At 41.4% G+C, this 66,569-nt stretch overlaps 1 protein-coding gene and 1 long non-coding RNA gene across 2 annotated transcripts; both read left to right on the forward strand.

The window, feature by feature from the left end:
- Positions 1–8,486: 8,486 nt before the first annotated feature.
- On the forward strand, positions 8,487–33,244 carry LOC133617435 (high affinity choline transporter 1-like). Its single transcript, XM_061977384.2, has 8 exons — positions 8,487–8,671; positions 8,756–8,869; positions 10,706–10,861; positions 24,046–24,194; positions 24,330–24,473; positions 27,281–27,434; positions 28,886–29,100; positions 32,273–33,244. Exons 1-8 carry the CDS (start codon positions 8,494–8,496, stop codon positions 32,780–32,782), a joined length of 1,620 nt encoding a protein of 539 aa, XP_061833368.2. The 5' UTR covers positions 8,487–8,493; the 3' UTR covers positions 32,783–33,244.
- Positions 33,245–43,836: 10,592 nt separating this feature from the next.
- LOC140679477 (uncharacterized) lies at positions 43,837–59,380 on the forward strand. The gene is made up of 2 exons (XR_012050909.1): positions 43,837–44,006; positions 57,409–59,380. It is a non-coding gene; the product is annotated as an uncharacterized lncRNA (long non-coding RNA).
- The last annotated feature ends 7,189 nt before the right edge of the window (positions 59,381–66,569 follow it).

Raw genomic sequence — 66,569 nt, forward strand, 5'->3', positions numbered from 1 at the left:
GCGACTGATTAATCTAGAAAGACCTATTCATAAAATAGTCACATTAGTAGAAGCCAATTAAGACGCACACACATACAGATGATTGAAACTGGTTTTGATAAAAATGGAAAATCCCACATTTCAGGTCAATGAGTGATTTGGTGGGAGTGTAGCTGTTGCTGAGATTTTGCATGCTTTAAATATGTGTCATAAATAAATAAATATTAATAAATAAGTTAATGATGCAGAGTTATAAAATATTATTAGAAAATGTGTGATTGTAAAATCTCCTGAGCAAAATGTAAATGTATTGAGTTAATTGTGTTGCAAGGCGGAACGATTGTTGTGATGTTGCGACCCCACGGACAGTAAATAAGGCAGAACTTGCAAGAGGTGAGGGTGCTTGAGCACGTTGTCTTCAGCTCCTCAAAAGATTTAAGTGTATTCGATTATTTATGCAAAAACTTCAAGCAAGTGATTATTAGAACCTCTTTTCGTTACAAGCAGCCAACGAGGTATTGTATTTTTGTAATTTAATTTCTTTCTGAATGTTTATTGATGTGAAATCAAAGTCTGATGTATTGTACTGTATTTTGTAAGTTCTCACGGCGTGTTGGCGTGTTGGCGTGTTGGCGTGTTGGCGTGGATGGTGTGTACAGCAAGAAGGAGGAGTCAATAAACGCCCGTTTTACAAAAAGGAACTTTCCTGTGTTGCCGTGTACCGAAAGGAGCTACACTAATGATTATTTGGAAAAAAAAATTTTGTTTCTCAGTTCGAGCATTAAATATCTTGTCTTAAGAATCTGCAAATCATTGTATTGTTTTTTATTTACAAATTACACAATGTGCCAACTTCACTGGTTTTGGGTTTTGTAGTTGTTTGTACAAACCCTGTTTCCAAATGAGTTGGGAAATTGTGTTAGATGTAAATATAAACGGAATACAATGATTTGCAAATCATTTTCATCCCATATTCAGTTGAATATGCTACAAAGACAACATATTTGATGTTCAAACTGATAAACAATTTTTTTTTTAGCAAATAATCATTAACTTTGGAATTTGATGCCAGCAACACGTGACAAAGTAGTTGGGGAAAGGGCATGTTCACCACTGTGTTACATGGCTTTTCCTTTTAACAACACTCTGTAAACGTTTGGGAACTGAGGAGACACAAGTAACACAATTTCCCAACTCATATGGAAATGGGGTTTGTACTAAATTATATTGTATTGTGTTTTATTCAGTGTTTCCTATCTAAAAGTATTTTTATTTTTTTGTTAAATGTTAAAATTGTGATGTTTTGGGAGGGCTGAGCATAAATTGATTTCAAGTCATTTCAACGGGCAGGGCTTTTTCACAATACAAGTTTTTTTTATGGTACGAGGCACCAAAAAAAAACATCTTCACATGTTTACGTGGGTTTGTTGACAAAACGTGTCATTTTTTATTTATTTTTTGCCCCTCGGTGGGAACAGTACAGTACACCTACAGTATGTGAAAAGGGGGTAGCAGGGCAGCTCGGAGGTGGTTATTAGTAGCACAGTGAATATTTGGCAACCACACAATTCAATTTGATTCTTGGAGGTAACGATTTGATTCTCGATTCAAAATCTATACTTTTTAATAACATTGGGTGCCAGTTCTATGATTAACTGCATCCATCCATCCATCCATTTTCTATTGCTTGTCCCTTTTTGGGGTCGTGGGGGGTGCTGGAGCCTTACTCAGCTGCATTCGGGCGGAAGGCGGGCTACGCCCTGGACAAGTCGCCATCTGCAGTCCACCATTAAATAAAATAGCTCTGACAAATTTCTATATTACTTAAAAGAAATCTGGCTTTGTTTAATATCAATCAATCAATCAATGTTTATTTGATTGATTGATTGATTGATATAAATAAACATTGATTGATTGATTATTTATATAGCCCTAAATCACAAGTGTCTCAAAGGGCTGCAAAAGCCACAACGACATCCTTGGTACAGAGCCCACATAAGGGCAAGGAAAAACTCACCCCAGTGGGACGTCGATGTAAATGACTATGAGAAACCTTGGAGAGGACCGCATATGTGGTCTCCCCTCTAGGGGAGACCGAAAAGCAATGGATGTCGAGTGGGTCTGACATAATATTGTGAAAGTCCAGTCCATAGTGGATCTAACATATCAGCGACAGTCCAGTCCATAGTGGATCCAACATAATAGTGAGAGTCCAGTCCATAGTGGGGCCAGCAGGAAACCATCCCGAGCGGAGACGGGTCAGCAACGCAGAGATGTTCCCAACCGATGCACAGGCGAGCGGTCCTCCCCGGGTCCCGACTCTGGACAGCCAGCACTTCATCCATGGCCACCGGACCTGTGTCCCCCCCTTCCACAAGGGAGAGGGGGGCAGAGCAGAAAAGAAACGGCAGATCAACTGGTCTAAAAAGGGGGTTTATTTAAAAGCTAGAGTATACAAATGAGTTTTAAAATTATACCCAAACATTTACTTAAGTGGCTGGACAGGACAGATATTGGGGAGGGGAAAAGACAACAAAAAACTTTTTTTTAATCGATTAAAAATCGTTACAAATAGGAATCGCCATTCATTCAAAAATCTTTTTTTTTTGACACCCCTAATTATTCGGCTCAAACCCTGGCTGCTTTTTTAACATCCATCCATCCATTTTCTACCGCTTGTCCCTTTCGGGGTCGCGGGGGCCCGCTAGGGCCTATCAGCTGCATTCGGGTCGGAAGGCGGGGTACACCCTGGACAAGTCGCCACCTCATCGCAGGGCCAACACAGATAGACAGACAACATTCACACTCTAGGGACCATTTAGTGTTACATCTGAATTGTAATTTTGAAGAAATAAAACGCATCATTTGTTGTAACGTGCAGTACCAGAGCTTGGTACTGTGTATCCAGCCTGGGTTGTCTTACTCCCTTCCTTTGGACCGCCTGGCCATGCCCACTACACCTTTAAATGGGCGCCACTTCCTGTGACACTCTTCCAGTAGAGTCTGCATTTTTTTTCTCCTCCTGGACTGAATATGCACATCATCACAAAGTGAGAAGTTTCCATGTTTTGGGCAAGTATTATGTTGTGTTCATTGTAATAACCTCATTTCTTGACAATGTGCTGATTTCTTGGATGGTTCAATGAGTACAAATGGCTTCTACATGCGTCTTTTCAAGTTGTGAAAGGACACATACAACGTGACTTCAAGTCTGTGCATGTTTGATCATTCTGCTGGTTCTGTACTTCATTAATTTTGAATGTGTTTCATACCGAAAACAAGGAATTTTATTTGGAGTCACAAAATTGAAGGGACCCGGTTGGTTCTGGTGATTCTCCCTCTGGTGTTCGGTTTGGCGGTTATGTTTTGTCATATTTTACTGGCAAAGAGCGCTGCAGTGTAACATTTGCACAGACCGTTATTAAACAGTGTTAGTGACTCGTGGTGTCACTAACACATAGCTCGTCTTTCATTTTTTTCTTTCTTGCAGCCCACAGGAATGTGTTTTTTTTTCTAGCAGTAAATCTGGTGTCTTTGAAGTTTCTTACTCACAGTTTTTGGTTGGGGCGGGGGATGTGGTTGGGGGCGTGGTTAGGAGGGGAGGAGTATATTTACAGCTAGAATTCACTAAGTCAAGTATTTCATATATATATATACTGTACATATATATATATATAAGAAATACTTGACTTTCAGTGAGTTCTAGCTATATATATATATTTATATATTTATTTTATATATATACAGGTAAAAGCCAGTAAATTAGAATATTTTGAAAAACTTGATTTATTTCAGTAATTGCATTCAAAAGGTGTAACTTGTACATTATATTTATTCATTGCACACAGACTGATGCATTCAAATGTTTATTTCATTTAATTTTGATGATTTGAAGTGGCAACAAATGAAAATCCTAAATTCCGTGTGTCACAAAATTAGAATATTACTTAAGGCTAATACAAAAAAGGGATTTTTAGAAATGTTGGCCAACTGAAAAGTATGAAAATGAAAAATATGAGCATGTACAATACTCAATACTTGGTTGGAGCTCCTTTTGCCTCAATTACTGCGTTAATGCGGCGTGGCATGGAGTCGATGAGTTTCTGGCACTGCTCAGGTGTTATGAGAGCCCAGGTTGCTCTGATAGTGGCCTTCAACTCTTCTGCGTTTTTGGGTCTGGCATTCTGCATCTTCCTTTTCACAATACCCCACAGATTTTCTATGGGGCTAAGGTCAGGGGAGTTGGCGGGCCAATTTAGAACAGAAATACCATTGTCCGTAAACCAGGCACGGGTAGATTTTGCGCTGTGTGCAGGCGCCAAGTCCTGTTGGAACTTGAAATCTCCATCTCCATAGAGCAGGTCAGCAGCAGGAAGCATGAAGTGCTCTAAAACTTGCTGGTAGACGGCTGCGTTGACCCTGGATCTCAGGAAACAGAGTGGACCGACACCAGCAGATGACATGGCACCCCAAACCATCACTGATGGTGGAAACTTTACACTAGACTTCAGGCAACGTGGATCCTGTGCCTCTCCTGTCTTCCTCCTGACTCTGGGACCTCGATTTCCAAAGGAAATGCAAAATTTGCTTTCGTCAGAAAACATGACTTTGGACCACTCAGCAGCAGTCCAGCTGGTGTCGGTCCACTCTGTTTCCTGAGATCCAGGGTCAACGCAGCCGTCTACCAGCAAGTTTTAGAGCACTTCATGCTTCCTGCTGCTGACCTGCTCTATGGAGATGGAGATTTCAAGTTCCAACAGTACTTGGCGCCTGCACACAGCGCAAAATCTACCTGTGCCTGGTTTACGGACCATGGTATTTCTGTTCTAAATTGGCCCGCCAACTCCCCTGACCTTAGCCCCATAGAAAATCTGTGGGGTATTGTGAAAAGGAAGATGCAGAATGCCAGACCCAAAAACGCAGAAGAGTTGAAGGCCACTATCAGAGCAACCTGGGCTCTCATAACACCTGAGCAGTGCCAGAAACTCATCGACTCCATGCCACGCCGCATTAACGCAGTAATTGAGGCAAAAGGAGCTCCAACCAAGTATTGAGTATTGTACATGCTCATATTTTTCATTTTCATACTTTTCAGTTGGCCAACATTTCTAAAAATCCCTTTTTTGTATTAGCCTTAAGTAATATTCTAATTTTGTGACACACGGAATTTAGGATTTTCATTTGTTGCCACTTCAAATCATCAAAATTAAATGAAATAAACATTTGAATGCATCAGTCTGTGTGCAATGAATAAATATAATGTACAAGTTACACCTTTTGAATGCAATTACTGAAATAAATCAAGTTTTTCAAAATATTCTATTTTACTGGCTTTTACCTGTATATATAAGAAATACTTGACTTTCAGTGAATTCTAGCTATATATATATATATATTTATATATGTATTTTATATATATATATATATATATATATATATATAAGAAATACTTGACTTTCAGTGAATTCTAGCTATATATATATATATATATTTATATATTTATTTTATATATATATATATATATATAAGAAATACTTGACTTTCAGTGAATTCTAGCTATATATATATATATATATATATATATATATATATATATATATATATATATATAAATAAAAGAAATACTTGAATATCAGTGTTCATTTATTTACACATATACACACACATAGCACTCATCTACTCATTGTTGAGTTAAGGGTTGAATTGTCCATCCTTGTTCTATTCTCTGTCACTATTTTTCTAACCATGCTGAACACCCTCTCCGATGATGCATTGCTGTGTGGCACGCACAAAAATGCTTTCATCAAATGCACTAGAGTCTGGAATCTTCCATCTCTCCCTAGCATGGCTCAATACCGGTCAATCTTTGCTTCTTGAGGAAGATCTTCACTGCCAAGCACTTGGTAGTCCACTACTTCTTCCCGGAGGCTATCCAGGTCCAATCGCAGCTACGGCTTGGAACTTACAAGCGTATTTCTTCATCTTACTCGTCGTCGGCGTCGCCATGGCTGTATCTTCCTCGTTCTTCTGCTTTGTCTCCTTGTTGTGTGCGCAGTTGTGCACTGCACTCTCTAAAAGCCGTAGATGTTATTGTCACATATGCATGTACAGTAGATGGCAGTATTGTCCTGTTTAAGAGTGCCACAACATTGCTGTTTACGGCAGACAAACTGCTTTACGGTAGACGAAAACGTGACTACTGTTGTTGTGTGTTGTTACCGCGCTGGGAGGACGTTAATGAAACTGCCTAACAATAAACCCACATAAGAAACCAAGAAATCGCCCTCGATCATTCTACAGTTATAACGTCATTGGGCAGGCACGCTGTTTATATTGTGGGAAAGCGGACGTGAAAACAGGCTGTCGACATGTCACTCAGGTCCGCATGGAGCTGGAGGGGGCGTGGCCTCCAGCTCCGCCTGAATTTTGGGAGAAAATTTGTCCCTGGAGGTTTTCGGGAGAGGCGCTGAATTTCGTGAGTCTCCCGGAAAATCCGGGAGGGTTGGCAAGTATGTCTTTGTGAGTACCGGCGAGTTTTCTGTGGCTTTCTATGGCTCGTATGGCTACTGTGCCACTTCCTGTTTTTGCAACTTGTGATTGGATACTCACTTGGGACTCCAAAGTGAGTATCCAATCACAGCGTAAGGCCAGCTAGAAAGCCTTACTGACAACAACTTGTGATCTTAATGGGTATCGCAATTATCTATCAACTCTATGTGCCCGTTCACTTACAGTGCAAAGACGCCCGCATCGGCCCCGGGCAGATTTGGTACAGCATGGCAACATAAGCTAGCTGAATTCTGATTGGATACAAACTCTAACCTAAACACAACAGCATTGGAAGGAGCATAATATAACATGAAGAGAATATGAATACTTTTAGATATTTAGGGAACGTAAATTAAAAAGTACTTTTATCTTTAAGTATGATCATGATTTCTGGTTATGTTAGGCCAGCAGAGAAGGCCTTGCTGGCCCTGACGGCCCACCACTGATGAAATATGATGTAACCCTAGCTGGGAATAGACCCCAAGACCTCTGTCATGGAAGGCAGGAGACGGAACCTTTACACCAGTTAGCGAGTTTTATTTTTAATTGTAACCTGTCAATTTTTAAAGTGCCTTTTTGGAGCAGGTTGGGATAAAAGGGGGTGGGGTTAAGATAAACAATATGAGAATAAAAATAATTAGGCAATACTAATTTAATAATACCCCCGGGGCTCTGGGTCTTTCTGTGTGGAGTTTGCATGTTCTCCCCGTGACTGCGTGGGTTCCCTCCGTGTACTCCGGCTTCCTCACACCTCCAAAGACATGCACCTGGGGATAGGTTGATGGGCAACACTAAATTGCCCCTGGTGTGTGAATGTTGTCCGTCTATCAGTGTTGGCCCTGCCATGAGATGGCGACTTGACCGAGTGCAGATGGGATAGGCTCCTTCACCCCCCGCAACCACGTAAGGGACAAGCGGTACAAAAATGGATGGATGTTAATAACAAAAATAATACTGTTAATATCAATAATAATGAACATTTTATTAACAAAGATATAGGATAAGGTAATCAGAAACCAATATGGCACAACAAGCTATTACTTTTGCCTGCTTCTTCTCAGACTTATTCCTTATTTTTCCCGATACAACACTTGATTGAGTAGGTGCTATTCAGTTTGAAATAATATTATTGGAGATTATTTTTGCAATTACTTTGTTTGTAATCATTAAAATCAAGTCAACAAGTCAGTCAATTTGTCAATGTTTTAATCACTCAGTCAGTCAGTCAATGAAAAAATCAGTCAACCAATCAATCAATTAATCATTCGGTCAACCAATCAGTCATTCAAACAGTCAGTCAATCAATATTCAATCAGTCAGTCAATCAATAAATCAGTTTATCAGTCAGTCGATCAATTAATATATGAATCAGTCAGTCAGACAATCAATCCGTCAATCAGTTAATGTGTTGATCAGTCAGTCAATCAATCAATCAATCAATAATTAATCAGTCAGTTAATCCATAAATCAGTTAATCAGTCAGTCAATGAATCAGTAATAAATCAGTCAGTCAATGAATCAATCAGTCAACCAATCAATCAATCATCCGGTCAACCAATCAGTCACTCAAATAGTCAGTCAATCAATAAGTCAGTTTATCAGTCAATTAATATATGAATCAGTCAGTCAGTAAATCAATCTGTCAATCAATAAATGTGTGGATCAGTCAGTCAGTGAGTCAATCAATCAGTTAATGAATTAGTCAGTTGGTCAATCAATCAACTGGTCGGCCAGTCATAGTTCTTTTCATAATGATGATTTTTGAAATATATTTGTCTTTTGTGTGCGTATGACAGCACTTTTTTATGTCCGATACCAATAAGAAGTAAAGCTACTAAGTGTATTTTTGAGCACATGAAGACTGGATAGATAATATGACATACAGTATGTCATATTTTCTTGGTGTTTGCTCCTGTTTTGTGTATTTTACCGTCTCCTCCATTGGACCCACAGAGCCCATACGTGATGGCGTTGAACGTGACGGGTCTGGTGGTGGTGGTGGCGTTCTTCCTGCTCATCCCGGCAGCGGGCATGTGGGCTGCCAGGCGCTTCAAGAAGTCGGGAGGGACAGGAGATGGAATGGAAGACACGCTTCTGGCTGGGCGTAACATCAACTTGCTGATGGGGATCTTCAGCCTTACATGTAAAAAAAACCCACAACATTTCTTCAGAAGAAGTCAAGTAATAATTGAATAGTATGAAGCAAATATGGTGTATGTTTTTGCAGCCACCTGGATAGGAGGAGGATTCATCCTTGGTATCGCTGAAGCAACGTACAACCCGACATTGGGAGCAGTGTGGGCTCTCATGCCTGTGTCTTATGTCCTTACATTCTTCTTAGGTACTTAAAGCCTTTTCTACATTTTCTTCAGTTCAGTTTTCCGTTCAGTTTCAGTTTATTTCGAACATGCATACAATGCAATCTAATGCATCACACGTCCGAAAAGGAGTAGGAAGAATCAGAGCTTATTTATTAATCCTACCCCTTTTCACACCGTAGCAATTTTATCCAATTTCCTTGTTCTCTGTAACAGAACAGTGAACAAATAAATTATACATAAATAATATACCTTTTTTTTTTTAAGGCTCCCATTAATGCCCTTTTAGCCTTCATTTCAGTACTGTTATAGCAATGGAGAATAATACAATCTGTTGATCAACTTGACATTCATTTGCATCACTGACCTCTGCTAAGCAATGTGGTCTACATACAACACACAAAGACAAAGATATGTTTCGAAGGGCCAATTTATTTCAGGCCAGAACAAATTGACAACTATTTTAAATAGCTGCAACATAACATACATAAGTAACAAACAGCATAATAACAACATAGCTGTAAACCTGGCTTCACCCAAGGAAGGCACACACTACATACACAAAGCCTAACCAGGCATTTTTTTTCTCTCAAGGAATTCGGAAATAAAATCATGTCTTCATGAGATCAACACTGTACGGAAGCCCAGAACACTCTACGCATTTCCCCAGTTTTAGTTTAGAGATAAGGAAAGATTGGCCTTTCCCACCAGGATCCCTCTTTATGTTTGTGAACTTTATAGTCCATACATTTAGAGTGATGTGATAATCAAACACTCCAGAAGTCTAGAATGAAAGAGTATATAAGAGAATTGACAGAGTGTGTGTACCTTCAGTGATGAATGATGAGCAGAGGCAGAGTTTTGAGTGTTTTCTTTAGCTCGCTTACCATGTTTATGTACTCACCGTCCACTGTGTCCATCTGCCTGAAAGCGGGTGACTCCACTGTAGAAATAGCCTGCATGTCTTCTAGCATACACGCTGCAATGGCTCTATCAATGTTGTACTGGCTAGCAGTCCCTACGTTAAAATCCAGCCGCTGTTGGAGGTGGAGGTGAAGTGTGTCTCTCTTTACCAGCTTCGTCGAAGCATGTTGCTTTTGTAGCTTTTTCAGCAGATTTTAATTGCTATTTTGGGCAGTAGATAAGATCTTTGATCCAAGACACAACTTACATTTAACTAAAATGTTATTTTCTTTGTGCTCGACAAAAGAAAAGTAGTGAGAATATCTCCATGTTAAGAAACTCGACTTCTTGTTAGTAAACACAGATACGCCCCCATTCCCCCGCCCCCACCCACACAAAGCGCGGCTATTATTTTCCTTGTGACACAGAAGGACGACACCGCAGCGCTCCAATAAAACACACTCAGATCTTCTGTTTCTAGCCGATACTACGTAAAAAATTACGTAAAATAACGCAGTAACGCATCATGTAGTAACGGTAACTGAGTTACTGAATATAAAAAATAACGCGTTAAGACTACTAGTTACCGCCGAAAATAACGGCGTTACAGTAACACTGAGTATTACGTATATTTAGCTTGTGTGCTATTGTGTGCTTAGTTGTTGTGTAGCTGCTAGCTCCTACTACACCATAGCCTAACATTTTTACATTTTGTAAATGACTCGACCAAAATACAAGAAAACAGCAAATTTGTGTGCTTTTTGGAAGACATTTAGATGTTAAATGGCTGTCCAGCTTTGCACAGGTAAACAAGCTGCAGGACTGCTTGTGTCAGAGCGATATAATCCAATACTTTGCTGGTACTGACCGATGTCAATATCAGATTGGGACACCAAAGATAAGCATGCCCAAAGTTGCTAATTCTTCTTAATTCTTTACACCAACCCCTTTCCTAGGTGGCATTTTCTTTGCAAAGCCCATGAGAGACAACAAGTATTTGACGATGATGGATCCTTTCCAGCAGAAGTACGGGAACGTACTGGCCAGTCTTCTCACCCTTCCGGCTCTGGTCGCTGATGTGCTGTGGGTGGCACGCACACTCGTCAGCCTGGGTGAGTTCCTTTACACAACCTTTTGTGTGGACGGGCGTGTTATTGAGCCTCCAGGGCACAGGTGCCAAACTCAAGGCCCGGGGGCCAAATCTGACCCGCCACATTATTTTATGTGGCCCGCTAAAGCCTGGAAATAATATGCGTTTAATAAAATGCTCAATCTTTTCTTACTAAATATATTTGTTCTAGGGTTGTACGGTATACCGGTCCAAGTATAGTATCGCGTTACTAATGAATCAAAACAGTACTATAGTCTGTTTGAAAAGTACCGGTTTGGCATGTCCTCACGTTGTGACATTGCTGGTTTTACGAGCAGTGGAGCATGTTCGGCAGCGCACAATCACGGAGTACTTACAAGCAGACAAGGTGTGTAGACAGAAAAGGGAGAACGGACGCATTTTGGCCTAAAAACTGACGATAAAGGTGAAGTCATAACACTGAAACGCCCTCAGGAAGAGGTGCTTTAAGACATGGCTAGCTAATCCTCGCCTCCATGGCGACGAATAAAGTGAGTTTCTTACAAGTATCATCCCTGCAGGACGAGGAATTAGCTAAACATGCTTCACTACACACTGTAGGAGGATACGATAGCTAACCGCTAACAGCAAGCCAGCACCCTGAATGTATTCAAATGCCATGGGTGGATCGACACCTGACATCCACTGTAATGATACCAAGTACAATAGCGTATCTCGTCGATACTACTATGATTACATCGATATTTTTTATCGTCACAAAATCTTTTTTCCTTTTTTTAAAATCCATATTATGTTTATAATCTCAGGAAATATGTTCCTGGACACATGAGGACTTTGAATATAACCAATGTATGATCCTGTAACTAATTGGTATTGGATCGATACCTAAATTTGTGGTATCAACCAAAACTAATGTAAAGTATCCAAACAACAGACGAATAAGTGATTATTACATTTCAACAGAAGTGTAGATAGAACATGTTAAAAGAGAAAGTAAGCAGAAATTAACAGTAAATGAACAAGTAGATTAATAATTTATTTTCTACCACTTGTACTTAATAATGTTGACAAAATAATAGAATGATAAAAGACACAATATGTTACTGCATATGTCAGCAGACAAATTAGGAGACTTTGTTTGCTTACTTACTACTAAAAGACAAGTTGTCTAGTATGTTCACTATTTTATTTAAGGACAAAATTGTTCTTCAATTGCAATAAGAAACATATGTTTCATGTACCGTAAGATTTTTTGTTAAAATAAAGCCAATAATGCCATTTTTTGTGTTCCGCTTTATTTAGAAAAGTATCGAAATACATTTTGGTACCGGTACTAAAATATTGGTATCGGGACAACACTAAGTTATTTCCCTTTTGACAAAAAAAATCATGTACCGGTACTGCATGCAATTGCATACACTGCAAAAAGTCGGTGTTCAAAAACAAGAAAAAAATATACAAAAATTAGGGGATATTTTATTTGAACTAAGCAAAATTATCTGCCAATAGAACAAGAACATTTGGCTTGTCAAGACTTTCCAAAACAAGTAAAATTAGCTAACTTCAATGAACCCAAAAATACCTTAAAATAAGTATATTCTCACTAATAACAAGTGCACTTTTCTTGGTAGAAAAAAAAAAAAAAGACACCTTTTTGCTCAATTGCTTAAATTAAGTAAATGCTAGTGCCATTATCTTGACATAATGATATGCACTAGGCATTACATTTCTTGAAACCAGCAAACTTATACTAAAACTAATTTATTGTTCTTAATGGAAAGGCAACAAGACAACCGCGTGTTACTCTCGGGGTCTACTAGCCGCTCAGCCAAATCATATTGTCTAAAAATGCATTTTTCCATCGATAACATGACATCATCGTGCCAAGTGCGTGCTCTTTCAGTCAATTTGTGCGCATATATACAGCCTGGCCACCGGCCAAAAATTTTTTTATTGTAATTTTGAAGAATTAATCTGAATGTGCATGAACTATTTCTGTTCAAAATAGTTTCAAATGTCACATGTGAAATGTTTAAATATTAACTGTCAGTTTACTGTACTGTGCCAACCAGGGACGTGCAGTCACTAGAGGCAGGTGAGGCGGGGCCTCACCTGCCATCATGGAAAGAAAAAAAATGTAAAAATATATATTTTTAAATTAAATTGTTATATGTATCCAGTGATTATACTATAAAGTTATTTTCCATTTAACTTCACCCATTTTAGATTCTTTTTATTTAAAATCGCTAATTTTCACATTTGCCGTTCAAATACTGAGAAGAGACGATGCGGTGATCAGCAGCCAGTTGAGGCACGTCACTGCGTTGTGCCTCACCATGGATTGTGGACTCGGCTAACTGCTGGCCTGCTGTGCAGTGAGACCGTATTGCTATATGAATTATATTATACATTTCCATAGTTTAGTTAGCTGAGGTATAATATGTACAGTGTATTTTGTCAACAACTGTATGTGTGTAAAGTATTTCTTGTGCTGAGCGATCATAAAACGGCTGCAAAAGACGCACTGGCTGAGGCTCGCCTCCTGCACCCCCGCCGTAGAATGCACGGCAACCCCTGACGGGAGTGTTATATCAACTAAAGCCCACACTTAAACTTTCCACGTGCAAGATTGAATCTATTTAAAAAAGTTATTTCATAAGAAGCCAAAAAGTGCAAAAACAATAATGTTCGTGTTGGAGGAGTTGTGAATGACTGCAGGGCCACAACATTAGGTACACCTGCAGACTGCAGGTGTACCTAATTCACAACTCCTCCAACACGAACATTATTGTTTTTGCACTTTTTGGCTTCTTATTAAATAACTTTTGTAACCTATTTTATGGGCTTTCCTCTTTGTGATGTTAAGTTCCTGTTATGCGCTGTTGTACAGTACATGCCTTGAGCTCTTATTTTGAAGGCGCTAAGAGCGGAAGTGTCGACACGTTGGAGTGGAGCGGAAGTTTTTGAAAGAAGGTAAATAAAGTGGTCCTCGTGTAAACTGGAGCCTCCGTGTTTGCTATTTTGTAGTTTCATACAGTATAGGCGACATTTATAAACCCTCGGTTACACTTTTTTAAATAGATTAAATCTTGCACGTGGAAAGTTGAAGTGAGGGCTTTAGTTGATATAACACTCTCGTCGGGGATTGCATTAATCCAGCACAATATCGGCTCATGGATTTATTTTATAAGTAAAGGTAAGACCATAATAACGTTTTTTTTATTAAATGTGCTTTTTTGTGTGCTACAGTTTGTATGTGTAAAGTTAAAGTTAAGTTAAAGTACCAATGATTGTCACACACACACTAGGTGTAATGAAATTTGTCCTCTGCATTTGACCCATCCCCTTGATCACCCCCTGGGAGGTGAGGGGAGCAGTGGGCAGCAGCGGCGCCGCGCCCAGGAATAATTTTTGGTGATTTAATAACCCCCAATTCCAACCCTTGATGCTGAGTGCCAAGCAGGGAAGAATGCTGGTATGACCTTTTAAACATAACCCGTTAACTGCTGCCAATCAAATGGTGAATAAGATACTCTTTAGGGTTCATATGTTTGTAAATCTGACTGTGATGAAGTCAGTGCCTCACCAGCCATCAACCTCACCGCACGTCACTGGTGCCAACTGTACTGCTGTATGAGTGCGTATTTTCTATTGTTACATTGAAAATAAAAAAACAGAAAAGCCCATTTGGCTGTCATCTGTTTAAATTATGAGACACAATTGTGTCAAAGTCATGATTTTTTTTTTCATGCTTGAAATAAGAAATTATTACTTTAAAAAAGTAGTTTTGTACTTGTGAGTGTTGATGACACAGCTTTGCAACAGTTGATATTCTAGTTTCAAGCTTGTTTTACTCAATATAGGTCATCAAATCTCAGCTACAAGCTATAATATCTTACTGAGACAATTTAGGACCAAAACCCTTAAAACAAGTAAAACACTTTAACATAAAATCTGCTTAGTGAGGAGAATTATCTTATCAGACAGAAAATAAGCAAATATCACCCTTATTTGAGATGTGAAATCTTACTTAGATTTCAGTTTTTGCAGTGTAACCTTTCAAATTCAATATTCCATCCATCCATCCATTTTCTACCGCTTATCCCCTTTGGGGTCGCGGGGGGCGCTGGGGCTTATCTCAGCTACAATCGGGCGGAAGGCGGGTTACACCCTGGACAAGTCGCCACCTCATCGCAGGGCCAACACAGATAGACAGACAACATTCACACTCACATTCACACACTAGGGCCAATTGAGTGTTGCCAATCAACCTATCCCCAGGTGCATGTCTTTGGAGGTGGGAGGAAGCCGCAGTCACGGGGAGAACATGCAAACTCCACACAGAAAGATCCCGAGCGCAGGATCGAACCCAGGACCTTCGTATTGTGAGGCAGACGCACTAACCCCTGTATCACCGTGCTGCCCAAATTCAATATTATCAAAATCAAAATATTATATTATCATGTATTCCAAAAATATTTTTTGGTAAGATAAAGATACATACTGTACTTAAATATCTGCTTGACTTATGATTTCAAAACAAATGATCAATGAAATTGTAGACTGTAAAATTGACAATAGATTTTACAGTTCAATTCCACAGACTGAGTTTTTTTTACCGTAAAATCAACATTGGTACTCCTTTTTTCCCCCATATACAGTAAGACACTAAAACATTTAAAAAAAACTAAAAAAAACATTAAACAAGATTTTACAGTAAAAAAAAACAACTGGCAGCTGTGTTGCGTGAATTTTCCCGCTAAAAACAGTGGTATTGTTTTTACATTCCATTCCGTTTATTCCATTTTTAAAAATATTTTTTATATGCTGTATTAGTTTATTTTTTATTTTATTTAGCCTTTATTTAACCAGGTAAAATCCCATTGAGATCAAAGATCTCTTTTCCATTAATGTTGTCCCGATACGAATATTTTAGTACCAGTACCTAAATGTATTTCGATACTTTTCGATACTTTTCAACAGAGGTGTGGACTCGAGTCACATGACTTGGACTCGAGTCACATGACTTGGACTCGAGTCACATGACTTGGACTCGAGTCAGACTCGAGTCATGAATTTGATGACTTTAGACTCGACTTGACAAAATGTAAAGAGACTTGCAACTCGACTTAGACTTTAACATCAATGACTTGTGACTTCACTTGGACTTGAGCCTTTTGACTTGACATGACTTGCCACTTTCCCCAAAATCCAAAGCTTAAAAAGTTATTTGGGAGCGCTCCGTATTTTTCATTTTCTTCGTCTGTCTATCAGCGTGTTGTTCCTGTCAGCTGGTGTGCTCTCAGTACAACAGCCAATCAAATTAGATCTACGTTGTTTTCATCGCGCAGCATTCATCCAATCAAATTGCAGTACAACCACTGAACAAGAGTTGTCCAACAACGTGCCAGTGATAAACAATTATGCCAAAGTTGGTTTCGTTCGGGTATAAAAACTACGACTTGGTCAACAAAAAACGAATTGCCGTATGCAAATCACGCAGTTCGAATATTACAGACGGAGACACAACATTTTTCAACTTCGTTCGACATTTGAAGTTGCACAAAGAAGGGTAAGTTTTGAATGTAAGATAACGTTTATTGGCTAAGTAACGTGACTTTTATTTGCTGTGTAGTTAAATCAGTGAGGCTGCAAACGCACTGCTAACGCTATAACCATAGACATCTTATAAGTAGACGCAGCATGGAGCGCTACTGCCTACTGGCGCAGACGAGGCGCGGGGCCGCCATCTTGGAGTGGTGATCCGCTCCACTCAGTGCAATTCATTTGGCAGGAGCAATGAACGGTCAGCGCATTTAATTCATCTTACCTCACTGAATACCACTGATTTTCACCCCCTTTTTTGTCATACGTGTAGCTATGATAACAGACACATGTTTTGGCGTGTTTTATTATTCATAGTTTGCTTAACAGTAATATAATATTCTTATACACTATAAGTGACCAGACGTCCGAGATCAAAACTGGGAATATAATCCCAGAGAAGGGGGAAAAAACGGTAAGCTATTTTTAAGTTGAAGAAACAATATGATTAGGTTATATATACATATGCGTGTATTCTACATAAACAATGTATGAATACATTAGATATCTATATATCTTAGGGACCTATAGACCGTATCTCTGTTGCTTCAGCAGCAGAGCGTTTATTCTGTCTTGACACTTTGTATTGATATTTTCTATTACATTCTTCCCTTAAATGATAATGTTTGCAGTGATTGTTTTATACGTATTACTTTATGTAAGTCGCTTTGGATAAAAGCGTCTGCCAAATACTTAAACATATACAAACACCTGAAAGTCTTCATATCAGCTAAAACCACCAATCTGTTTCACTGGATTCAGAATAAAACCAAATTCTGTTTTACTCAACAATGTTAGTATTTGAATATTGTTACTTGAAGACTTATTCCTGGTTACAATTATACTGTTAAGAAAGTATTGTCTTATACTTTGCCTAAAATGAGAATGCATCATAATCAGTGGCGGCTGGTGAATTTTGTTTTAGGTGGGGCTGAAAGTTTGTAAACCAAACCCCTGTAGAGGCGTCATCCTCCCCCAGAAGATTTCTTTGTGATTTTCACATACAAATATTGAAGATCTTTGATCCTTCTCAACTCTGTGGTAATATTATTTTCATAAGATACAACCAATAGTACGTTAATGTTAAATCTTACTTGTGAAAAGTAATCCCCCGATTCCTATTTTCAACAGTCCGCTCATTTGAGCAGGAAAACGCTGAACACCGGCATCTTTGTTTTCTACCTTTCAACTGTCAGTTTAGGCTGCTCGCCGGCTCCTCATCAGCACTTCAAGATGGCGGGCAAATTGCTCACGTCACAGCAACCAATGCTGCGTTTACTTATAAGATGTCTATGGTTATAACGTCATTGCAAACACGGCAATATGTTGCGTCCACTGCAGTTTGCTACCTTATTGATACTTTTTGTCAAGTGATTTTTTTTTAAGCAGGGTTGCATGAGGTACCTACACATAACGTTACGTTAGTCCATGTATCACACACAGTAACGTAACGTTAGTCAATGTATCACACACAGTAACATTACGTTAGTCAATGTATCACACACAGTAACATTACGTTAGTCAATATATCACACACAGTAACGTAACGTTAGACGGCAGTCAGCAGCACCGCGTTTTTTAGCCACCTACAAAAAGACAAACATAGTCAAATAAAGGTCAGTTAAAATGTATACTATATTAAGAATATGTGTACATATTGCATAGGGTCCTGACATCTAAAAAGTACAACTCTGTTCATTGTTATGTTCATATATTTGTTATGTTTTTCATGTGTACGCACACATAAACACACATACAGTATGAGATGAGATCAATGAGATAAGGTAAGAACAGGATAGAAACTGCTGTGGAACTAGTTACAATGCAATATGCCATGGAAATACAATGTTAACACTTTTGTGCAAATAAGTACAGTTGCACTTGTTTTTTTCAAATGTGTTTATTCTGTAAAGGAATGAGTTACATGTTTAAAATGACTGGTTAATAGTGCTATTTTGAAGTGCAATGTCAGCACTATCTTTTTCCCTGCAATTTCAAATGCACTTGTTTTAATAAATAAATACAGCATTTTAAAAGCATACACAATCTGTGTAAATATATTAGTCTGTGGTTAAACGACTTGAAAGGACTCATAACTCAAAATGCAGGACTTGGGACTTGACTTGAGACTTTCCAGTCTTGATTTTGGACTTGACTCGGACTTGCCCTGTCTTGACTCGGGACTTGACTCGAGACTTGAGGGCAAAGACTTGAGACTTACTTGTGACTTGCAAAGCAATGACTTGGTCCCACCTCTGCTTTTCAAAATAACGGGGACCACAAAAAAATGGCATCATTGGCTTCATTTTAACAGAATTTTTTACGGTACATGAAACATATGTTTCTTATTGCAATCGAAGAACAATTTTGTCCTTAAATAAAATAGTGAACATACTAGACAACTTGCCTTTTAGTAGTAAGTAAACAAACAAAGGCTCCTAAATAGTCTGCTGACGTTTGCAGTAACATATTGTGTCATTTATCATTCTATTATTTTGTCAACATAATGAAGGACAAGCTGTAAAAATTTATTATTAATCTACTTGTTCATTTACTGTTAATATCTATTTCTATTTTAACATGTTCTATCTACACTTCTGTTAAAAATAAATAATCACTTATTCTTCTGTTGTTTGGATATTTTACATTAGCTTTGGATGATACCACAAATTTAGGTATCGATCCGATACCAAGTAGTTACAGGATCATACATTGGTCATATTCAAAGTCAACAGCAATGTCATGACATAACGACGCACCGTCATGCCCGGGAACCGGTACTTTTCAAACATTATAGTACCATTTTTGATTCATTAGTACCGCGATACTATACCAGTACTGGTATACCGTGCAACCCTATGCTGTATTTAAATTTGTTATATTTTTTTTGCAGCTTCTGTGGAAAAACGTATTGTTAATGTATTATATATATGCATTATTTATTACTCATCGTTAAAAGTGGCCCTCTGAGGGCAACCATAACTGCGAAGTGGCCCTCAATGAACACGAGTTTGACACTCCTGATCTAGGGGTGTCCTGATCTGATTTTAGCAAAAAAGATTATGATTGTGCAAAGCTGGTTCATACCTGCCATTGTTCTCTGTTTGACTAATTTTACTTGATCACACTTTTTCTAACATTCCACACTACAAATTGTTTTAAAATATGTATGACTCCTGCTGATATCGCTCCAATATGGATATTGTATCGGAAGTAAAAAAAAAAATATATATATATATATATATGGAGACACCCCCAAACACACATGTGTCAAACTCAAGGCCCGGGGGCCATGTCTGGCCTGCCGCTTTACTTTCACTACACCATTTAATGTAGTCTGTCACATCATTTTATGTGGCCTGACACGTCATTCGACGTGGTTTGCCATATCAATAAATGCGGCCCGTCGCGTCATTTAAATGGGGCCCACCATGTAATTGAATGTGGTCCGCCACATTTAATGTGGTCAGCAGCGTCATTTAAAGTGGACCGCCACGACATTTAATGTTACCGTCATGCCATTTAAATGTGGCCCACCCCGTCATTAAACGTGGTCCACCTGGTTTAATGTGTTCCGCCACGTTTATCGTGGTCCGCCACACCATTTGATGTTACCCGTCACATCATTTTAATGTGGCCCACCACATCATTGAATGTGGTCCGCCTTGACATTTAATGTTACCCGTCACATGATTTTAAAGTGGCCCACCACGTAAATTGAATGTGGTCCGCCACAACATTTAATGTTACCCGTCACATCATTTTAAATTGGCCCACCACGTCATTGAATGTGGTCCGCCACAACATTTAATGTTACCCGTCACAACATTTTAACATGGCCCACCACATTATTGAATGTGGTCCGCCAGATCATTTAATGTGGCCCCCTCATGTCATTCACTATAGTCCGCCACATCCTTTGATGTAGTCCGCCACATCAATTTCAATTAAAGTGGCCCTCTGAGGGCATCCATAATTGTGATGTGGCGCTCAATAAAAACAAATTTGACAGCCCTGCCTTAGCGTTACCACTATGTTGTGTTGTTCCAGGTGTAACTATGAATGTGATCCTGGACCTTTCCTTAATGTGGCCTGATATGTCTTTTAATGTGGTTTGCCATTTCATTTCATTTGGCCCACCATGTCATTGAATGTGGTCGGCCACATTCAACGTGGTCAGTCGCTTCATTTAAAGTGGCCCGCCATGTCATTCAATGTGGTCTGCCACACCATTTAATGTTACCGTAATGTCACATAAATGTGGCCCACCACGTCATTCACTTAAAATGTGTTCCGCTGCATCATCGAATGTGGCTCGCCATGTCATTCAATGTGGTCCGCCACATTTAATGTGGTCCGCCACACCATTTAATGTTACCCGTCACATAATTTTAAAAGTGGCCCACCACGTCATTGAATGTGGTCCGCCACGTCATTGAATGTGGACCGCCATATCATTCAATGTGTTCCGCCACACCATTTAATGTTACCCGTAACGTCATTTTAAATTGACCCACCACGTTGATGAATGTGGTTTGGCACATTTAATGTCATTCAACGTGACCCCCATGTCATTCAATGTGGCCCGCCACGTCATTTAACGTGGTCCGCCACATCATTTGATGTAGTCCGCCATGTCAATTTCAATTAAAGTGGCCCTCTGAGTGCATCCATAATTGCGATGTGGCGCTCAATGAAAACAAATTTGACACCCCTGCCATAGCTGTGTTGTTTGAGGCGTAGCTATGAATGTGATCCTGGACCTTTCCTTAATGTGGCCTGATAATTCAATGTGGTTTCCCATGTCATTAATGTGGCCCGTCACGTCATTTAAATGTGGTCCACCATGTCATTGAATGTGGTCCGCCACATTTAACGTGGTCAGGTGCGTCATTTAAAGTGGCCCACCACACCATTTAGTGTTACCCGTCACCTCATTTAATGTGGTCCAGCACGTCATTAAATATGGTTTGGCACATTTAATGTGGTCTGCCACATTAAATGTGGTCAGCCTCATCATTTAAAGTGGCCCGCCATGTCATTCAACGTGGTCCGCCACATTTAACGTGGTCAGGTGCGTTATTTAAAGTGGCCCACCACACCATTTAATGTTACCTGTCACCTCATTTTAATGTGGCACACCACGTCATTAAATGTGGTTTGGCACATTTAATTTGGTCCGCCACATTAAATGTGGTCAGCCTCATCATTTAAAGTGGCCCACCATGTCATTCAACGTGGTCCGCCACACTATTTAATATTACCGTCATATCATTTAAATGTGGCCCACCCCGTCATTAAATGTGGTTTGGCACATTTAATTTGGTCCGCCACATTAAATGTGGTCAGCCTCATCATTTAATGTGGCCCACCATGTCATTCAACGTGGTCCGCCACACTATTTAATATTACCGTCATATCATTTAAATGTGGCCCACCCCGTCATTAAATGTGGTCCCCCACGTTTAATGTGTTCCGCCGGACAATTTAATGTGGCTCGCCATGTCATTCAATGTGGTCCGCCATTTGATGTTACCCTTCACATCATTTTAATGTGGCCCCCCACGTCATTGAATGTGGTCCGCCACACCATTTAATGTTACCCGTCACATCATTTTAAAGTGGCCCACCACGTCATTGAATGTGGTCCGCCACAACATTTAATGTTACCCGCCACATAATTTTAAGGTGGCCCACCACGTCATTGAATGTGGTCCGCCACAACATTTAACGTTACCGCCACATCATTTTAATGTGGCCCACCACGTCATTGCATGTGGTTCGCCACGTCATTGAATGTTACCCGTCACGTCATTTTAAGGTGGCCCACAACGTCATTGAATGTTACCCGTCACATCATTTTAAAGTGGCCCACCACATTATTGAACGTGGTCCGCCACAACATTTAACGTTACCGTCACATCATTTTAAAATGGCCCACCACGTCATTGAAAGTGATCCGCCACGTCATTGAATGTGGTCCGCCACAACATTTAACGTTACCGTCACATAATTTTAACGTGGCCCACCACATCATTGAATGTTACCGTCACGTCATTTTAAAGTGGCCCACCACGTCATTGAATGTGGTCTGCCGCAACATTTAACGTTACCCGTCACATAATTTTAATGTGGCCCACCACATAATTTAAAGTGGCCCGCCACGTCATTGAACGTGGTCCGCCACGTCATTGAATGTTACCCGTCACGTCATTTTAAAGTGACCCACTATGTCAATGAACGTGGTCCGCCCCAACTTTTAACGTTACCCGCCACATCATTTTAAAGTGGTCCACCACGTCATTGAATGTTACCCGTCACGTCATTGAACGTAGTCCGCCACAACATTTATTGTTAACTGTCACATAATTTTTTTTAATGTGGCCAACCATGTCATTGAATGTGATCCGCCACAACATTTAATGTTACCCGTCACATTATTTTAATGTGGCCCACCACGTCATTGAAAGTGGTCCGCCACGTCATTGAATGTGGTCCGCCACAACATTTAACGTTACCGTCACATCATTTTAAAATGGCCCACCACGTCATTGAATGTGGTCCGCCACAACATTTAACGTTACCGTCACATAATTTTAAAGTGGCCCACCACGTCATTGAATGTTACCCGTCACGTCATTTTAAAGTGACCCACCACGTCACTGAATGTTACTCGTCACATCATTTTAATGTGGCCCACCACATCATTTAATGTGGCCCGCCACGTCATTGAACGTGGTCCGCCACGTCATTGAATGTTACCCGTCACGTCATTTTAATGTGGCCCACTATGTCATTGAACGTGGTCCGCCCAAACTTTTAACGTTACCTGTCACATCATTTTAAAGTGGTCCACCACGTCATTGAATGTTTCCCGTCACGTCATTGAACGTAGTCCGCCACAACATTTATTGTTAACCGTCACATCATTTTTTTTAATGTGGCCAACCATGTCATTGAATGTGGTCCGCCACAACATTTAATGTTACCCGTCACAACATTTTAATGTGGCCCACCACATCATTGAAAGTGGTCCGCCACGTCATTGAATGTGGTCCGCCACAACATTTAACGTTACCGTCACATCATTTTAAAATGGCCCACCACGTCATTGAATGTGGTCCGCCACAACATTTAACGTTACCGTCACATCATTTTAAAATGGCCCACCACGTCATTGAATGTGGTCCGCCACAACATTTAACGTTACCGTCACATAATTTTAATGTGGCCCACCACGTCATTGAATGTTACCGTCACGTCATTTTAAATTGGCCGACCACGTCATTGAATGTGGTCTGCCGCAACATTTAACGTTACCCATCACGTCATTTTAACGTGACCCATCACGTCATTTTAATGTGGCCCACCACGTCATTGAACGTGGTCCGCCACGTCATTGAATGTTACCCATCACGTCATTTTAATTTGGCCCACCACGTCATTGAATGTGGTTTGGCACATTTAACGTTGTCCGCCACATCATTCATATTGGCCCCCCAAGTCATTCAATGTGGCCACTTCAATTTAAATTAAATTGGCTCTCTGAGGGCATCTGTAATTGCGATGTGTCAGCGTTACCACTATGCTGTGTTGTTCCAGGCGTAACTATGAATGTGATCCTGGACCTTTCCTACACCATCTCCATCCTCATCTCCTTTGCCGTGGCCATCGTGTATACGCTCGTGGGAGGGTTCCTCTCTGTGGCTTACACAAATGTCATTCAGCTCATCTGCATCTTCATCGGCCTGGTAGGCAGCATTTTTCTCTGAATTATTGCATACTGTCATTGAAAAACATTAGATTATGCAGGTGGTCCTAAAGTTGTAGTGAATGGTTATATACAGTGTGTAGGTTGACAGAAAACCATGTGTTTGTGTACACAGTGGTTGAGTGTCTGTTCCGTCTTGACCAGCTCTCACTTTTTGGACATCTCACTGACGGCGTACAGTCAAGGCTACCAGGCTCCCTGGATTGGCACTGTGGAGCTCCATGAAGCGGGCATCTGGTTTGACAACTTTATGGTGCTGGTGAGTACAAAATGTTTATAAATGTGAAATTGTCACATTTTTTGGACTATACAGTGCATCCGGAAAATATTTACAGTGTTTTTCTAAATTTCGGTATGAGACATCCTTATTCCAAAATGCAATTAATGCATTTGTGTCTTCAAAATTCTACACACAATACCCCATAATGATAATGTGAACATTTTTTTTTTTTGGCAAATTTATCAAAAATAAAAAAAAGTATTCACAGCCTTTAGTCAATACTTTGTTGATGCACCTTTGGTCGCAATTACAGCCTCAAGTTGTTTTGAATACGATGCCACAAGCTTAGCACACTTATCTCTGTAGAGTTCCGCCCATTCCTCTTAGCAGCACCTCTCAAGCTCCATCAGATTGGATGGGAAGTGTTGGCTTTCATCCAGGATGTCTCTGTAGATGGCTGCATTCATCTTAGTCTAGTCAGGGAGGGGACCAAGAAGCCAATGGTCACTCTGTCAGAGCTACAGCATTCCTCTGTGGAGAGAGGGGGAATCTACCAGAAGGACAACCATCTCTGCAGCATTTTAAAAAAAAGTTTTATTTCTCTGCTTAATCCATTATATACCGTATTTTCCGGACTATAAGGTGCACTTAAAAAAAATGTTTTCCCTCAAAACTCGACAGTGCGCCTTATAACCCGGTGCATCTGATGTAAAGAATAAGTTTGGTTGAGCTTACCCACCTCGAAGCTATTTTATGTAATGATAAATATGACCAGTAGATTGCAGTCACACATAAGAGATGTAAGCTGCTCTATGATGGGTCTCAAGTAAACAACACCAACATTTTAAATGTCCCATTGAAAATATAGAACATTACACAAGGTGCTCAAAAATCCATCAAAAATGTTTTAGTACGACTTTGGTAGGCTATGAAGCCGCACCGCTTGATGGATTGTACTGTGCTTCAACATATGAGTATTATTATGGTGTGTGTGTATAAGGTAAGACATATTATCTGCTGTTTTGTTTCGCAATATTATGCAAAAGCAAATTTTCTTACCTTCTGGTACCTGCTGATCTGTATTTGGGATCTGCATAAGTCCTGAGAATGTGCGCACCTCCACCTTATGTAGTCCGTAGTCGATAAGCTTCTTCTTTTTCTCTATCTTCTTGTTATGGGACATTCATACTCCGCTGTTGCCATTTCTAATATAAAGTAGTGTAAAGTTCTTACTTATATCTGTCAGTAAACTCGCCATGAAAGCGCTAAAACATACCGGTGTAGTGAGTTTACATTATTCACCCAAGGAACTTTAGTTATTAGAGAGTTCCGGTCCGACGTTTTTCCACGGGACACATTTCCGGCGGACGAGGAGATGCTGCTCCGTTATTGATTTAAGTAAAGTCTGAATGTCATTAAAACAGTTAGCTCCATCTTTTGACACTTCTTCCACTCCCGTCCTTGCACGCTACACCGCTACAACAAAGATGACGGGGAAAAGACGCCGCCGAAGGTGAGCCACGTAAATAAGAACGCCCACAAAATGCAGCATCCGGAAGCGGCTGTCAGAAAGCGGCTTGAAGATGATCTGTAAAACATAATCTATGCAACATTTTGACCAAAGAACCACCATTACATATTATGTAGACCACAAGGAGGTGTTTTACATTTAGCAAAAATAATAATAATATAGGGGCAGCACGGTGGAACAGGGGTTTTTGCATGTGCCTCACAATACGACAGGTCCTGAGTAGTCCTGAGTTCAATCCCGGGCTCGGGATCTTTCTGTGTGGAGTTTGCATGTTCTACCCGTGACTGCGTGGGTTCCCTCCGGCTTCCTCCCACCTCCAAAGACATGCACCTGGGGATAGGTTGATTGGCAACACTAAATTGGCCCTAGTGTGTGAATGTTGTCTGTCTATCTGTGTTGGCCCTGCGATGAGGTGGCGACTTGTCCAGGGTGTACCCGGCCTTCCGCCCGAATGCAGCTGAGATAGGCTCCAGGGACAAGCGGTAGGAAATGGATGGATGGATGGATAATAATAAAATGTCGGGTTCAAACACTGATGACATCTATTAAACAGACAAAGAAGCAAGGAATTAAACAGAGACAGAATTAAATTAGGCTCAATTGAGGAGAAATGTCTGGGCTGTGCTCTTGTACAGTCTCCACCACGCTCTGACGGAAGATTGTACGCCTCCTCTTTTATTTGGACTTTCCCTGATTACATGGCAACAGTTGTTTCTAAGGGAGGGGGGTCGTAAACAGCCATCGCCTTTGGTTACAAAACAGTTCAAAGAAAAGGTCGTAAAACAGTTAAAAGAAAAGGTCGTAAAACAGTTTAAAAAAAGGTGTCTGGAGGGGAGTCAGGCCCTGCTTCCTCTCTGCTTTGTAGATCTCGGGTCAAAACAAAATCTTTCTGTGGATTACAATAGAAGAAAGAAACCGACGCCTTCATGTCGCTTCCCATCGTACACAGTAGAGTTTTACAAGCCTTCTTCTTGGTAGGATCAAAGACAGCTTTTGTCCTCTCGCAGGGCGAGCTGAACTCAATATAACACAAAGTTTTGTGATAAGTTAGATACAATTATTCTGACAAATATGACTCCTTTAATGCGCCCTATAGTCCGCCTTATATATGAAAAAAGAAAAAAAAATAGACCCTTCATCGGCAGTGCGCCTTATAATCCGGTGCACCCTATGGTCCGGAAAATACGGTCATTTTGCCAATAGCGAATAAAAATGTGTCGATTAGCCGCACATTTGTATAAGCCGCAGGATTCAAATCTTAGGAAAAACGTTGCAGCTTATAGTCCTGACAATATGGTAATTATGTTTCTACCAGGCTCTGGGTGGTTTGGCCTACCAAGCGTTCTACCAGAGCGTCCTGTCGGCCTCATCTTACGCCCAGGCTCAAGTGACCTGCTTTGCCTCCGCTGCCTTTTGCCTGGTGCTGGGTATCCCCTCTATACTAATCGGAGCTGTGGCTGCATCGACTGGTACGCATTTACAAACCCTGTTTCCATATGAGTTGGGAAATTGTGTCAGATGTAAATATAAACGGAATACAATGATTTTCAAATCATTTTCAACCCATATTCAGTTGAATATGCTACAAAGACAACATATTTGATGTTCAAACTGATAAACAATTTTTTTGTTGCAAATAGTCATTAACTTTAGAATTTGATGCCAGCAACACGTGACAAAGAAGTTGGGAAAGGTGGCAATAAATACTGATAAAGTTGAGGAATGCTCATCAAACACTTATTTGGAACATCTCACAGGTGAACAGGCAAATTGGGAACAGGTGGGTGCCATGATTGGGTATAAAAGTAGATTCCATGAAATGCTCAGTCATTCACAAACAAGGATGGGGCGAGGGTCACCACTTTGTCAACAAATGCGTGAGCAAATTGTTGAACAGTTTAAGAAAACCTTTCTCAACCAGATATTGCAAGGAATTTAGGGATTTCACCATCTACGGTCCGTAATATCATCAAAGGGTTCAGAGAATCTGGAGAAATCACTGCACGTAAGCAGCTAAGCCCGTGACCTTCGATCCCTCAGGCTGTACTGCATCAACAAGCGACATCAGTGTGTAAAGGATATCACCACATGGGCTCAGCAACACTTCAGAAACCCACTGTCAGTAACTACAGTTGGTCGCTACATCTGTAAGTGCAAGTTAAAACTCTCCTATGCAAGGCGAAAACCGTTTATCAACAACACCCAGAAACGCCGTCGGCTTCGCTAGGCCTGAGCTCATCTAAGATGGACTGATACAAAGTGGAAAAGTGTTCTGTGGTCTGACGAGTCCACATTTCAAATTGTTTCTGGAAACTGTGGACGCCGTGTCCTCCGGACCAAAGAGGAAAAGAACCATCCGGATTGTTATAGGCGCAAAGTTCAAAAGCCAGCATCTGTGATGGTATGGGGGTGTATTAGTACCCAAGACATGGGTAACTTACACATCTGTGAAGGCGCCATTAATGCTGAAAGGTACATACAGGTTTTGGAGCAACATATGTTGCCATCCAAGCAACGTTACCATGGACGCCCCTGCTTATTTCAGCAAGACAATGCCAAGCCACACGTTACATCAACATGGCTTCATAGTAAAAGAGTGCGGGTACTAGACTGGCCTGCCTGTAGTCCAGACCTGTCTCCTATTGAAAATGTGTGGCGCATTATGAAGCCTAAAATACCACAACGGAGACCCCCGGACTGTTGAACAACTTAAGCTGTACATCAAGCAAGAATGGGAAAGAATTCCACCTGAGAAGCTTAAAAAATGTGTCTCCTCAGTTCCCAAACGTTTACTGAGTGTTGTTAAAAGGAAAGGCCATGTAACACAGTGGTGAACATGCCCTTTCCCAACTACTTTGGCACGTGTTGCAGCCGTGAAATTATAAGTTAATTATGATCACTTCATGAAATATTTCCACAGACTGGAACTCAACGAGCTATGGACTACCAACTCCATATGAGCGTGGAGAAGCAGGTTCCATTCTGCCCATTATACTGAATACCTTCACACCCAATGTGTCCATCATTGGCATTGCAGCTGTAGCTGCTGCTGTCATGTCCTCCATGGACTCTGCCCTGCTGTCCTCTGCTTCAATGTTCTCCTCCAACGTCTACAAGAACATCATCAGAAAACAAGTAAGAATGCTAACCTTAAATCAGGAGTCTCAAACTCAATTAAGTCTGGGTATTTCAAGGATTTTTTTCATAATTTCGTTAAATTTGCTAACAGATATTGTGACCCTTAGCAGTAGTAGGCCTAAACTCATTATAAATGTAAAATGTAATGTAAAAGGTGTGTATGTTGGCATTGTTGAGTTCCCCCAGTAGATGGCCAGAGACACTTCAGCTTGCTTACAGGAAGTTGCTCTTTGTGTTGCGTAATGTGTGTATGTTGTGCTGTCATTTTTATTTTTGGACCGTTATTGTGGTTCATTCAAGATGTTTATATTATATTCAGTTATTACTAGAGATGTCCGATAATGGCTTTTTTGCCGATATTCCGATATTGTCCAACTCTTAATTACCGATTACGATATCAACCGATACCGATATATACAGTCGTGGACTTAACACATTATTATGCCTAATTTTGTTGTGATGCCCCGCTGGATGCATTAAACAATGTAACAAGGTTTTCCAAAAATAAATCAACTCAAGTTATGGAAAAAAATGCGAACATGGCACTGCCATATTTATCATTGAAGTCACAAAGTGCATTTTTTTTTTTTACATGCCTCAAAACAGCAGCTTGGAATTTGGGACATGCTCAGAGCGCATGAGGAGGTTGAGGTGGGCGGGGTTGGGGGGGCGGGGTTTTGCTAGGGGGTAGCGGGGGGGGGTGTATATTGTAGCGTCTCGGAAGAGTTAGTGCTGCAAGGGGTTCTGGGTATTTTTTCTGTTGTGTTTATGTTGTGTTACGGTGCGGATGTTCTCCCGAAATGTGATTGTCATTCTTGTTTGGTGTGGGTTCACAGTGTGGCGCATATTTGTAACAGTGTTAAAGTTGTTTATACGGCCACCCTCAGTGTGACCTGTATGGCTGTTGACCAAGTATGATTGCATTCACTTGTGTGTGTGAAAAGCCGTAGATATTATGCGATTGGGCCGGCACGCAAAGTAAGTGCCTTTAAGGTTTATTGGCGCTCTGTACTTCTCCCTACGTCCGTGTACACAGCGGCGTTTTAAAAAGTCATCAATTTTACTTTTTGATACCGATAATTTTGAAACCGATACCAATAATCTCCGATATTACATTTTAAAGCATTTATCGGCCGATAATATCAGACTGCCGATATTATCGGACATCTCTAGTTATTACCCGCCCCAAGGTGCGTGAGCCGCAAATTACTCTGAACTATGAAGTTAAATCGAGACTTCCAGTCTTGGGATCGTAACAATGAGCTTTGACACACAATTGTATGCTACACTTTAAACAAAAATTCACAATAAAAGAAATTTATTTTTCAATAACAGTAATGCACAAAAAAAACAACTATAGATTATGCGGGTAAAAACTGTCAGCTCGAGACTTATTGTGCTTAACTGGACTGCGTGGGTTCCCTCCGGGTACTCCGGCTTCCTCCCACCTCCAAAGATATGCACCTGGGGATAGGTTGATTGGCAACACTAAATTGGCCCTAGTGTGTGAATGTGAGTGTGAATGTCGTCTGTCTATCAGTGAGGTGGCGATTTGTCCAGGGTGTACCCCGCCTTTCGCCCAAATGCAGCTGAGAAAGGCTCTAGTACCCCCCGCCACCCCAAAAAGGACAAGCGGTAGAAATAGGATGGACCACACCCGCTGGATCAGAGATATTCTTTATTTCCTTCAATTACAGGAAATGATCAATCAATCAAAGTTTATTCATATAGCTCTTAATCACAAGTGTCTCAAAGGGCTGCACAAGCCACAACGACATCCTCGGCTCAGATCCCACATCAGGGCAAGGAAAAACTAAATCCAATGGGATACGATGAGAAACCTTGGAAGGGACCGCAGATGTGGGGACCCTTCCCCCCCGCCACCCTTAGGCGACCGGTGCAATGGACGTCGAGTGGATCTAGTTAATAGAGTGAGAGTCCAGTCCATAGTGGGGCCAGCAGGGGATCATCTTGAGTGGAGACAGGAGAGACGGCAGATCAACTGGTCTAAAAGGGGGGTCTATTTAAAAGCTAGCGTATACAAATGAGTTTTAAGATGGGACTTAAATGCTTCTACTGAGGTAGCATCTCTAACTGTTACCGGTAGGGCATTCCACAAAAAGTATGGGGTGCTTTCTTGAAATATGTAAAGGAGACTAATTTCCAGTTTGGCCCCGATTGAGACGTGGTTGAATTGGGTATGATTGATGAGCCTTTTGTTTGCCTTTGTGTATTGCTGCGTCGTGTCGGGGCCATTCTGAATTGCAGTTGTCTGTGGCTTTATAGCAATATTTATCTGTACTTATTTGACTAATTATTTTTTTTTAAAGTTTTCGGTTGGGGTATTGTATTGTATTTCTGTTGACTGTGTGTCAAAAAAATTCAATGTACAAATGTCCCAAAAAAAATTAAAAGTCGCCAGAATTTTACCGTAAAAATAACAGTGGTATCGTTTGACAGTAATGCGCTGCAAAAGCTTGGATTTTACGGTAAATAAACTGGCAGCTTAGTTGTTATAATTCTACCTGAATAAACAGTATTACGGTGTTTTCCATTCTCAGTAAGCCAATGTAAAAACACACGACCGAAATGTAATGGTAAAAAAAACTGGTAGATCACACGGCGTGGCGCAGTGGAAGAGTGGCCGTGCGCAACCCGGGGGTCCCTGGTTCAATCCCCACCCAGTGCCAACCTCGTCATGTCCGTTGTGTCCTGAGCAAGACACTTCACCCTTGCTCCTGATGGGTGCTGGTTAGCGCCTTGCATGGCAGCTCCCTCCATCAGTGTGTGAATGTGTGTGTGAATGGGTAAATGTGGAAGTAGTGTCAAAGCGCTTTGAGTACCTTGAAGGTAGAAAAGCGCTATACAAGTACAACCCATTTATCATTATTTATTTATTTAATTGTAACTTAATTTATATGCATAGTAAAAACAACAAACTTACCAGTTTTTTTTAACCAGAAAATATTTTTTTCGTTTTATAGTGCATGGAAAAACTGTACCTCTGTTATTTTTTATCATAAAATTCTAGCGACTGAGCTACCAGTTCTACAGATTTCAGTTTAGAGTGTCACATACAATTGTCTGTCAAAGGTCATTGTGTTGTCTTTGTTATGATCCCAAGACTAGAAGATTAACACTTTGAAGTTCTGTCTTTCTCTTGTGTCAGGCGTCAGATCGTGAGATGCAGTGGGTGATTCGTATCTCGGAGGTGGTTGTGGGTCTGGCTGGTACTGGCCTCTCCTTCCTTGACAACAGTGTTCTGGTCTTCTGGCTTTTGGGTGTGGATATGTCCTTCACCATCATGTTCCCTCAGCTGGTTTGCATCCTCTTCTTCAAGGTGTCCAATGGCTACGGTGCTAGTTTGGGCTTCGCCGTGGGAGTCCTCATGAGAATCCTGAGTGGGGAGCCACTCATCGGCTTGCCGCCCGTCATCTGCTACCTCAACTGCCAACTGAATGCCGAGGGCACGCTCACCCAGTTGTTCCCCTTCCGCACTACCATCATGGTCACCTCCATTCTATCCATCCTGCTATTCTCCTGGCTGACAGCTTTCCTTTTCAACCGAGGCCTGTTGCCTAAGAAGTGGGATGTGTTCAAGGTCAAACCAAAGCAGGTGGTCCCTAAAGACGACCAAGAGGTCTCTGCGTCAGAGCTGGAAATAGAAACCGGGTTCTGAAGGGACTCAAAAGGAGCAAAACGATTTTGACAAAAACATTTTATTATCAACCTATCATCCAGTATAAGACTTTTTCGAAAGACTTTGATTAAATTTGTTCTGATTTTTTGTTTTGTAAAGACTTTCTATGATAGATAGATAGATAGATAGATAGATAGATATATAGGTCTTTATTATCTTTGCACAAGTACAACGAAACTTTGTTTTCAGCACAAACCCGTTCAAGATTAGACAAAACAAACAGTGTACAGGGTTACAGAACAGGAACGCTGATGGGTTGCCACAAGGCGCCCCGTAAAAGATGGGAAAAAGGTAAAACGCTGGGGAAGGATGAGTAAAAAAAAAATACAATCTAGACTAGGCTCCTAGGGGGCCCAGTCTGGAGTGGGAAAAAACCTCCATAGCAAAGCACATATACATATTACAACGTAGATCTCGAGATATCTAGCAACAGAGGGAAGGGAGTGCGAGGTCATGATGGTAGGCCGCAGCTCTCAGGCGCTGACCATCCATTCATCACCCCTATGGGATTTGCGTCGAGGGCGTTGGGTTGGGGAGGGGGGAGGTTGTGTATGTGTGGCGTATATTTTTGTGGTTGCATGTGTGTGTGTAAGCCCGTAGTGTGTCTCTGTTCTGCGGCCTTGATGTCTGTGCAGTCGCTAGTCCAAAGTCAACAACAACAGGTGTGTGTCCATGAGAGACAAGAAGGGAGTTTGTTGTGTCTTCGTCGCACTGTCCTTCGGGAGAGTCTCGACGCCAGGGAAACAATCCAAGTTAGAATGTTTTTTTATGCGAGTGAAAATGAAATTTGCTTTTCACTCTAAATTGTCTATGACTGGTCCTCAAAACTGCGGGGCAGACAGTCCGATGTGATCCAAAATCACAAGAGTGTCCACAGTTCTTCCCGCATCCTCCAATCATTTGTGGCAGCTTTGGGGTACTTTGAAGACTGCGAGCAACTTCCAATTTGTCGACAAACCAGAGCAACGCTTACTCCAATCAGCAGATGTCCTGTTGTCATAATTCCAAATAGGTGGATATCTTCATGTCCTCGACAGAAAAGGGTCGCCAAGCACGCGGCACTCCTTCTTCTCCCGTCCGTCGTGTGTCCAGCAACAACCGCTTTGTCACGACAGCAGGTTCCCCCAAACCTAATTTCGTTGAGGCCAGTTAAATAGTTCCAATGTTTGGATTTGGAGAGCAGTGCAAAAAGAGGCAACAAGAAAGTTAAAGGGGAACATAATCACAATTTCAGAAGGGTTAAAACCATTAAAAATCAGTTCCCAGTGGCTTATTTTATTTTTCGAAGTTTTTTTTCAAAATTTTACCCATCACGCAATATCCCTAAAAAAAGCTTCAAAGTGCCTGATTTTAACCATCGTTATATACACCCGTCCATTTTCCTGTGACATCACATAGTGAGGTCAATACAAACAAACATGGCGGATGGACAGCAAGGTATAGCGACATTAACTTGAATTCAGACTCGGATTTCAGCGGCTTAAGCGAAATTGAAGAAGAAACTGAAGCTATTATATTATATATTTCGGGGCGGAATGGCGTAGTGGGTAGAGCAACCGTGCCAGAAACCTGAGGGTTGCAGGTTCGCTCCCCGCCTCTTACCATCCAAAAATCGCTGCCGTTGTGTCCTTGGGCGGGACACTTCACCCTTTGCCCCCGGTGCCACTCACACCGGTGAACTGAATGATGAATGATAGGTGGTGGTCGGAGGGGCCGTTGGCGCAAATTGCAGCCACGCTTCCGTCAGTCTACCCCAGGGCAGCTGTGGCTATGAAAGTAGCTTACCACCACCAGGTGTGAATGATTGATGGGCTCTACATGTAAAGCGACTTTGGGTACTTAGAAAAGCGCTATAGAAATCCCAGTTAAGCTATTGAGCCATATCGGTTTGAACCGTATGCAAGCGAAACCAACAAAAATGACACGACAGCCAGCGACACGGGAGAAAGCGAGGACGAATTCGGCGATCGCCTTCTAACCAACGATTGGTATGTGTTTGTTTTTAAGTGTTGTAATGTTTTTAAGCTAAATTATTGGTAAACACAGTTTATGTATAATCATCTATGTAAAACCGCGAGTAATGAATAAAGTTTTCATCAATTAATATATTCTGTAGACATACCCTCATCCGCTCTCTTTTCCTGAAAGCTGATCTGTCCAGTTTTGGAGTTGATGTCAGCAGGTCAGGGAAGCTAGGGTCGATATTCTTCTCTTGATCATCTTCGGTGGCTTAAGGGACGGTAGAAGCGGTAGTGAGCCAAGACATCCAGGGGGTTTAGCTCGCTCGTCTGCGGGAACAAACTGCCGCCATTGCTTGCCATGCTACCGAGGTCCTATGTCCCTGAATAGCTCACACACTCCGGCAGATTCAATGGGGGTCTGGCGGCAGATTTCTTTGACTTTATCGTTGGAAATGCATCTGCTTTGAGTGTCGCAGGATATCCACACATTCTTGCCATCTCTGTCGTAGCATAGCTTTTGTCGGTAAAGTGTGCGGAACAAACGACTGACCATTTTCGTCGGCTTTCCCCACACCCTCGTATTTTGAACATTCGTCCAATTTCTTGCCACATTCGCATCTTTGGGCCACTGGTGCAACTTGAATCCGTCCCTGTTCGTGTTGTTACACCCTCCGACAACACACCGACGAGGCATGATGTCTCCAAGGTACGGAAAACAGTCGAAAAAACGGAAAATAACAGAGCTGATTTGATTCGGTGTTTGTAATGTGTTTGAGAAAATGGCGTATTGCTTCCCGATGTGACGTCACAAAGTGACGTCATCGCTCCGAGAGCGAATAATAGAAAGGCGTTTAATTCGCCAAAATTCACCCATTTAGAGTTCGGAAATCGGTTAAAAAAATATATGGTCTTTTTTCTGCAACATCAAGGTATATATTGACGCTTACATAGATCTGGTGATAATGTTCCCCTTTAAGACAATTGGTTGGCCAGAGATATAGATTACTCTTTGAGTCACACTTGACTAACTACACGAGAGCAAGCTCGGAAACAGGCAATTACAGTGTCTGTTTTCCCGGGTGAGGAGTCAGTTGAGCTCGAACTAACCAGCGCCAGGCTGGAAAATTCCTGCACACAGCATTTTTTGTAGAATAATACACAACTCACATGTTTTTTCTGTAGTGACTGTGCCAGAGTTGAGCATGTATTCTATTTAGGTGGCAAATTATGACGGGTTAAATCTATCGCAGCACCAAGCAAATCATCTCAAGATCCTCATCACATTAATTCCTAGATGTGATCAAAATGATTTAAGGTGCACTACACAAAATAAACATATTGTTATAAATATCAGTACTATGGATATCATTAACAAAAATGCCTCAAAACAGCCTACTACCTATAATAAAGGTGTGGAGAGGGGCGTGGTCGGCGCGCCTCCTGCAGTAATGGGGTGTTTATGGACCGGCCTCAAAGCACAGCTGGCAGGTGATTGGATGATTAACCCCAGCTGGGTAATCCAATCACCTGCCATGCTTATCAGCAGCAGCCGGGCCGACACACACTGATGGAGTTGGAGTTGCTGGTGAGCGGACACAGTTGCTGGACATTGCCGGAGAGAAAAAGCCAAAAAGACTGAAAAGTCACGGAGCAGGGACTGTTGTGAGGGGCTTCCAGACGCAAAGACTGAAAAGTTGTAGCGTGGAGGGCAGTCCTAGAGTGTGTGCGCTCACAAATAAAGACATTGAAAAAACCACACCCCGGGCTGCTGTGAAGATCTGTCGGTATCAGGGGAGCCACGGGAGAAAAACTAGCACAATAGGCTTTTTTAAACATCGGATCATTGTCTTCCAAAACTTTATTAGTTAATGAGGTCATTAGAGATAATAATCTTAATGTCATTGGTCTCAGCGAAACTTGGCTAAAACCAAATACATTTTTCCCGCTTAACGAGGCATCTCCTTCTGATATACGAGTGCACATATTGATCGTCTCTTTAAAAGGGGTGAAGGGGTCGCACTAATATCCAATGAAAACCTTAACCTAAGTGCTAACATATAAATAATTTGAGGAGCTTACTATGAGGTCTGTCACACCGCTACCTCGCTATCTGGCCGCTATCTATCGCCCCCCTGGGCCCTATTCGGACTTTATCAGTGAATTTTCAGAGTTTTGGTGCTGATGTGATGCACGCAGATATTATGATTGTAATGAGGGAATTTAATATCCATAATATCCCGTCAGAACATCCGTGCGTGGCGCTCTAGATTATAATTGATAGCTGTAGTATAACACAAATAATAAAAGAACACACACATCGCAACAGTAATACAATAGACTTAGTCATTGTCCGGGTGTCACCACTTCCAAAGTTATGATACTCCCGTACACTAAAATAATGTCCGATCACTACCTAATAAAATTTGAAGTTCTGACTCATTGTCAACAAGCTACTAATAACCAATGCTTAAGCAGCCGCAACATTAATGCTGTCACAACTACGACTCTTGCTGGCCTACAGCCTTTGGTAATGGCGCTATTCCCAAATTATGTGGGCTCTATTGATAACCTCACTAACAACTTTAACGATTCCCTGCGCAAAGCCATTGATAGTATAGCACCGCTAATGCTAAAAAAGGGCCCTGAAAAGCGTACCCCCTGGTTTATAGAAGAAACCAGAGCTCTTAAACTATAATGTAGAAAGCTGGAACGCAAATGGCGTACGACTAAACTTGAGGTTTTTTCCATCAAGCATGGAGTGATAGTTTAATAACTTATAAACGCACGCTTACCTTCGCTAAAGCTAATTACTACTCCAATCTCATCCGCCGGAATAAAAACAATCCTAAATATTTGTTCAGTACAGTAGCATCGCTAACCCAACAAGGGACTCCTCCCAGTAGCTCCACCCACTCGGCAGATGACTTTATGAAATTCTTTACTAAGAAAATTCAACTCATTAGAAAGAATATTAAAGCGCGTCCCAGCTACAACTGGGTTGCATTAACACAGATACGAATGTATGTACGATATTGCCCTCCAAAATAATCTCTCTCTTTTTGAAGAAATAACATTAGAGGAACTCTAGCGAATTGTAAATGGGACAAAACAAACACTTGACCCACTTCCTGGGAAACTTATCAAGGAGCTGTTTGTAATATTAGGACCATCAGTTCTAAACATGATCAACTTATCACTTTCCTCTGGCACTGTTCCCCTAGCATTCAAAAAAGTGGTTATTCATCCTCTGCTCAAAAGATCTAACCTTGATCCTGATCATTATCAGTGTGAGGAATAACAATAATATAGTTGTGTCATTAGATGTTAGCTATGTTCACACTTTATCCAACAGGGCCTCCTTCTGGCCGCAGGTTATATTACATTTACTACAAACTAAATTACCTACCAATTCAATTCAACATATGATTGGCAACATTAAATTGGTCCTGGTGTGTGAATGTGTTGGCCCTGTGATGAGGTGGCAACTTGTCCAGGGTGTACCCCGCCTTACATCCGATGTTATATATATATATATATATATATATATATATATATATATATATATATATATATATATATATATATAATGGTTAGTGTCCGCCCTGAGATCGGTAGGTTGTGAGTTCCAACCCCGGCCGAGTCATACCAAAGACTATAAAAATGGGACCCATTACCTCCCCTGCTTGGCACTCAGCATCAAGGGTTGGAATTGGGGGTTAAATCGCCAAAAATTATTCCCGGGCGCGGCACCGCTGCTGCCCACTGCTCCCCTCACCTCCCAGGGGGTGAACAAGGGTGATGGGTCAAATGCAGAGAATAATTTCGCCACACATAGTGTGTGTGTGTGACAATCAGTGGTACTTTAACTTATATATATATATATATATATATATATATATATATATATATATATATATATATACAGGTAAAAGCCAGTAAATTAGAATATTTTGAAAAACTTGATTTATTTCAGTAATTGCATTCAAAAGGTGTAACTTGTACATTATATTTATTCATTGCACACAGACTGATGCATTCAAATGTTTATTTCATTTAATTTTGATGATTTGAAGTGGCAACAAATGAAAATCCAAAATTCCGTGTGTCACAAAATTAGAATATTACTTAAGGCTAATACAAAAAAGAGATTTTTAGAAATGTTGGCCAACTGAAAAGTATGAAAATGAAAAATATGAGCATGTACAATACTCAATACTTGGTTGGAGCTCCTTTTGCCTCAATTACTGCGTTAATGCGGCGTGGCATGGAGTCGATGAGTTTCTGGCCCTGCTCAGGTGTTATGAGAGCCCAGGTTGCTCTGATAGTGGCCTTCAACTCTTCTGCGTTTTTGGGTCTGGCATTCTGCATCTTCCTTTTCACAATACCCCACAGATTTTCTATGGGGCTAAGGTCAGGGGAGTTGGCGGGCCAATTTAGAACAGAAATACCATGGTCCGTAAACCAGGCACGGGTAGATTTTGCGCTGTGTGCAGGCGCCAAGTCCTGTTGGAACTTGAAATCTCCATCTCCATAGAGCAGGTCAGCAGCAGGAAGCATGAAGTGCTCTAAAACTTGCTGGTAGACGGCTGCGTTGACCCTGGATCTCAGGAAACAGAGTGGACCGACACCAGCAGATGACATGGCACCCCAAACCATGGGTTGGTTTGGTTTGCATTTCCTTTGGAAATCGAGGTCCCAGAGTCTGGAGGAAGACAGGAGAGGCACAGGATCCACGTTGCCTGAAGTCTAGTGTAGAGTTTCCACCATCAGTGATGGTTTGGGGTGCCATGTCATCTGCTGGTGTCGGTACCCTCATCCGCTCTCTTTTCCTGAAAGCTGATCTGTCCAGTTTTGGAGTTGATGTCAGCAGGCCAGGGAAGCTAGGGTCGATATTCTTCTCTTGATCATCTTCGGTGGCATAAGGAACGGTAGAAGCGGTGTGAGCCAAGACATCCAGGGGGTTTAGCTTGCTCGTCTGCGGGAACGAACTGCCGCCATTGCTTGCCGTGCTACCGAGGTCCTGTGTCCCTGAATAGCTCACACACTCCGGCAGATTCAATGGGGGTCTGGCGGCAGATTTCTTTGACTTTATCGTTGGAAATGCATCTGCTTTGAGTGTCGCAGGATATCCACACATTCTTGCCATCTCTGTCGTAGCATAGCTTTCGTCGGTAAAGTGTGCGGAACAAACGACTGACCATTTTCGTCGGCTTTCCCCACACCCTCGTATTTTGAACAAATTTCGTCCAATTTCTTGCCACTTTCGCATCTTTGGGCCACTGGTGCAACTCGAATCCGTCCCTGTTCGTGTTGTTACACCCTCCGACAACACACCGACGAGGCATGATGTCTCCAAGGTACGGAAAACAGTCGAAAAAACGGAAAATAACAGAGCTGATTTGATTTGGTGTTTGTAATGTGTTTGAGAAAATGGCGGATTGCTTCCCGATGTGACGTCACAACGTGACGTCATCGCTCCGAGAGCGAATAATAGAAAGGCGTTTAATTTGCCAAAATTCACCCATTTAGAGTTCGGAAATCGGTTAAAAAATATATGGTCTTTTTTCTGCAACATCAAGGTATATATTGACGCTTACATGGGTCTGGTGATAATGTTCCCCTTTAATAAGAGCCATTGTAGTACTGGACGTCTCCAGCAGGGGGCGCGTTGTGCTGGGAGCTATACTAGAGGACACTTGACTTCCTGCTTGCAGTCAATACAGACGTGAGCAGAACGAAGTTGTGTCCTCGTAGCTGTATACTCAAACATCTCCCTTCGGTACAAGTGTCTTTTTGTAAATAGTTTTACCCCCGAATGTGTCTTTATAGTGTTTAAACATGTTTGAAAGAGTATATTTTTACGATATGTGTCTTTTCAGTCGACAAGGCTTTATACATGACCAAGCTAATGCTAAAGCTAATTGCACTGCCGATGACGAAGCAGATGCTAACTGCATCATCCATCCATCCATTTTCTACCGCTTATTCCCTTTGGGGTCGCGGGGGGCGCTGGAGCCTATCTCAGCTACAATCGGGCGGAAGGCGGGGTACACCCTGGACAAGTCGCCACCTCATCGCAGGGCCAACACAGATAGACAGACAACATTCACACTCACATCCACACACTAGGGCCAATTTAGTGTTGCCAATCAACTTATCCCCAGGTGCATGTCTTTGGAGGTGGGAGGAAGCCGGAGTACCCGGAGGGAACCCACGCAGTCACGGGGAGAACATGCAAACTCCACACAGAAAGATCCCGAGCCCGGGATTGAACCCAAGACTACTCAGGACCTTCGTATTGTGAGGCAGATGCACTAACCCCTCTGCCACCGTGAAGCCCCTAACTGCATCAACAGTGTTAAATATATAGAAAGGTACTGTGCGTAGTTAATTATTAATCTGTGTATATTGCTGATGAAATGTGTATTTACTACAGTTTCTGGGACTAATTCAGTGTAGTTTGTTTAATCCTTAAGTAATGATAAGTGACTTTTGTTACTAAAACAATATAGGCTTACTGTAGTGCAGTGGTTCTCAACCTTTTTTCAGTGATGTACCCCCCTGTGAACATTTTTTTAATTCAAGTACCCCCTAATCAGAGCAAAGCAGTTTTGGTTGGAAAAAAAGAGATAAAGAAGTAAAATACAGCACTAGGTCATCAGTTTCTGATTTATTAAATTGTATAACAGTGCAAAATATTGCTCATTTGTAGTGGTCTTTCTTGAACTATTTGGGAAAAAAAGATATAAAAATAACTAAAAACTTGTTCAAAAATAAAGGAGTGATTCAATTATAAATAAAGATTTCTACACATAGAAGTAATCATCAATTTAAAGTGCCCTCTTTGAGGATTGTAATAGAGATCCATCTGTGGATTGATTAACTTAATTCTAAACATTTCTTCACAAAAAAAGAAATCTTTAACATCAATATTTATGGAACATGTCCACAGAAAATCTAGCTGTCAACACTGAATATTGCACTGTAATGAATGGAATAGCCTACTTGATTTGATGTTCAGTTTATGAACTTACATTCATATTTTGTTGAAGTATTATTCAATAAATATATTTATAAAGGATTTTTGAATTGTTGCTATTTTTAGAATGTTAAAAAAAAATCTCACGTACCCCTTGGTATACCTTCAAGTACCCCCAGGGGTACGCGTACCGCCATTTGAGAACCACTGCTGTAGTGGGTGAACCTTTGTATTTACTTGTTGAGACAACTTCAAATACTGTTACACTAAGGTAAAGTCTATTAGTGCAAAGAACAGGAAAACCTACTTGATTATTTGAATGTAAAATCCGTATGATAATACTGGAGTGCATTTTATGTTTGTTACAACACTGTGTACATTAGGGATGTCCCGATCCGATATTTGGATCGGATCGGCCGCCGATATCTGCCAAAAAATGCGTATCGGCAAGGCATGGGAAAATGCCGATCCAGATCCAGTTTAAAAAAAACCTCAGCTCCGTGTTTTCCAACGCACCTATTTAAATAATACATTCCACTTTTCTGCTGCTCCCTAATTTCCGTTCCGCATTCTCCAGCACACCTTCAACACATCCACAGGTCTGTGGATTCTCATGCAGTTGCTTTTATCTGCTGGCAGTACACGACAGGCTCTTCTCACTCTTTTCTGTGTCTCCCTCTCACAGACAGCAAGCGCACCTTCTTACACACGTCACATACTGTCACGTCATACGTCACATACGTATACGTCCTCTCCCAGCAGAGAGGTAGCAGCATGGCTAACGTTAGCTGTGATGCTAGCGCAGCCGTGTGACCAACGTTCTCTCTAAGGTGCGCGCTTGTGCAATTGCGCACTGCTCAAACGTCCTCTGCGCATAGCAATTATATGCCACGCACAAAATCAAATAAAAAAATAAGCGCATAACAATTTTCGACACACGGACACGACAGAGAAAACAGTTTTCGTCATCATTGTTCAAATATTGTAACGTCTGTCGAGACGCGTATCTCCGTTCGGTGCCACACGTCCACACCATCAAAATGCCGAGGCAAACATTTCCAGATCAACACCGTATGAAAAAAATAGTGATTTTTTTTAGTTGTGATTTCCTTCTCTGCATGAAAGTTTAAAAGTAGCATATATTAATGCAGTAAGAAGAATGTTTTAATGTAGACATGCAAGCCTTGAAAGAAAATTTTGAAAATCAAGACTACATTTCCTGCAAATGGGTGCATTTCTACCCTATATTTTAACTTTAGATTTATTCTCATATCAAACTCTTTTGGCTGTCTTTTTGACACTTACATCCGGCGCCCCCCTCCACACCCTGGATTATGAATAATGTAAATAATTAAATGTGATTATCTTGTGTGATGACTGTGTTATGATGATAGTATATATCTGATAGTATATATCTGTATCATGAATCATTTTAAGTGGACCCCGAATTAAACAAGTTGAAAAACTTATTCGAGTGTTACCATTTAGTGGTCAATTGTACGGAATATGTACTTCACTGTGCAACCTACTAATAAATGTCTCAATCAATCAATCAAAACACATAGAATCATCATACTGATGTGATTATATGCATCAAATGTTCATTCAAGGCTGAGGAAAAATATCGAGATATATATCGTGTATCGCAATATGGCCTTAAAATATCGCAATATTAAAAAAAAAAAAGGCCATATCGCCCAGCCCTAGTTTCAATGATGCCATTTCTGTTTGTCATGTATAATTTTGTCTATTTTGTGTTTATCCTTGAATAAACAGGTCAGTTTCTTGTTACCAACCATTGTGTATTATTCAAACTCCCCTAATTCAGCTGGCTAGTTGTTATCAAGAGTACTAAAACCCTTTTCAACATTATTCTGACAACTAAGTAGGCTAAATAACTTTAAACTTTAATACATGCTCGGATAGGCCAGTATCGGTCAGTATCGGTATCGGTCAGTATCGGTATCGGATCGGAAGTGCAAAAACAATTTCGGTATCGGATCGGAAGTGCAAAAACCTGGATCGGGACATCCCTAGTGTACATGTTTGGTGTTTGATTTGTTGGCAGTCAATACAGACGTGAGCAGAACGAAGTTGTGTCCTCGTATCTGTATTCTCAAACATCTCCCTTCTCAGGGCGATTACAGAAGCACCATCGCACCAAGAATACAGCAGTTGTATGAAAAGGAGAGGACTGTAAAAGTGATAAGTTTACAACGTGCAGCTGTAGTTGCTCTCAGTGGGGACTACTGGACATCAATCGGTAAGTACAGTTACCTCGCTGTTACAGTGCATTATATTGATGTAAAGTGGGTGCTGCATTCACATGCTCTGTCTAGAATGAAAACAGAGGAGAGGCATTATGGAAAAGAAAATTAGAGGAATATGTTTCTGCTGTTACCTCAGAAATTGCCTGTTCGGATGTTATGATTTAGGCTCAGGGATTTGTATGTAGATTATATTTATTTTCCATAACAAACAGGATAACTTAAATACCCTGGCAGTGGCAATAAACTTGAATGTTTGTATTGACATTTTTTTAGTTGATTTTCATAAAATATGCTATTTAACTGCTACTGTTTAACAAGTACCGTATTTTCCGCACTATAAGGCGCACCTAAAAACCACAAATTTTCTCAAAAGCTAACAGTGCGCCTTATAACCCGGTGCGCTTTATTACGATTAATTTTCATAAAGTTTCGATCTCGCAACTTCGGTAAACAGCCGCCATCTTTTTCCCGGTAGAACAGGAAGCGCTTCTTCTTCTACGCAAGCAACCGCCAAGGAAAGCACCCGCCCCCATAGAACAGGAAGCGCTTTAAGCAACCACCCGCCCCCGGAAGAAGAAGAAAAAACGCGCGGATATCACCGTACGTTTCATTTCCTGTTTACATCTGTAAAGACCACAAAATGGCTCCTACAAAGGACAAGGATCCGGTTCATAAAAAGACGCAATCTCTCCATCCGCACACGGATTACTACCGTATTTCACAGCAACTGATATTCCTGTGAACCGCACTGTGGAACGGGAGCACGTACGGTGAATATTCGCACCACAGGGAATGAGAAGTCATCCTTCACTGTGGTTCTAGCTTGCCATGCTAACTTCCACCCATGGTGATATTCAAAAGGAAGACCTTGCCAAAAGAGACCTTTCCAGCCGGCGTCATCATAAAAGCTAACTCGAAGGGATGGATGGATGAAGAAAAGATGAGCGAGTGGTTAAGGGAAGTTTACGCGAAGAGGCCGGGTGGCTTTTTTCACACAGCTCCGAAGGCGAACACACCTTCACTAAGACGGGCAGACAGCTCCGGACGACATACGCCAACATTTGCCAGTGGATCGTAAGTGCCTGGGCAGATATTTCGGTCACAACTGTGGTCCGAGCTTTCCGGAAGGCAGGATTCACAGAACAACAGCGACACTGACTCCCGATGACTTCGACGAGACGGAACCGGCCATTTTGGATACCACGCTTGCGCAACTTTTCAATTCGGACACCGAAGACGAAGAATTCGAAGGATTTACGAATGAAGAATAACTTCAGAAGGTGAGCGCTATGTTTATTTTGTGTGTTGTGACATTAACGTTCGAGCAACATTATGTTACTATTGCTCTACACCATTTTGAATTTTACTATGTTTGTGATTGCACATTTGCGTACATTTTGGGACAGAGTTGTTAGAACGCTGGTTTTCAATATATTATTAAAGTTTGACTGAACTATCTGACTGTTTTTTTGACATTCACTTTAGCGCAGCGTTTTTTTGACATTCACTTTAGCGCAGCGTAGGCGCGGCTTATAGTCCGGGGCGGCTTATTGGTGGACAAAATTATGAAATATGTAATTCATAGAAGGTGCGGCTAATAATCCGGTGCGCCTTATAGTGCGGAAAATACGGTACTGGTTTAAATTGTGTTTGCACAACAAATGTTTGATTGTTCATATGGGAGAATATTCCAATAAAGGTGCACTACACACTACTTTTGAATTCATTATTGGGTTTTGCGTATACAATGCAGTTAATCGTGATTAATCGTAGAAATAGTGCGATTAATTATGATTAAAATTTTTAATCGTTGCCCAGCCCTAATATATATATATATATATATATATATATATATGCATTGGCGTTGTTAGGCCTATTTTAGGGGGGCTCAAGCACCGCTGCTGCCCACTGCTCCCCTCACCTCCCAGGAGGTGAACAAGGGAATGGGTCAAATGCAGAAGACACATTTGACCACACCTAGTGTGTGTGTGACAATCATTGGTACTTTAAGGTAGAGAGCCCCTTTAGTGTGTCGGTATCCAATCCATTCCACTTGTTCATATAGAAAATGCCCACATCACTCAAAATCCAGTCTGCATTTTCTCTGCGACCTTGCTTGCGGTCCTTGGACTTGTTCATATAGAAAATGCCCACATCACTCTTGTAGAATCTATATAAAGTAATATACATTAGCCGAATGTTAAAATAATGAAAATAACATCATTAAATATATTTGTTTTATTGTATTGTTACATTAATAGCTGTTGTATTATTATAGGATGGCTTGTTAAACATTTCATAGGATTTTCAGAGGGAGGAAAAACCAAGACATTTAATACAACATGTAAAATGAAAAAATATATAAAAAGAAAAAGAAAAAAAATGGTTAAAAGCCATCTTCCCGTGGAGCATTTTATTTCGTCCCGTGCATTTTTTAAATAATAATAATAACAATGAATAATTTCTAAGTCTTTGTTAGCCGTTTGTTAAGTTTTGTGCTCGTGCGCTACGTTCGCTTTCCTGGGGGCTAAGCCCTCCCGTCTTTAAAAGCTAGTGACGCCCCTGTGTATGTATGTATATATATATATATATATATATATATATATATATATATATATATATATATATATATATATATATATATATATATATATATATATATTACATCGGATATAAGGCGGGGTACACCCTGGACAAGTCGCCACCTCGTGACAGGGCCAACACAGATAGACAGAAAATCATCCACACTCACATTCACACACCAGGAACAATTTAATGTTGCCAATCATATGTTGAATTGAATTGGTAGGTAATTTAGTTTGTAATAAATGTAATATAACCTGCGGCCAGAAGGAGGCCCTGTTGGATAAAGTGTGAACATGGCTAACATCTAATGACACATAACTATGTTATTGTTATTCCTCACACTGATAATGAAACCAAGTTCGTTAATGCCTGGTCTCAATATTCTCAATATCTCATAATCATATCCAAGCAAACTCTCTTAATAGTTATCATGAAGCGAGGGAGTAACAAAGTGTTCCCCCAGCAGACAAGAACGTGATGGAAACAAATGATTGGGAGTATGATGAAGAATATTGAAATATTACAGTTATGAATATGCATATGTAAACACTTATTGTAGTTGTGCTCTATGTTTATTGTACATCTTTCTGCAGATATCAGCAAGTGTAGTTTATGTGCAGCAATTATTTTTAACTGATAATGTCTTCCAGAGGGGTTTTTGTGGTCAGCTTTGAAAGGGCATGAGGCCCTTTTCCCCTGCGGGAACTTTTTCCAGAAACTTTCCCATTCACCCGGGTAAATAAAGTTCCCCCCTGTGTTTCCACCAAAAACTACCCGGGGTAGATCCAGTTCTTCAGGATCTATGTTTAGTTCCTGCCAGTTAGGTGGGACTTTGAAAAGGTTCCAGGAACTTATGAAGGGGCGGGCTCTGCTGTCAACCATGAATTGATTAACGTGGACACAGACTTAAACAAGTTGAAAAACGTATTCGGGTGTTGCCATTTAGTGGTCAATTGTACGTAATATGTACTGTACTGTGCAATCTACTAATAAAAGCTTCAATCAATCAAAAAAAAAAACGCTGATTGGTAGAACACAGTTCCTAAAACTTATTTTTGAACTTATCAACCACCATTACTGAGAATGCAAGACGACTTATTCCCCATTTCTTGTGTATTCTTATTACAAAAAAAACTTTACAAGAGGAGAGAAAGAAGAACAAAAGGAACTTTAAACTCGCAGGAACTTTGTGTGCTGAAGAATGCTGATTAGTAGAACTATCTTGCAGTGTTTTTACTCAGCCGTAGTCTTTAAACGACATGCAGTTTATTGCTTTTTATTATTTTTCACAAACTTCATTTTTATATTTGAATCTACGAGAAGTGTACAACCTTAGCTGCTTACTATGAGACTTTGTTGTCATATAAAGGAGGCAGTATACAAGTGGAACAAAAGGTACGATTAAATGTTCACTCTTTACTTTGTTACATGCTGTAAATGTAGTCAGTGACACGCCATTTGTGTAGTTATTAGCCTCAACTCGATTGACCGAATGCTATATCTTCTTTTATTTTTACAAAATTTAAAAAATATTATAACGGCCCCTGCATGATTTGACTTTTCAGTATTGGTGCAGGATTATCGGGTGCATTAAAAGGGTCATATTATGATTTTTTTGTCTAAATTTTAAACATTTTCTTGTGGTCTACATAACATGTAATGGTAGTTCTTTGGTCAAAATGTTGCATAGAATATGTTTTACAGATCATCTTCAAGTAGCTTTCTGAGCATCTCTTCATGATGTGCCGTTTTGTGGGCGGTCTTATTTACGTGGCTCACCTTCGACAGCGTCTTCTCCCCGTCATCTTTGTTGTAGCGGTGTAGCGTGCAAGGACAGGAGTGGAAGAAGTGTCAAAAGATGGAACTAACTGTTTTAATGACATTCAGACTTTACTTAAATCAATAACGGAGCAGCATCTCCTCATCCGTGGCTCAGTAATGCAACATCAACGCCGGAAATATGTCCCGTGAAAAACTATCCGACCGGAACCCTCTAATAACTAGAGTTCCGTGGGTAAATTATGCAAACCCACTATAGTTTTTAGCGTTTTGATAGCTAGTTGTCAGGTTCAAACACTGATGACATCTATTAAACAGACAAGAAACAAGGAATCATGCAGAGACAGAGTTCAAATTAGCTCATGTGGAGAACGCATGGATCTGCACACTTAGTCACAGTCTCGCCCTACGCTCTAAGGTACAGCTCCCGCGTCCCTCTATTTATTCAGGAGTTCCACAGTCAACATCACTGAGGCCGCCTCTAAAAGGAGTGGTCACACATATCATGCAAAGCAGGTCCAGTACGCACAATACGTGACGAAATGTGCTGGGGGCGTTGTGATTTCGCCTTGTCTCTGCTTCGTCTGCGTGCTGTCGTCTTATCTGCTTTGAGGTCCTTGAAGTCCTTGGCTGTTAGCGGGCTAAAACAAAGATAACATCTGCGGCTGAGGCCACCCCTCAGACAAGAAGTTTTGTCCTTGCACAGATAGGAAAAATACAGCTTGAGCACAATAGCTAATAACTATGGCAACAGACTTTAAGCATATTAAAGTTGTGTAATAATATATATATATATATATATATATATATATATATATATATATATATATATATATATATACATATACATGATTATTCTAACACTAGTCTACGGACAGATATACACTATATTGCCAAAAGTATTTGGCCACCCATCCAAATGATCAGAATCAGGTGTCCTAATCACTTGGCGTGTACCACCAGGTGTATAAAATCAAGCACTTAGGCATGGAGACTAGCAATCTGATGGACGAGTCTGGGTTTGGACGTTGCCAGGAGAACGGTACATTTCGGACTGCATTGAGCCGAGTGTGAAATTTGGTGGAAGAGGAATTATAGTGTGGGGTTGTTTTTCAAGAGTTGGACATGGCCCCTTAGTTCCAGTGAAAGGAACTTTGGATACCAAAACATTTTGGATAATTCCATGCTCCCAATTCCTTCCTCTTCCAACATGACTGTGCACCAGTGCAGAAGGCAAGGTCCATAAAGACATGGATGACAGAGTCTGGTGTGGATGAACTTGACAGGCCTGCGCAGAGTCCTGACCTGAACCCAATTAACACCTTTGAGATGAACTAGAACAGAGACTGAGAGCCAGGCCTTCTCGACCAACATCAGTGTGTGACCTCACCAATGTGCTTTTGGAAGAATGGTCGAGAATTCCTATAAACACACTCCGCAACCTTGTGGACAGCCTTCCCAGAAGAGTTGAAGCTGTAATAGCTGCAAACCCTCTGGGTTAGGAATGGAATCGCACTTCAAGTTCATATGTGAGTCAAGGCAGGTGGCCAAATAATTTTGGCAATATAGTGTAAGTAAGAACTTTACACTACTTTATATTAGAAATGGCAACAGCGGAAGATGAATGCTTTCTGTCTTGCCTCTGGTGAGGGCGGTCGCATTTTTCTCCGCTCCCTCCTTCCCTGCTTGCTTTCTTCATTTTGTGTTGTCTGAACTTTTTTGAAGCCTCTTTCTTTGCGCTGTCCTCAAATCTAAACATCAAACATGGATATGGTCAGCTGGACTCTCGACGCAATTGACAAAGTCTTTTCGACAAGGAAAAGAGGTTCGGGGGAGCCTGCCTGCCCTGATGGAACCATTGCTGCGGGGTACATGAGAGACTCTTGGGATAAATGGAGAATCATGTGCCTCTCAGTCCTTTCCATCGAGGACGTGGAAGACATTTACCTATTTGGAACCGTGATCGCGGGGCACCTGCTGATTGGGCTGGGCATTGCTTTGGTGTATCGTCAAATTCGGAAGACGATGGCAGCCACTCAAGGAGCCCAACGGCTGTTCGTCGCAATGAAAGGATTGGGCCGGGCTGTGGGAACACAGACTGTGGCGATTTCTGAACTGAATCGCAAAATGGATCACATCATGGAGAAGTAAGTGACTCCCTCGAATGGCCTTGACGCTATCAGGAACAGGCTGTTCTGAAAAACACCCCTGAGGACACCTCAACGATGGACGCTTTTGACCTTCCTTTTTCTCAACAACACCTGGTGTCGAACTTTGAGATTGGCCCCAGTCCACAAAAACATTTCAACATCACACCCAAGTTAATTGGGCATACATGCACGCACCCGCCCCTTCCTCAACCAAAGCCTTCACCACTGCTTAATTCCTGGGGTTATGGATAGCTAGTAGCGCTTTATAGCAGAAGGCCGGCCTCCAGGGCCCCAAATCCCTCCTCCCCCTCTGTTGCGAGTTGTGATTATATGTAACACGTTTATGTGTGCTATGCTATGTGAGGTTTTTTTTCCCTTGGACTCAGTCTGGACCCCCTCCCGAGGGTCCAGCCTTAGACTGATATTTTTTACTCTTCCCCCCTTTCCCAATATCACCTTTTTCCCACCTTTTTTAAGGAGCGCCGTAAGTAGCTGATCCGTTGGTGGTCCCGTCTTGTCCCCCTGTAACATATGTCTGCTCTTAGTGGGACTGTGCCGAAAATGACATTTCAGTTCTTATGTGTCTTGTACATGTTAAAGAATGGACATTAATAAAGCATCTTGAATCTTGATAAGAATGTAGAGAAAAAGAAGAAGCTTATGACTACGTTGTGGACTACAACGGCGGACGCGCGCACATTTTCAGGACTTATGCAGATCCCAAATACACATCAGCGGGTACCAGAAGGTAAGAAAAGTTGTTTTTGCATAAAATTGCGAAACAAAACGCCAGATAATATGTCTGCGAATAGGTGCCATTTTGCGGTCCTTATATCACACACCATAATAATACTCGTATGTTTAATGCACCGACAATCCATCAAGCGGTGCGGCTTCGTAGCTTACCGAAGTCGTACTAAAAACATTTCGACAGATTTTTGAGTGCCGTGTGTAATGTTCTATATTCTCAAAGGAACATTTAAAGTTTTGGTGTTGTTTACTGACATTATCTTGCACTCTACAAATATCTCTTATGTATGACTGGTCACACTTATCATTACACCATGTACCGAATAAAATTGCTTCGAGGTCAGTAAGCACAACCAGAATTATTACGTACATTAGATTATAAGGCGCACTGTCGATTTTTGAGAAAATGAAATATAGTCCGAAAAATACAGTACATTATGTCTTTTTGCTCTTTTTTCCCTGCATGTTCTTACTGTTGTTTTTCATAACAATATTCAGCGGGCCAACAAAACCCGGGCTGCGCACCGCAAATGGCCCTCAGGCAGCACTTTGGACACGCCTGCTCTAGACCCACACAAAAAAGCTGCTTTGCTTCATGTTTTGGTTTTATATTCCAAAAAGGGCTTGCCCTGTGTAAGCACACACACTTTTGAGGTTTTAGGTTTTGTCTGACTCTCTGTGTTGGTAGAGACTGCAGATTTTGTTTATGCACCCAGTAAAATAGTCAGAAAAGGAGCTAGATGCAAAGCTACATAACGTGAGTAATGTTCTTAAAAGGATAGCAGTCAACAGTGTGGGTGTGATAGCTGCTGGGTGCAACTGTACTTGCACAGGAAATCCTGTGTTCAGCACATTCAAGTTTATGCAACATCTCTGGCAATTTTTCACCATTTTTATTTAGCTTCCCTCAAGATTAGAGCCAGAAAAATGCACATACATTTTTTTTTTATGCTCCGTCTCCATTCAAAACAGAGGCAAAGCAAATGCAACACTGCACCGTTATTTGACTTTTACAGGATGTGACTTCGATGTGTCAGTCGCCTCGGATGTTGAGGGTATGGTGCACAGTCTGGGCACAAGTCCCACATTCGCTCACGTGGTGCGATTACATTTTCAACAAAGAACGAGTACATTTCCCAAGCCATCTTCTGTTGAAAAATAAACATTTCACCATGGTTGGTTGGATGCTGGCCTTTTTTTTACTTTAATGATGTGTTTTTAATACCAATAAGTAGGGATATCCGATAATGGCTTTTTGCCGATATCCGATATTCCGATATTGTCCAACTCTTTAATTAACCGATACCGATATCAACCGATATATACAGTCGTGGAATTAACACATTATTATGCCTAATTTGGACAACCAGGTATGGTGAAGATAAGGTACTTTTAAAAAGTAATAACAAAATAAAATAAAACATTTTCTTGAATAAAAAAGAAAGTAAAACAATATAAAAACAGTTACATAGAAACTAGTAATTAATGAAAATTAGTAAAGCTAACTGTTAAAGGTTAGTACTATTAGTGGACCAGCAGCACGCACAATCATGTGTGCTTACGAACTTTATCCCTGCAGATTGTATTGATATATATTGATATATAATGTAGGAACCAGAATATTAATAACAGAAAGAAACAACCCTTTTGTGTGAATGAGTGTAAATGGGGGTGGAAAGTTTTTTGGGTTGGTGCACTAATTGTAAGTGTATCTTGTGTTTTTTATGTTGATTTAATAAAAAAAACAACAACAAAAAAACCGATACCGATAATAAAAAAAAACCCGATAACGATAATTTCAGATATCACATTTTAACGTATTTATCTCTACCAATAAGTGTGATATTTAACTGCTAATTGTCACAAATACTAACATGTGTTATACTTCCGAGTGTGATGTCATTATTTCTGATAATCAGACAATAAGTTGCAGATAAATGTTACACAGAACTCAGGAAATGAGCTGCAAATGAGTGTCGACGGATTGAAAAAGCAATTACAACACATCAGTCTCAACACAAAATAACATTACCGTATTTGTCGGTCTATAAGGCGCACTTAAAATCCTTTCATTTTCTCAAAAATCGACAGCGCGCCTTATGGCCCGGTGCGCCTAGTGTATGGAATCATTCTGGTTGTGCTTACCGACCTCAAAGCTATTTTATTTGGTACATGGTGAAATGATAAGTGTGACCAGTAGATGGCAGTCACACATAAAAGATACGTGTAGACTGCAATATGATGCCTGTAAACAACACCAAAACTTTAAATGTTCCACTGAAAATAAAGAACATTACACACGGCACTCAAAAATCTGTCAAAATGTTTTAGTACGACTTTGAAGCCGCACCGCTTGATGGATTGTCGGCCCATTACGGCTACCGTAGTCGGAGATACAAGTGTTATTATGGTGTGTGTGTATAAGGACCGCAAAATGGCACCCATTAGCATACATATTATCTGGCGGGTTTTTTTCACAATATTATGCAAAACCAACTTTTCTCACCTTCTGGTACCTGCTGATATGGATTTGAGATCTGCATAAGTCCTGAAAACTTGTGCAAGTCCGCCACTGTAGTCTGTGCCGATGCTGTAGTTGATAAGCTTCTTCTTTTTCACTATCTTTTTGTTATGGGGCATTCATTATACAGGACTGCAGTTCCTGGCGTAGTTCAGGTCAAGAAAATGAGACACTCCTAATTTGGAGAAGCCAAACCATCAGTTTTATATTCCTACCTCCTGTCTGGGTGTGTGTGCCAAGTCAGGCGAGCACATCCTGGCCATAAAGGGGATGTTTGTGTGTAAGTGACTGAAAAGAAAACAGATGCCGGTCGTATCTTAGATGCTGTCATTAGGCTAAACATGTAGTCTCTTCTCACGGATAGGGCCATCACTTTTGCATACCAAGGTCATATTTTATTGCCTTTTCTTCCGCAAGAACTGACCCAATCCACACACAAATGTCAGTACTAAAGGGCCCTATGTTATTATGTGCCCAAAGTGAAATACCTACTAGTTAACCTGGTCGTTTGCTTTCACTAAGATGAATATAAACATTCACCATATGCAAAACATAATATGAGTTAATTAATGTGTACGCCGCCTTCCGCCCGATTGTAGCTGAGATAGGCTCCAGCGCCCCCCGCGACCCCGAAGGGAATAAGCGGTAGAAAATGGATGGATGGATGGGTAATTCACTTCACAGTCCTCCACTCATCCCCCTCTCTTATCGGCACCAAGTGGTTGGCATTGCACAGGTCTACTTTGGAAAAGACAGTAGCGAATTGTAAAGGAGTGAATGCAGCTTCCATAAGTGGAAGAGGGTATCCACCGTGATGTCATTAAGTGTCCTGCAGTCTATACAGGAACGTAACGACCCATCCTTCTTGTCGACAAATAAAAACCCCTGCACCCAGAGGTAAGGATGACAGCCCCAATAAGCCACGCTGCAAGCGAATTTGACATATATTCCTCAAACGCTTTTCGTTCTGGTAAGGAAATATTAATCAGCCAAGTAAGGTCGCCCAAGTAAGGAAGTCAATAGTACAACAAGGCATAGTCCTTATTGAAGACTTAGACTTAGACTTAGACTTCCTTTTTATTGTCATCCAAATTTGAACTTTACAGTACATTTCGTTGCATTAGCTCATGGTAGTACAGTATAAAAGAGCAATAAGGTGCAGATATAAATAAATAGATTACTGTACAGATAAATATATTGCACTTTTGCATATGCATCCACATTTATGGATGTATGTTATATCGTCTTTATATTCCAGCCAGTTAATCCATTTTTGGGGGGAATTGAGGGGAATATTATGATGCGTTCAAGAGTCTTATGGCCTGAGGGAAGAAGCTGTTACAGAACCTGGAGGTTCTGCTACCGAGGCTGCAGAACCTTTTTCTAGAGTCCAGCAGTGAAAACAGTCCTTGGTGGGGGTTGGAGGAGTCTCTGCAGATTTTCTGAGCCCTGGTCAGGCAGCGGCTTTTTGCGATCTCGTGGATAGGAGGAAGAGGAGTCCTGATGATCTTTTCCGCCGTCCTCACCACTCTCTGCAGAGACTTCCAGTCTGAGGCACTGCAGGCTCCAGTCCAGACAGAGATGCTGTTGGTCAGTAGTCTCTCTATAGTGCCTCTGTAGAATGTTAAGGTTAAGAATAAAACCAACCACCTTAAAGTAAGGATATTCAATAGGAACAATGACAAATTAATGCTCACACAGCTAACCTGAGCAGACCGTGGCTGTGGAAAGGCGGCACAGAGACACCAAGAAAAACAAGTCAATAACTACAGGCTTGGACCAATCAATACAAGGGTTGTGAAACTTAAGCCAGGTAGTACCCAGAACTAAAGGTCCTAACTGAGATCCCAAAAAATCTGAAGTTTTTCATGATGATTGCCATCCATAATTAAAGTAAGGTCCACAGTTTGACGCGTAATATGAGCTAGGACCTGACCATCAAGAGAACACACTGTTTTAGACTCCCTGAAAGGACTAAGAGGTATCTCAAAAACGTTTAACCAAGTCTAAATTAACAAAACAATCATCAGCCCCGGAATTGATTAATGCTTCAATGTTCACATAAAATAAATATGCAGATGCTCTGTCTCCATCTTGTGGACAGCATGAGTATCACAGTGCCACAGTGACCAATTACCATTCTTTAGAGCAGAAGGTGGGCAAACTAAGGCCCGAGGGCCACATCAGGCCTGTTGGTCCCTTTAATCCGGCCCGCCAAATACTAAAACAGTATTGAGCAAAGATCTGGTTTGAGAATTGCTACAACAAAACTGATACAAGACTTCGACGCACTGGCAAAAAAGGGTGATCAACAACACTGCTCCCACTAAACGAGAATGTAAGTGTTAACCCTTAATTACCATGTTTATGTTTCTTTGATGTTCTGATATGATCCTCCATCCATCCATTTTCTACCGCTTGTCCCGTTCGGGGTGATATTGTTGAAAATAGATGTATTATGATTAAAATAGCCAATGTTTGAGAAACCTACTCTTAGTTCCAACATATATGATATGCTTTGAAGTGCATCATGTGCTCGCCCAGCCCGTCTGTCAAATTTCAAAAGCCAATGTGGCCCCTGAGCCAAAGGGTTTGCCCACCCCTGCTTTTGAGGAACCCAAGTGCAGCATTTAATTATATGACCATATGCAAACAACCTTCCTTAGTCATGGTGAAAAAAAATTTCAACCAACACAAAATGCCAACAGACATGCTCACACATGACATAATATAACACAATTTGTTGATATTATAAAAAACATCCATGCGCCATAAAACATTTCAGAATGACACCCAACCCGGGCAACCGGTGCAACGGATACCGAGTGGATACGGTTAATAATGTGAGGGTCCAGTTCATAGTGGGTCCAGCAGGGAAACCTCTTGCATGGGGACACGTCGCAGCGCAGAGACGTCACCCATTGATGCAAAAGCAGTGGTCATCCCGGGTCCCGACTTCATGTGCAAGTCCACTCCAGTGGAAGGCCAGCAGGGGATCATCTTGAATGGAGACAAGTCAGCAACGCAGAGACTTCACCAACTGATGAAAGAGGAGTGGTCCATCCTGGGTCCCGACTTGGAACAGCTAGCGCCTCATCTGTGGTCACCTGATAACTCCATGCAGGAGAGGGGGGCAGAAAAGAAACGAGACGGCAGATCAACTGGTCTAAAACGGGGGTCTGTTTAAAGGCTCGGGTGTATAAATGAGTATTAAGATGGGACTTAAATGCTTCTACTGAGGTAGCATCTCTAACTGTTACCGGGAGGGCATTCCAGAGTACTGGAGCCCGAATAGAAAAAAGCTCTAAAGCTTGTAGACTTGTTGGGCTCTGGGAATAACTAATAAGCCGGAGTTCTTTGAACGCAAATTTCTGTCCGAGACCTAAGATACAATACAATCAGCAAGATGGAGCTGGACCGTTTAGTATTTTATACGTAAGTAGTAAAACCTTAAAGTCGCATCTTAAGCGCACAGGAAGCCAGTGCAGGTGAGCCAGTATAGGCGTAATATGATCCTGGGCATGACGTTAAAGTGCATCCGGCAGTGGAGGCTCCTCTATGGGGTATTGGGGCACTAGGAGGTTAACCCCTTTACTACTGTTACCCCAGGTGGCCCTTGGCAAAGGCCTAGTACCTGACTGCCCCCTAGCCAGGGATACGGTGAAGACCTCAACGGCGGAGCAGGCGGAAGACGGTAGATTTAAGAACTACCACAACGGCTGCGATGGCGGAAGAAGGCACTCCCACATCCATGTGGGCCCAGTTATGGGGAAATAACAACCCAAGACCTCAACGGTGGAACATGCGGAGGATGACTGCTAAGCCTATGGAGCATCACAACGGCTGGGATGGCGGAAGAAGGCTGCAGCAGAAAAGGGTCCCCATTCGTCTTGGACTCCATGCCACTGGACCCTGACCCGGATCTGTCAAGGATCGTGTGGTGACTGTCTGTGCACCAGTCTCCCCACGTTAAACAAAGTCACGCACAGGCATCCTCCATAAAGGGATATCCCCCCTACCAGGAGGATCGTCATAGTCGTTCGAGTGACCGCCGATGAGTCGCTCTTTGTTGGATGCAAGACGCAAAGTTGAATGTTCACCGTGCGTGACTGCTCGCTGACTGCTCGCTGTTTCGAAAAAGCTAAGTATCGTTCTATTTGTGTGCTTTTAAATTGTTCTGCAGCTTTCTTTATTACTTTCTCAACATATTTAGTAGTACTATTTAACTTGCAAATCACCCGATCTCTGTCTCTCCACCCCTCCCGCAGCTAGCTAGCTGCTAAGCTAACGAAGCTAGCGCGGAGAAAGGCGTCGCCGGGCGCCGGTCAGAAGGAGTCTACTCCTGCACACCGTGACCAGGACTTCTCGGAAGACAGCAGGAACTTCACTCGGTGACAGAAAACACCGTGAGTATGGCTTCCTGCGCGTCTTGCACCTTACTCACGGAGAGGCTGGCTCTGCTAGAGGGCCGTGTCCGCCAGTTAGAGCAGAGTAATCTCGTAACTTTAGATGTTGCGGACACATCTGCTAGCGTTAGCTGTAGCGAGCTAACTAGCCCAGCCTGTAGTAGTGCTAAGCGGCCTACAAGCTACGGTGTACCGGTTGAGACGCATAATAGATTTAGCTCTTTAGCTAGTCCTACACCCCAGTCTACCGGGCACCACACCTTAGTCATAGGGGACTCCATCACCCGAAACATAAAGCTTAGCAAACCAGCCACAATTAAGTGCATCCCGGGGGCCCGAGCACCTGACATTGAGGCTAATCTTAGGGAGCTAACTCGCAACAGGCCTAGTAAACACGTACGACAGGCTAATCGCACCACTAGTTATGCAAATATAGTTGTACACGTTGGCTCCAATGACACTAGGATGAGACAGTCAGAGATTACAAAGAGAAACATAGCCAGGACTTGTGATCTCGCTAGAAAGATGTCCAGGCATCGAGTAATTGTCTCTGGCCCCCTGCCTGCGAGAGGCAATGATGAGAGATATAGCAGATTAGTCTCGCTTAACAAGTGGCTGGCTAGCTTCTGTAGACAACAGGGACTAACGTTTATTGATAATTGGCCCTCTTTCTGGGGCAAACCAGGCTTGCTGATGAAGGACGGCCTTCACCCTAACCAGGAAGGCGCCATCATCCTGTCTAAGAACATAGACTACTGTTTAAGTCACATTTGACTAACTACACTAGAGCAAGCCCGGTCACAGGCAATTACAGAGCCTGCTAGTCCGGGTGAGGAGTCAGTTAAGCTAGAACTAGCCAGCACCAGGCTGGATAATTCCTGTACGCATAGCAATTTTCTTAGAATAACACACAACTCACATAATGTGTTTTCTGTTGTGAATGTGTCCGGGGTAGATATGCATTCTACTGAGGTGGCAAATCATGATGCGTTCAGTCGATCGCAGCATCAAGCAAACAATCTGAAAATTCCCGTCGTATCAATTCCTAGATATGGTCGAAACTATTTAAAGTGCACTACGTATAATAAACGCAACATTATTAATATTTCTACTACGGATAATTTAAACAAAAACTCGTCAAAACAGCCCAATACTTATAATATGGGCTTTTTAAACATAAGATCATTGTCTCCCAAAACGTTATTAGTTAATGAGGTCATTAGAGACAACAATCTTAACGTCATTGGTCTTAGCGAAACCTGGCTCAAACCAGACAAATTTTTTGCCCTAAATGAGGCATCTCCTCCTAACTATACGAATGCGCATATTGCCCGTCCCCTTAAAAGGGGTGGGGGAGTCGCACTAATATACAATGAAAACTTTAACCTTACCCCTAACCTAAATAATAAATACAAATCGTTTGAGGTGCTTACTATGAGGTCTGTCGCACCGCTGCCTCTCGATATGGCTGTTATCTACCGCCCCCCAGGGCCCTACTCGGACTTTATTAATGAATTCTCAGAGTTCGTTGCTGATCTAGTGACGCACGCAGACAATATAATCATAATGGGGGACTTTAATATCCATATGAATACCCCATCGGACCCTCAGTGCGTGGCGCTCCAGACTATAATTGATAGCTGTGGTCTTACACAAATAATAAATGAACCTACGCATCGCAACGGCAATACGATAGATCTAGTGCTGGTCAGGGGTGTCACCACCTCCAAAGTTATGGTACTCCCGTATACTAAAGTAATGTCCGATCATTACCTTATAAAATTTGAAGTTCTGACTCATTGTCAACAAACTAGTAATAATAATAACTGCTATAGCAGCCGCAACATTAATGCTGCCACAACGATGACTCTTGCTGACCTACTGCCTTCGGTAATGGCACCATTCCCAAATTATGTCGGCTCTATTGATAACCTCACTAACAACTTTGACAATGCCCTGCACAAAACCATTGATAGTATAGCACCGCTAAAACAAAAAAGGGCCCCTAAAAGGCGCACCCCATGGTTTACAGAGGAAACCATAGCTCATAAATTATCATGTAGAAAGTTGGAACGCAAATGGCGCGCGACCAAGCTTGAGGTTTTCCATCAAGCATGGAGTGATAGTTTAATATCGTATAAACGCATGCTTACCTTAGCTAAAGCTAAATATTACTCAAATCTCATCCGCCTCAACAAAAACGACCCTAAATTTTTGTTTAGTACAGTAGCATCGCTAACCCAACAAGGGACTCCTCCCAATAGCTCCACCCACTCGGCAGATGACTTTATGAATTTCTTTAATAAGAAAATTGAACTCATTAGAAAGGAGATTAAAGACAACGCATCCCAGCTACAACTGGGTTCTATGAACACAGATACAACTGTATCTACGACGGATACTGCAATACAAAATAGTCTCTCTCTTTTTGATGAAATAACATTAGAGGAACTATTACAGCGTGTAAGTGGGATAAAACAAACAACATGTTTACTTGACCCACTTCCTGGGAAACTTATCAAGGAGCTTTTTGTATTATTAGGTCCATCAGTGCTAAATATTATAAACTTATCACTTTCCTCTGGCACTGTTCCCCTAGCATTCAAGAAAGCGGTTATTCATCCTCTGCTCAAAAGACCTAACCTTGATCCTGACCTCATGGTAAACTACCGACCGGTGTCCCACCTTCCCTTTATTTAGAAAATCCTCGAAAAAATTGTCGCACAGCAGCTAAATGAACACTTAGTGTCTAACAATCTCTGTGAACCTTTTCAATCCGGTTTCAGGGCAAATCACTCTACAGAGACAGCCCTCGCAAAAATGACTAATGATCTACTGCTAACGGTGGATTCTGATGCGTCATCTATGTTGCTGCTTCTTGATCTTAGCGCTGCTTTCGATACCGTCGATCATAATATTTTATTAGAGCGTATCAAAACACGTATTGGTATGTCAGACTTAGCTTTGTCGTGGTTTAACTCTTATCTTACTGACAGGATGCAATGCGTCTCCGATAATAATGTGACCTCGGACTATGTTAAGGTAACGTGCGGAGTCCCTCAGGGTTCGGTTCTTGGCCCTGCACTCTTTAGTATTTACATGCTGCCGCTAGGCGACATCATACGCAAATACGGTGTTAGCTTTCATTGTTATGCTGATGACACCCAACTCTACATGCCCCTAAAGCTGACCAACACGCCGGATTGTAGTCAGCTGGAGGCGTGTCTGAATGAAATTAAACAATGGATGTCCGCTAACTTCTTGCAACTCAACGCCAAGAAAACGGAAATGCTGATTATCGGTCCTGCTAAACACCGACATTTATTTAATAATACCACCTTAACATTTGACAACCAAACAATTACACAAGGCGAATCAGTAAAGAATCTGGGTATTATCTTCGACCCAACTCTCTCGTTTGAATCACACATTAAGAGTGTTACTAAAACGGCCTTCTTTCATCTCCGTAATATCGCTAAAATTCGTTCTATTTTATCCACTAGCGACGCTGAGATCATTATTCATGCGTTCGTTACGTCTCGTCTCGACTACTGTAACGTATTATTTTCGGGTCTCCCTATGTCTAGCATTAAAAAATTACAGTTGGTACAAAATGCGGCTGCTAGACTTTTGACAAGAACAAGAAAGTTTGATCATATTACGCCTATACTGGCTCACCTGCACTGGCTTCCTGTGCACTTAAGATGTGACTTTAAGGTTTTACTACTTACGTATAAAATACTACACGGTCTAGCTCCGTCCTATCTTGTCGATTGCATTGTACCATATGTCCCGGCAAGAAATCTGCGTTCAAAGAACTCCGGCTTATTAGTGATTCCCAGAGCCCAAAAAAAGTCTGCGGGCTATAGAGCGTATTCTATTCGGGCTCCAGTACTATGGAATGCCCTCCCGGTAACAATTAGAGATGCTACCTCAGTAGAAGCATTTAAGTCCCATCTTAAAACTCATTTGTATACTCTAGCCTTTAAATAGCCCCCCTGTTAGACCAGTTGATCTGCCGTTTCTTTTCTTTTCTCCTCTGCTCCCCTTTTCCTTGAGGGGGGGGCACAGGTCCGGTGGCCATGGATGAAGTGCTGGCTGTCCAGAGTCGGGACCCGGGGTGGACCGCTCGCCTGTGCATCGGCTGGGAACATCTCTGCGCTGCTGACCCGTCTCCGCTCGGGATGGTGTCCTGCTGGCCCCACTATGGACTGGACTCTTACTATTATGTTGGATCCACTATGGACTGGACTCTCACAATATTATGTCAGACCCACTCGACATCCATTGCTTTCGGTCTCCCCTAGAGGGGGGGGGGTTACCCACATATGCGGTCCTCTCCAAGGTTTCTCATAGTCATTCACATCGACGTCCCACTGGGGTGAGTTTTTCCTTGCCCGTATGTAGGCTTTGTACCGAGGATGTCGTTGTGGCTTGTGCAGCCCTTTGAGACACTTGTGATTTAGGGCTATATAAATAAAGATTGATTGATTGAATGCTAAAATGAAACCAAATACAATGCATGATTTATACCAATTGATACCAATTTCCTTGTAGGGCTCCATGCTTTTCCAACGTATCATCTGTTTTGTCGTGTAAAATGACGTCTGGAGCATAACATAGGTCGATATGTCTGGGAACTCCACCGACAGATAATCCTCGATACAAACCGAAAATCTATTTTGTTTAAATATAGGGATTTATTCCATAGTGCAGTTTGATTTTTTTTTTTGCTCGTTTCTGCTTTTTGCAGGAAGATCCCGGCCTCTAGCTTACTCAAGTGCCCTGCTTGGCTTGGTTGACCACCACTGTTTTTCACTTCCTGGAAGAAGTCACATGACGGAATACGCAATTTGTTTCCTAAAAATGGTAACGGCGGAGGAGTTTAGCATCCAATTGTACATGTAAAAGCCAGAGTACATGTAGAAAGAAGAAACTTTAAACCCGAGGAAATTAAAGTATCTCAAATGCTAGTTTATTAGCTTTGTCTTTCAACCCCTTTCAGTACCATGATGTAATAAATACAGTAGTTGATATAATGTCTGTCTCTCTATTTGCAATGACTTTGTACATTCATGCAAGATTGCTGCTTTATATGTAGCCTGTTTATATATTATCTACATGTAAGCTTCAAAGCTAGCTTACTAATGTGTCATTACATTTGTCAATTGGGTTGTCTATTCATCAATCGATCAATCAATGTTTATTTATATAACCCTAAATCACAAGTGTCTCAAAGGGCTGCACAAGCCACAACGACATTCTCGGTTCAGATCCCACATAAGGGCAAGGAAAAACTCACAACCCAGTGGGATGTCAATGAGAATGACTATGAGAAACCTTAAAGAGGACCGCAGATGTGGGTGACCCCCCCCCCCCCCCCCCCCTCTAGGGGAGAAGGGATGCAATGGACGTCGAGTGGGTCTAGCATAATATTGTGAAAGTCCAGTCCATAGTGGATCTACAAACCCCGTTTCCATATGAGTTGGGGAATTGTGTTAGATAAACGGAATACAATGATTTGCAAATCATTTTCAACCCATATTCAGTTGAATATGCTACAAAGACAACATATTTGATGTTCAAACTGATTAACATTTTTTTTTTTTGCAAATAATCATTAACTTTAGAATTTGATGCCAGCAACACGTGACAAAGAAGTTGGGAAAGGTGGCAATAAATACTGATAAAGTTGAGGAATGCTCATCAAACACTTATTTGGAACATCCCACCGGTGAACAGGCAAATTGGGAACAGGTGGGTGCCATGATTGGGTATAAAAGTAGATTCCATGAAATGCTCAGTCATTCACAAACAAGGATGGGGCGAGGGTCACCACTTTGTCAACAAATGCATTAGCAAATTGTTGAACTGTTTAAGAAAATCCTTTCTTAACCAGCTATTGCAAGGAATTTAGGGATTTCACCATCTACGGTCCGGAATATCATCAAAGAGTTCAGAGAATCTGGAGAAATCACTGCACGTAAGCAGCTAAGCCCGTGACCTTCGATCCCTCAGGCTGTACTGCATCAACAAGCGACATCAGTGTGTAAAGGATATCACCACATGGGCTCAGGAACACTTCAGAAACCCACTCTCAGTAACTACAGTTGGTCGCTACATCTGTAAGTGCAAGTTAAAACTCTCCTATGCAAGGCGAAAACCGCTTATCAACAACACCCAGAAACGCCATCGGCTTCGCTGGGCCTGAGCTCATCTAAGATGGACTGATACAAAGTGGAAAAGTGTTCTGTGGTCTGACGAGTACACATTTCAAATTGTTTTTGGAAACTGTGGATGTCGTTTCCTCCAGACCAAAGAGGAAAAGAACCATCCGGATTGTTATAGGCGCAAAGTTGAAAAGCCAGCATCTGTGATGGTATGAGGGTGTATTAGTGCCCAAGACATGGGTAACTTACACATCTGTGAAGGCGCCATTAATGCTGAAAGGTACATACAGGTTTTGGGGCAACATATGTTGACATCCAAGCAACGTTACCATGGACGCCCCTGCTTATTTCAGCAAGACAATGCCAAGCCACGTGTTACATCAACGTGGCTTCACCCACATATGCGGTCCTCTCCAAGGTTTCTCATAGCCATTCACATCGACGTCCCATTGGGGTTGTGAGTTTTTCCTTGCCCTTATGTGGGCTCTGTACCGCGGATGTCGTTGTGGCTTGTGCAGCCCTTTGAGACACTTGTGATTTAGGGCTATATAAATAAACATTGATTGATGATTGATTGAGTTAATGGTGAATATGTTCCCCATACTAAAGTGTTACCATGTTTTTTTACTGGTGCATAAAATGAACCGTGCATGAACATCACCTTGTTCAAACAACAAAACCAACACAGTGCATAAACTCACAACAAATTGCACACCTGCAAACCAGTCAGCTGTTGCCGTATCCGTAATACGCCGATAGGGAGAAGTTTGTATTTACACGATGAGTCGGGTGTGTCTTGACCTCCTCCAAACCCCTGAGGCCGACTCACCGAACCCTTAGGGTTCGATTGAACCCAGGTTAAGAACTTGACTTTATTATAAATGTTGTATGTAAATAAAGGGAATAAGGATATAATTTTAATATTCAATTTACATTGTTACACCGTCATCCTGTGTTTTTGTCTGATTATTATTGGGATCAAAAATTTAATCATGAATGATCTTGAAAATTTGAAGTATCAGCATTGGGATGATCAATACCGCCCCTGGAAACACTTGGTATTGGATCAGTTCCCAAATATATAGTATCGCCCCAAAACTAATGTAAAGTATCCAAACAACAGAAGAATATGTGTTTATTGTCATGACTAGGACTATGGTGCCGTAAACTGCATGGATTGTTTTCCCCAGATGCAATAGAAACGGACCGGACATGACGTGAAGGTAAGTACATGTTTTAATTTATCTATAAAAAGTGCAAACAAAAGGTGCGCACAAAGCGGAGAACAAACTTGGCTAAGAAACAAAAACTACCACAAAGGCAAAAACTATGGACATGAAACAAAAGACTCGCTAAACGTGACATGAATAAACCAAAACTTACTTGGAAAGAAAAGAGCAGAGCAGCATGAACTATGAAATGGCATGAAGCAGTAAACATGGCCTGAAGCAGAGTGATACATAACCAGAGTGATGACGCCAGGACGACCAACAGAAAATGACAGGCTTAAATAGTCATGTGGTGATTGAAAACAGGTGCATGAGTCCAGCACGTGAAACAGGTGAAACTAATGGTCGTCATGGTGACAAAGCAAGGGAGTGAAAAAAGGAACTAAAAGAGTCCAAAAACCAATAGAACATAGCCAAACAAAACATGATCAAAAGACATGACATTTATCAAATCAAATCAAATCAACTTTATTTATTGCATTTCAACAGAAGTGTGCAGTAGATAGAAACATGTTACAACAGAAAGTAACCAGATATTAACAGTAAATTAGCAAGTAGGTTAATAATAGTTTTGACGAATGACTACAACCAGAAATGACAAAATATGTTACTGCACAGTCAAATTAGGAGCCTTTGTAACCTGTTTTAAAATGGTTGTATTATCATTTACATGCCAAATAATATGTTGTGATGTACAGTACATCATTATCGCAAGAGGCTGCAATAAATATTGCGATATGGCTTTTAGGCCATATACGATACAGGCAAGAAAAGTAGGTTTTACATGACATGAACCCTCCGGATTTGTGATTACAAACCCCTGATTTCCGTTTCCACTCCTGCGGGACAGCACCGCCATGGCGTTGTCATTCCGGATCCGTGGGCTAAATATACGCAAAGCTTCTTTTTTTGCCGGTTGTTGCAACACGGCGGTTCAATTCAGCTAAAAAAACAAAACAGAAACA

This window comes from Nerophis lumbriciformis, linkage group LG16 (genome assembly GCF_033978685.3).
Source record: "Nerophis lumbriciformis linkage group LG16, RoL_Nlum_v2.1, whole genome shotgun sequence".
Lineage (NCBI taxonomy): Eukaryota > Metazoa > Chordata > Actinopteri > Syngnathiformes > Syngnathidae > Nerophis > Nerophis lumbriciformis.

Bases quoted from the DNA above. Each gene is read 5' to 3' on its own strand.
- LOC133617435 (XM_061977384.2), top strand. From the start codon at position 8,494: ATGGCGTTGAACGTGACGGGTCTGGTGGTGGTGGTGGCGTTCTTCCTG. The intron at 27,435-28,885 runs GTACGCATTTAC...ATATTTCCACAG, and splicing joins AGCTGTGGCTGCATCGACTG to ACTGGAACTCAACGAGCTAT. The intron at 29,101-32,272 runs GTAAGAATGCTA...CTCTTGTGTCAG, and splicing joins AGAACATCATCAGAAAACAA to GCGTCAGATCGTGAGATGCA.